The 72,089-nt window shown below is 40.4% G+C and overlaps 2 protein-coding genes across 13 annotated transcripts; one reads left to right on the top strand and one right to left on the bottom strand.

Moving 5' to 3' along the window:
- The first annotated feature begins 20,427 nt into the window (after positions 1-20,427).
- Positions 20,428-29,619, top strand: zgc:101540 (hsFATP2a_ACSVL_like domain-containing protein). Its single transcript, XM_031748118.2, has 10 exons — positions 20,428-21,377; positions 22,964-23,173; positions 25,061-25,219; positions 25,335-25,459; positions 25,547-25,741; positions 26,410-26,500; positions 26,608-26,806; positions 27,068-27,165; positions 27,251-27,381; positions 28,632-29,619. Exons 1-10 carry the CDS (start codon positions 20,765-20,767, stop codon positions 28,806-28,808), a joined length of 1,998 nt encoding a protein of 665 aa, XP_031603978.1. The 5' UTR covers positions 20,428-20,764; the 3' UTR covers positions 28,809-29,619.
- A 1,763-nt stretch (positions 29,620-31,382) lies between these two features.
- Positions 31,383-68,320, bottom strand: tjp1b (tight junction protein 1b). 12 transcript variants are annotated; one of them, XM_031748060.2, is made up of 28 exons: positions 67,883-68,320; positions 52,180-52,236; positions 51,553-51,677; positions 51,330-51,432; positions 50,795-51,110; positions 50,334-50,437; positions 49,784-49,952; positions 48,451-48,595; positions 46,160-46,290; positions 45,494-45,599; positions 44,736-44,886; positions 44,014-44,122; positions 43,710-43,929; positions 43,374-43,558; positions 43,190-43,285; positions 43,026-43,108; positions 42,710-42,920; positions 42,499-42,599; positions 42,069-42,419; positions 41,502-41,732; positions 39,601-40,467; positions 39,058-39,149; positions 38,542-38,757; positions 38,297-38,433; positions 37,089-37,560; positions 36,688-36,905; positions 35,787-35,930; positions 31,383-33,222 (listed from the first exon to the last, which is right to left on the bottom strand). In XM_031748060.2, the coding sequence occupies exons 2-28, from the start codon at positions 52,225-52,227 to the stop codon at positions 33,128-33,130; spliced, it is 5,226 nt and encodes a 1,741-aa protein (XP_031603920.1). In that variant the 5' UTR covers positions 52,228-52,236; positions 67,883-68,320; the 3' UTR covers positions 31,383-33,127. The 12 variants fall into 12 exon arrangements, with proteins under 12 accessions (XP_031603920.1, XP_031603918.1, XP_031603921.1 ...); XM_031748058.2 differs by having other exon boundaries at positions 50,334-50,440; positions 67,883-68,319; XM_031748061.2 differs by having other exon boundaries at positions 35,826-35,930; positions 50,334-50,440; positions 67,883-68,319.
- Positions 68,321-72,089: the final 3,769 nt, after the last annotated feature.

Below are 72,089 nucleotides of genomic sequence, written 5' to 3'. Positions count from 1 at the left end.
TAACATATATGAAGCTTGTCTCAAAACTGCGGGCGTGATACGTGCGAAATTTAGGCGGAAGATGGAGAATAATAATAATAATAATAATAAGAATAACTAGAAAGCGAAAATTTCAGAAGAAATTTTATGTGTGCCTATGCCGCTGCTAATCTGTGTAGTTTTCCATTCATACGGCTACAGACAGCAAAACTCAGAAGAGCAGCCATTCTCCACCATGAATTATGGTAAAACAAACACCGCTCGCGCCTCACAGATGACAGCTTACAGTTTTGGGTAAAGATGAGGTCACTTTGTACAGCCCGATTTGCAGACGCTGTGCACACAGGTTCATAAGCAGAAGTCCCTCTGTACCACGGCAGACCCGACAATGTTTGCACGAACACACTTTGAACCAGTACGTTATGGACCACTTTTCACACATGGTTGGTGTACCCTCCCAGCCAGCTGTAGCTTTTCAACTCACAGCCCGACACACACCCAAAAACAGCCGAGAGAGCACAGACTACGCCCGAGAGGTGTGATTGCAGATGCCCCTCAGGTGGGTCCACCTCCCCTGCAGCGGCACTGCAGACCACGCCCGCACACATATCAAACACGTAAAATAAATATTTATGCACTTTTGCATTCACTTTTTGTTTTTGTTATTTTTTTACACAGTGTTCTGAATGATGAACAATGGTCTACAGCCAATCTTGTGTATTATTATACAAACTTTGGTTGTAAGATTCAGATAACTATTTAATAAAAGCTAAATATTTTATACAGGGAGTGCAGAATTATTAGGCAAATGAGTATTTTGTCCACATCATCCCCTTCATGCATGTTGTCTTACTCCAAGCTGTATAGGCTCGAAAGCCTACTACCAATTAAGCATATTAGGTGATGTGCATCTCTGTAATGAGAAGGGGTATGGTCTAATGACATCAACACCCTATATCAGGTGTGCATAATTATTAGGCAACTTCCTTTCCTTTGGCAAAATGGGTCAAAAGAAGGACTTGACAGGCTCAGAAAAGTCAAAAATAGTGAGATATCTTGCAGAGGGATGCAGCAGTCTTAAAATTGCAAAGCTTCTGAAGCGTGATCATCGAACAATCAAGCGTTTCATTCAAAATAGTCAACAGGGTCGCAAGAAGCGTGTGGAAAAACCAAGGCGCAAAATAACTGCCCATGAACTGAGAAAAGTCAAGCGTGCAGCTGCCAAGATGCCACTTGCCACGAGTTTGGCCATATTTCAGAGCTGCAACATCACTGGAGTGCCCAAAAGCACAAGGTGTGCAATACTCAGAGACATGGCCAAGGTAAGAAAGGCTGAAAGACGACCACCACTGAACAAGACACACAAGCTGAAACGTCAAGACTGGGCCAAGAAATATCTCAAGACTGATTTTTCTAAGGTTTTATGGACTGATGAAATGAGAGTGAGTCTTGATGGGCCAGATGGATGGGCCCGTGGCTGGATTGGTAAGGGCAGAGAGCTCCAGTCCCACTCAGACGCCAGCAAGGTGGAGGTGGAGTACTGGTTTGGGCTGGTATCATCAAAGATGAGCTTGTGGGGCCTTTTTCGGGTTGAGGATGGAGTCAAGCTCAACTCCCAGTCCTACTGCCAGTTTCTGGAAGACACCTTCTTCAAGCAGTGGTACAGGAAGAAGTCTGCATCCTTCAAGAAAAACATGATTTTCATGCAGGACAATGCTCCATCACACGCGTCCAAGTACTCCACAGCGTGGCTGGCAAGAAAGGGTTTAAAAGAAGAAAAACTAATGACATGGCCTCCTTGTTCACCTGATCTGAACCCCATTGAGAACCTGTGGTCCATCATCAAATGTGAGATTTACAAGGAGGGAAAACAGTACACCTCTCTGAACAGTGTCTGGGAGGCTGTGGTTGCTGCTGCACGCAATGTTGATGGTGAACAGATCAAAACACTGACAGAATCCATGGATGGCAGGCTTTTGAGTGTCCTTGCAAAGAAAGGTGGCTATATTGGTCGCTGATTTGTTTTGGTTTTGTTTTTGAATGTCAGAAATGTATATTTGTGAATGTGGAGATGTTATATTGGTTTCACTGGTAAAAATAAATAATTGAAATGGGTATATATTTGTTTTTGTTAAGTTGCCTAATAATTATGCACAGTAATAGTCACCTGCACACACAGATATCCCCCTAAAATAGCTAAAACTAAACACAAACTAAAAACTACTTCCGAAAACATTCAGCTTTGATATTAATGTGTTTTTGGGTTCATTGAGAACATGGTTGTTGTTCAATAATAAAATTATTCCTCAAAAATACAACTTGCCTAATAATTCTGCACTCCCTGTATGAGAGTAAGAAAGAAAAGTATATCTTTGTGTCCACCTTTCTCTGTTAATGCCCTACCTGGCCCCCTGGCAAAAGCTTTGCTAGATCCGCCCCTGCACAGTTACCAGCTGTCAGCTAAATAAAAAAAGGAGCTTGGTGTTTATTTCTCTCAGAAACAGTTCATAACTTCCCTTCAACTCATTCATGTCACCTAAAAAAAAGCTAAACCTGTTTCTCCATCACCATCACGAAAATAAACTACACCTAAACTCGGTTTATATCTGACCCAAATAGAGTGCAGGTCATAACTTCTTACCTGAAATTCAGTTCACCTCACGCTCCGACCGGCAGCCGCCTGCTTCTCCTGCCTTCGGTTTCCTGATCCACGATCTACCACCGGTCGATCGGCGGTCGCCGCCGCCTCGTTCCCCGCGTGTTCTTTCTGACACACACGGTGGATAGCTGCCCTCGGTTGTAGCTCCGCGTCAGCGACTTCACCAAACAACTCAGTTATTTTTTCCACATCGACCAGCATCTGGACAATCCACCGCCTTTCACTGTTTGTACCGTTACTAAAAAAAAAAAACCCTCATCGGCTCATAAAAAAACGAAAAATAAGTCCAGCTATGACCCTGAGTCAAAAAGACAGCCAGCTCGGGTTAGCTAGCTACCTGTCTAGCTCTTTGCAGGCACCGAAAACATCAGAGCTAATATGGGATGTCTTGGTAACACGAGCAGATATTTGAAGTTTACATCTGGCCAATCCACCACCTTTCACTGTTTATACCGTTACTAAAATGAATAAATAAATAAATCATCGGTCCATATAAACGAAAAATAAGTCCAGCTAAAACACATACTGTCGGCGAGCGACCGGTGCTGACACGAGTTTCACCCGCCTCAATATAAGCCAAGCCTGGGTGCTTTTTCACGAAGGGTCGCTAGCGGTGCTAGCTAACTATGCTAGCGGCGCTAGCTAGCTAGCCGACTATCAGCAACACATAAGAGAACTGCTGCTAAATAAACTACACCTAAACTCGGTTTATATCTGACCCAAATAGAGTGCAGGTCATAACTTCTTACCTGAAATTCAGTTCACCTCACGCTCCTGCCTTCGCTTTCCCTGATCCACGATTGACCTCCGCGTTAGCAAACACCGGTCGATCGGCGGTCGCGGCATGTCCTTTCTGTCATACACCGGTGGATAGCTGCCCACTGTTGTAGCTCCGCGTTATAGCACCACCAAACAACTCAGTTATTTTTTCCACATCCAGCTGTAACTCCGATTCTGTGCGAGCATTTGCGAGAGACCGGGAGGTGAAACGACAGAGAGTCCCTCGCTATCCATTTGCAGCCAAGTGCGGCAGCTAGCTAGGTAGCCGGCTAGCTGTCAGGCAGGACCAACGTCGTCAGAGCACTGTCGCTAAATATGGGATGTCTTGATAAAACAAGCAGATATTTGAAGTTTACACACCTACATTCTCGCCTGAAAATATTTAAAAAAAAAAATAAATAAAAGTTTATTTTGTGACCTAGAAACACGAATAAAAGACATATAAAACGAAGTGGTGGCCGCCATTGTTCACTCTGTAGAGGCGTGCTATGAATTGTGGGATATGGAGTTTTCAACACAAGGATAAATCTTTTCGGCTGTACTACTCCCGGTATACCACTAGAGAGAGCCAAGACACCACAAATGAAGTCTGTTTATTTGGCGCCAAAAGATGAATTGGCCTAAATTTGTACTAAAATATTAATATTTAAAAAACTATAAAAGTCATAAACACCAAAAGTCACAACATAATAGTCCAGCTCCAGCCGCACAAAATGATCTAACATATGTAATCCTAATGTCAAAACTGTTTGGCAGAGGAGCGCGGGAAAATTTTCACTAAAATATTAATATTTAAAAAACTATAAAATTCATAAACACCAAAAGTCATAGCACACCATTCCAGATCCGGCCGCACAAAATGAGGTAACATATATGAAGCTTGTCTCAAAACTGCGGGGCGTGATACGTGCCGAAATTTAGGCGGAAGATGGAGAATAATAATAATAAGAATAACTAGAAAAATTTGCATTTCCTGCGAAAATGCTGTGTGGATGCCGGAACGCTGAAGCTGTCTGCTGCAAAAATTGTATGGCAGTAAAGAAACTGAAAAATTATGCTGAAAACAAGTGAAAAAACAGAAACCTTTGCTGAAAAGAGGTGAAAAGGCAAAGATTCTGCTTCAAAGGGGTACAGAAGTTCAAATTTGTACTGAAAAGAGGAGAGGTGAAAAGGTTTCCTCTGAAATGAGCAGAAGATACTGAGATTTGTATTGATAAGAGGTGAAAGGCTGAAAATTCTGCTTAAAATAGGTGAATCAGCAGAATTTCTACTGAAAAGAGGTAAAGAAGTAGAACGTTGCACTGAAAACAGGTGAATCAGCAGAATGTCTGCTAAAAAAGAGATTTCTGTTGAAAACACCTGAAAAAGCTGGGATTTGTGCTGAAAAGGGGTGAAAACACTGACAATTCTGCTGAAACGGGGTGAAGAAGAGGTGTTGGGCTGTTGAGAAGAGTTAAATAAGTTGAACTGATATGTTTGGGTACAAATACAATGATTTGGCAATAATACTGCATTTTAGCACAACTCCTGAGATTTGATTGAAATACTATGATTTAGAAGAAATATTATGACTTTGTACAAATACAATATTTTGGCACAAATACTATGATTTGGTTCAAATGCTATGATTTGAAACAAATAATATGATCTGGCAGAAATACTATTATTTAGTAGAAATACTATGATTTACCAGAAGTACTATGTTTCTGCAAAAATACTATGATTTTGCAGAAATACTATGCCTTAGTAGTAATACTATAACATCACAGATATATGATGATTTTGCAGACATTCTGGTTTTACACAAATACTATAATGTGGCAGTATACTATGTTTCAGCACAAATACTATGATTTGGCACATATACTATATTCAGCAGATATACTATAACAAAACAGAAAGTCTACGACTTAGTAGTAATACTATAACATAATAGATATACTATGATTTTGCAGAGAGTCTATGTTTTTGCACAACTAGCACAATATGGCAGAAATACTATGATTTGACACAAGTACCATGATTTAGTACAAATACTACGATTTCGCTCAGATACTATGAAATTGCAGTAATACTATGATTTTGAAGGAATACTATGATTTGGTAGAAATACTATGCCTTAGTAGTAATACTATAACATAGCAGATACACTGTGATTTTGCAGACATAGTATGTTTTTGCACAAATACTACGATTTTGCTCAAATACTATGAAACTGCAGTAATACTATGATTTTGAAGGAATACTATGATTTGGTAGAAATACTATGCCTTAGTAGTAATACTACAACATAACAGATATACTGTGATTTTGCAGACATTCTATGTTTTTGCACAAATACTACAATTTGGCAGAAATACTATGTTTTAGCACAAATACTATGGTTTGCTATAAATACTATGATTTGGCACATATACTGTATTCAGCAGATATAATTTAACAAAATAGAGAGTCTACGACTTAGTAGTAATACTATAACATAATAGATATACTATGATTTTGCAGACAGTCTATGTTTTTGCACAACTAGCACAATGTGGCAGAAATACTATGAATTGGCACAAGTACTATGATTTAGTAGAAATACTCTTATTGGCAGAAATACTATGTTTCAGTACAACTACTATGATTTGGCAATAATACTGCGTTTAAGCACAACTACTGAAATTTGAGTGAAATACTATGACTTCGTACAAATGCTACTATGTTTTGGTTCGAATACTATGATTTGCAAACAATACTATTATTTGGCACAAGTACCATGATTTCGTACAAATACTACGAATTGGCAGAAATACTGTGACTTAGTACTAATACTTTAACATAACAGATATACTGTGATTTAGCAGACATAGTATGTTTTTGCACAGATACTACGATTTCACTCAAATACTATGAAATTGCAGTAATACTATGATATTGAAGGAATACTTTGATTTGGTAGAAATACTATGCCTTAGTAGTAATACTATAACATAACAGATATACTGAGATTTTGCAGACATAGTATGGTTTTGCACAAATACTACGATTTCACTCAAATGCTATGAAATTGCAGTAATACTATGATTTTGAAGGAATACTTTGATTTGGTAGAAATACTATGCCTTAGTAGTAATACTATAACATAATAGATATACTATGATTTTGCAGACAGTCTATGTTTTTGCATAACTAGCACAATGTGGCAGAAATACTATGAATTGGCACAAGTACTATGATTTAGTAGAAATACTCTTATTGGCAGAAATATTATGTTTCAGTACAAATACTATGATTTGGCAATAATACTGCGTTTAAGCACAACTACTGAGATTTGAGTGAAATACTATGATTTAGAAGAAATACTATTACTTCGTACAAATACTGCTATGTTTTGGTTCGAATACTATGATTTGCAAAAAATACTATGATTTGGCACAAGTACCATGATTTAGTACAAATACTACGAATTGGCAGAAATACTGTGACTCAGTACTAATACTTTAACATAACAGATATACTGTGATTTAGCAGACATAGTATGTTTTGCACAGATACTACGATTTCACTCAAATACTATGAAATTGCAGTAATACTATGATTTTGAAGGAATACTTTGATTTGGTAGAAATACTATGCCTTAGTAGTAATACTATAACATAACAGATATACTATGATTTTGCAGACATAGTATGTTTTGCACAAATACTACAATTTGGCAAGAAATACTATGTTTGGGCACAAATACTATGATTTGCTATAAATACTATGATTTGGCACATATACTATAATCAGCAGATATACTATAACATAACAGAAATTCTACGACTTAGTAGTAATACTATAACATAACAGATATACTGTGATTTTGCAGAGATAGTATGTTTTTGCACAAATACTACAATTTGGCAAGAAATACTATGTTTGGGCACAAATACTATGATTTGCTATAAATACTATGATTTGGCACATATACTATAATCAGCAGATATACTATAACATAACAGAAATTCTACGACTTAGTAGTAATACTATAACATAACAGAAATTTTAATTGGGCAGAAATAACATGATTTGGCACAAATACCATGATTTGGCGCAAATACAATGACATGGCAGAAATATTATGATTGGGTACAAATACTATGATTTGGCACAAATACTATGATTTAGCAGAAATAGTATGTTTTAACATAAATAATATCTTTTGACAGAAATTTCTGCTAAAAGGTACTATTTCTGCTTTTTAGCAGAAATACTGTAATTTTGCATAAATACTATGATTTGGGATAAATACTATGATTTCCCAGAATTACTATGATTGAGCAGAAATACTATTATGGAGGAGTAATACTTTAACATAGGAGAAATACTGATACACACACACATACACAGAGCGCAAAGGGAACAGTGGCTGTTAAGAGTCTGGGCTTGGTATATCTAGGTCAGCTAAATTAGCTGCACCTGCTGTAATCAGCACTTACACACACAGACACAGAGAGAGCTCTGAGTTTTCTTTAGTGTATTTCTCACATTCAGGATTCCCCTCGAACAAATGGCCATAATTTCCTAACCGTAGGGGCTAGAGCGCTCATTCTGACACCGTTTTGTTCAGAAGAGATGGGGAAATCTCCAGGTCTTCATAATTCAGAGATAAAATATAAATTATTAAAGGTATATGACTTGTAACACACTGCAACTGAGAAGAGGCGAAGCAAAACTGCCTTGACTTGCCCTCAAACAACGTTGTGTAACTCTAGATCTCTATGGAGCCTCAAAATCATTCTTTCACCGTAAGAAACAGCACGCTTTGGTGAACAGTCATGGAAATTTTCAGGGCTCTGTTGAAATCGATCAAAAAGATATGACGAGAGAAAAAAGTGCCTCATTTCCAGAGTTTGAAATCTGAAGAGATCTGAGCGAGAGGCAAATTTCCTATCCTCAAACAAATGTAATTCATGGCCAAACGGTAATAGGTGAGGAAAATACTCTTGAATTGTGAGCATCAGGAGAGTCTGAAGATATATTGGCACAAGCGTCATGTCTCAACTTTGTTTCGTTAAGGAGATATGACGATTTGAAAATGCCTCTCATTAGAAAAATTCGGCGGTGATTTTGAACAAGCTCTCCATTGACTTTCTATGGAGAGTTTTCAGACCTTGTGTTGCTCTGAGGAAATTTGCAAAAAATCTGTAAATCCCACAAGAATGATAGTGACATTTTCTGAAAGCCAGCAAAAATACCTATGTTTTGATGTATAATTTGTGGGGGTTGAGTGGAAATTGAGCGAGTAGCAAGAAGTTGTTCAGACATGAAGAGAAAATTCCGAACAGACCAGCCCTCACTCTGAGTTAATTGCATAGCAACCATAGCAACGCATGTATTTTCTGAAAAATCACAATTTTGCAACTGAAAACTTAAAGAGGCATAAAATTAAAACGGTAGAAGATCTGAAACAGCTGAATCACACAGGAATAGCCCAATAATCTGAGAATATTTTAAAGTTTGAATGGAGTTTCTAGGTGAAAGTATAAGGAAGTAGTTAAGTTTCAAAAACAAGCAAGTTTTAGCAGAATTGTGGAAGTTTCCATTCATTTCAATGGGACAAATTAAAGGAAAAAAGTGTAATATTTTAAAAGTATAACAGTAATAAACACCAAAAAGTCATAGCACCCATAAGCAGAAAGAGCAGAACAGCATAGAGTTTGAACGGTGAAAATCGGCTGAAAACTGAGGGAGTAGATAAAGTCCAAAAAACGTACGGAAGCAACTTGAAAAAGAACTAGAAAAATTTGCATTTCCTGCGAAAATGCAGTGTGGATGCTGTAACGCTGAAGCTGTCTGCTTAAAATAGCTGAAAAAGCTGAAAAGTTGCAGAAATTGTAAAAACTTTGCAGAAGCAAAGGAACTTTGCTAAAATGTAGTAACTTAGCAGAAATGCAATATCTTAGAGGAAACATAATACTTGGCAGAAATACAATAGCATAGCGGAACTTAGCAGAAACATTGTAACTTATCAGAAACACGATAACTTCTCAAAAATACAAGAATTTAGGAGAAATAGTATAAGATAACAGAAAGAATATATTTAGCCAAACATTCTTAAACATTACAGAAATACTATGATTTAGAAAAACAGTACAACATAGCAGAAATGCTGTGATTTACCAGAGACACTATAATATACTATGAATATTGTAATTTTAAATAAATACTATGTTTTAGCAAAAATACTCCAGTTTAGCACAAATATTATAACATAGCAGAAATACTACTCTATAGCAGAAATGCTATATTTAGAAAGAAAAATATAATATAGTAGAAATACTATGATTTAGCAGAAATCCTACAATATAGCTTAATATCAATGAATTACAACAGATACTATGATTGAGCAGAATAGTAATAACTTTAGTGAAAATATTGGAAAGGTAAAATGACAAGCTGAATAAAAAGGAACATGGTTAAGTTCGCTCAAAACTAATTTTTGTTCACCTGTGAAAAAAATAAAATAAAAATACATTAAGAAAAAAACAAATAACAATAGCCAACAGATACACACAAAATCAAATATGGATACACAAATGTACAGAGAGAGACACACACCAGTCAACCAGTCTGAATATATATTTTTATCCAACAATGAGATGCTACCCTAAAAGGGTCTTTGTGTGTGTGTCTTTCTTTCTCTCTCTCTCTCTCTACACACACACACACACACACACACACACACACACACACACACACACAGCAGCAGCAGCAAGTGAACAGGGGCTGTTAACAGCATGTTTCTAGGTCAGTCAAACAGCTGTGAGCTTCTCAATTTGAATCCACCAATCAGAGAGGCTGTGTGCTTTTTCCGCCAAAACTGGTGCACCAAGTGCAGGCTTTTACACATGCAGCACAGAGAGAGACAGGATTTTGCAGTGTATTTATCATAGTCAGGATTCCCCTCAAACAAACAGCCATAAATTCCTAACCGTAGGGGCTAGAACAGTCATTCTTAGACCGTTTTGTTCAGAAGACATGGGGGAATCTTGAAATGTTGACCATTTAAAATAAAAATATGAAATATTATAGATATATGACATAGATGATTGGCTGGCTGGGAAGCCATGAATGCCCCAATATGCAAATTTGAATGTGCCAGCCCTCAGATATGATTGGCTGGCTGGGAAGCCATGAATGCCCCAATATGCAAATTTTAATGTGCCAGCCCTCAGATATGATTGGCTGGCTGGGAAGCCATGAAGGCAACAATATGCAAATTTGAATGTGCAAGCCCTGAGATATATGATTGGTTGTCTTAGAAGCCATATAAAAGCAGTAAAACTGTACTATGATTTGGTAGAAAAACTATAATTAATCAAAAATACTATATTTGGCAGAAATACTATTTTTTTGGCAGAAACACTATATTCAGCACAAATCTTATGAAATAGCAGAAATAGTATGATTTAGCAGAAATGCTGTATTTAGCACAAATCCCATAAAATAGCAGAAATAGTATGATTTAGCAGAGGTGCTTTATTTAGCACAAATACTGAAAAGCAGCAGAAATGCTATGACCTAGCCTAGCACAATAGTAATAACTTAAATAGAAAAATTGGAAAAGCAAAATGGACAGCTGAAAAAATCCTGAACATGCTAAGGGTCCCTCAAATTTAATTGTTAAATGAAAAAAAATCAGCAAAAAAAAAGTATAACAGTCACACAATCACAAATATGTACACATATGGAAGCACACATGTACAGAGAGACACACACAGGATCAAATTCAGTCAACCAGTCTAAATATATTGAATTTAAATCATACAATAAGATGCTCCCATAAAACTCTCTCGCCCTCTCTTTCTCTCTCTCACACACACACACACACACACACACACACACACAAAAAAACTACTATGATTTTGCAGAAATACTATGCCTTAGTAGTAATACTATAACATCACAGATATATGATGATTTTGCAGACATTCTATGTTTTTGCACAAATACTACAATTTGGCAGTATAATATGTTTCAGCACAAATACTATGATTTGGCACATATACTATATTCAGCAGATACACTATAACAAAACAGAAAGTCTACGACTTAGTAGTAATACTATAACATAATAGATAGACTCTCTGCAAAATCATAGTATATGTTTTTGCACAACTAGCACAATATGGCAGAAATACTATGATTTGGCACAAGTACTATGATTTAGTACAAATACTCGTATTGGCAGAAATACTATGTTTCAGTACAAATATTACAATTTGGCAATAATACTGGGTTTTAGCACAACTACTGAGATTTGGGTGAAATACTATGATTTAGAAGGAATACTATGATTTGGTAGAAATACTATGCCTTAGTAGTAATACTATAACATAGCAGATACACTGTGATTTTGCAGACATAGTATGTTTTTGCACAAATACTACGATTTTGCTCAAATACTATGAAACTGCAGTAATACTATGATTTTGAAGGAATACTATGATTTGGTAGAAATACTATGCCTTAGTAGTAATACTACAACATAACAGATATACTGTGATTTTGCAGACATTCTATGTTTTTGCACAAATACTACAATTTGGCAGAAATACTATGTTTTAGCACAAATACTATGGTTTGCTATAAATACTATGATTTGGCACATATACTGTATTCAGCAGATATAATTTAACAAAATAGAGAGTCTACGACTTAGTAGTAATACTATAACATAATAGATATGCTATGATTTTGCAGACAGTCTATGTTTTTGCACAACTAGCACAATGTGGCAGAAATACTATGAATTGGCACAAGTACTATGATTTAGTAGAAATACTCTTATTGGCAGAAATACTATGTTTCAGTACAAATACTATGATTTGGCAATAATACTGCGTTTAAAGCACAACTACTGAGATTTGAGTGAAATACTATGATTTAGAAGAAATACTATTACTTCATACAAATACTACTATGTTTTGGTTCGAATACTATGATTTGCAAAAAATACTATGATTTGGCACAAGTACCATGATTTAGTACAAATACTACGAATTGGCAGAAATACTGTGACTTAGTACTAATACTTTAACATAACAGATATACTGTGATTTAGCAGACATAGTATGTTTTGCACAGATACTACGATTTCACTCAAATACTATGAAATTGCAGTAATACTATGATTTTGAAGGAATACTTTGATTTGGTAGAAATACTATGCCTTAGTAGTAATACTATAACATAACAGATATACTATGATTTTGCAGACATAGTATGTTTTGCACAAATACTACAATTTGGCAAGAAATACTATGTTTGGGCACAAATACTATGATTTGCTATAAATACTATGATTTGGCACATATACTATAATCAGCAGATATATACTATAACATAACAGAAATTCTACGACTTAGTAGTAATACTATAACATAACAGATATACTGTGATTTTGCAGACATAGTATGTTTTTGCACAAATACTACAATTTGGCAAGAAATACTATGTTTGGGCACAAATACTATGATTTGCTATAAATACTATGATTTGGCACATATACTATAATCAGCAGATATACTATAACATAACAGAAATTCTACGACTTAGTAGTAATACTATAACATAACAGAAATTTTAATTGGGCAGAAATAATATGATTTGGCACAAATACCATGATTTGGCAAAAAATACCATGATTTGGCGCAAATACAATGACATGGCAGAAATACTATGATTGGGTACAAATACTATGATTTGGCACAAATACTATGATTTAGCAGAAATAGTATGTTTTAACATAAATAATATCTTTTGACAGAAAGTTCTGCTAAAGGTACTATTTCTGCTTTTAGCAGAAATACTGTAATTTTGCATAAATACTATGATTTGGGATAAATACTATGATTTCCCAGAATTACTATGATTGAGCAGAAGTACTAAGATGTAGTAGAAGTACTTTGATTTAGCAGAAATACTATTATGGAGGAGTTATACTTTAACATGGGAGAAATACTGATACACACACACACACACAGAGCGCAAAGGGAACAGTGGCTGTTAAGAGTCTGGGCTTGGTATATCTAGGTCAGCTAAATTAGCTGCACCTGCTCTAATCAGCACTTACACACACAGACAGAGAGAGCTCTGAGTTTTCTTTAGTGTATTTCTCACATTCAGGATTCCCCTCGAACAAATGGCCATAATTTCCTAACCGTAGGGGCTAGAACGCTCATTCTGACACCGTTTTGTTCAGAAGAGATGGGGAAATCTCCAGGTCTTCATAATTCAGAGATAAAATATAAATTATTAAAGCTATATGACTTGTAACACACTGCAACTGAGAAGAGGCGAAGCAAAACTGCCTTGACTTGCCCTCAAACAACGTTGTGTAACTCTAAATCTATATGGAGCATCAAAATCATTCTTTCACCGTAAAAACAGCAGGCTTTGGTGAACAGTCATGGAAATTTTCAGGGCTCTGTTGAAATCCATCAAAAGATATGACGAGAGAAAAAGTGCCTCATTTCCAGAGGTTGAAATCTGAAGAGATCTGAGCGAGAGACAAATTTCCTATCCTCAAACAAATGTAATTCATGGCCAAACGGTAATAGGTGAGGAAAATACTCTTGAATTGTGAGCATCAGGAGAGTCTGAAGATATATTGGCACAAGCGTCATGTCTCAACTTTGTTTCGTTAAGGAGATATGACGATTTGAAAATGCCTCTCATTAGAAAAATTCAGCGGTGATTTTGAACAAGCTCTCCATTGACTTTCTATGGAGAGTTTTCAGACCTTGTGTTGCTCTGAGGAGATTTGCAAAGAATCTGTAAATCCCACAAGAATGATAGTGACATTTTCTGAAAGCCAGCAAAAATACCTACGTTTTGATGTATAATTTGTGGGGTTGAGTGGAAATTGAGCGAGTAGCAAGAAGTTGTTCAGACATGAAGAGAAAATTCCGAACAGACCAGCCCTCACTCTGAGTTAATTGCATAGCAACCATAGCAACGCATGTATTTTCTGAAAAATCACAATTTTGCAACTGAAAACTTAAAGAGGCATAAAATTAAAACGGTAGAAGATCTGAAACAGCTGAATCACACAGGAATAGCCCAATAATCTGAGAACATTTTAAAGTTTGAATGGAGTTTCTAGGTGAAAGTATAAGGAAGTAGTTAAGTTTCAAAAACAAGCAAGTTTTAGCAGAATTGTGGAAGTTTCCCATTCATTTCAATGGGACAAATTAAAGGAAAAAAGTGTAATATTTTAAAAAGTATAACAGTAATAAACACCAAAAGTCATAGCACCCATAAGCAGAAAGAGCAGAACAGTATAGAGTTTGAACGGAGAAAATCGGCTGAAAACTGAGGGAGTAGATAAAGTCCAAAAAACGTACGGAAGCAACTTGAAAAAGAAAAATAAAGAATAAAGAGAAACAGGAACTCAATAGTGTGGAAGCCCTTTGAGGGCATCCACACAAAAATAAAGAATAAAGAGAAACAGGAACTCAATAGTGTGGAAGCCCTTTGAGGGCATCCACACAATAAATCCGACGAATAGTAATATGTGTGCCTCTTGGCATAGGCACACATAATAAATCCGACGAATAGTAATATGTGTGCCTCTTGGCATAGGCACACATAATAAATCCGACGAATAGTAATATGTGTGCCTCTTGGCATAGGCACACATAATTATGTTTTCACAGTGAAGCTCAGATATCCGAGTGTAAGTGAATGCAGCATGGGCTTCTGCACTATGAGCATCACGTTAGCAAAGGTAGGAGAGCCAAGCACGAAAGACGGCACCGCAGAAAACAATTTTTCGGAGAAGATTAACAGGTTAACATAGCTGGACTGGCCATCGAGCATTTGCCCGGTCGGCTGATGACTTTTTTTTTGTTTTTGTTTTTTTGTAACGGCATGAACAATGAGAGGTGGTGGATTGGCCAGATGCTGGCCAATGTGTAAAAATAACTCAGTTGTTTGGTGGTGGCTGTGGCGGAGCTTCCACGGAGGCCAGCAGGTGGATGAGGGAAGGGGAGGCAAGAGGAGGAGAGACCCGAGGCGGCCGCCAGTCCGATTGTCAGGTGAACTGAACTTCAGGTAAGAAGTTATGACCTGCAGTCTATCCGGGTCAGATATAAACCAAGTTTAGGTGGAGTTTATTTTCGTTTTGCTGACTTTTTACAGTCAGTTACAATAACTCGCACTGCGTACTAGCTAGCATGACGGAGTTTCTATACAGCTGGGTGGATGCTATGATGTTACTGATAGTGGACTTTATTTTATTCATAAGGTTAGTTAGTAGAGTTGCCAACGGCTCCTTAAAAAAGGGAATGGTCCCTCATTCAGAGACAATATTACGCGTTTTGTATTGAGCTGAGAAGAGACGCAGTTTGTCCCGGACTTCAGCTAGAATGAAAAAAAGACACAAAGCTGGAGTTATTCTGTGTCTTTGCTGCACAGCTGCCTCTTCTCCTCTCATTCTCTCCCCCTCTCTCTCCTGTTGCTACTTCAATCATGAAACTGATCAATGATCAGCTGATCGGCTTTTCTCTCTTGTTTGTTTATCGCCCACTTTGGGCCAGAAAGAGGAAACCCCGGATGTCGCACTAAACAACAGCAGCACGTTTAAGCTTGATCAGCTGTTGTTAGAATTTATTTAATATTAATTTCTAGTATCAGCTGATGTTTGCTGGAGCCACAGCTGTAAAGCTGCTGGTCATGATGTCGGTTTGGATATGTGGTGAGAGGGAAACATGAAGATGAAACCAGGAGATGTCCTTACTGAATCATCAGAGCTGAACAGGTGATGGAGAAACAGGTTTACCTTTTAGGTGACATGAATGAGTTGAAGGGAAGTTATCAACTGTTTCTGAGAGACAAATAACACCAGGATCCTTTTCTACGTAGCTGACAGCTGGTAACTGTGCAGGGGTGGATCTAGCAAAGTTATGCCAGGGGGCCAGGTAGGGCATTAACAGGGAAAAGGGGGCACAAAGAAATACTTTTCTTTCTTATTCTCATTTAAAATATCTAGCTTTTATTAAATAATTATCTGAATCTTGCGAACAATGTTTTTATCTGACGTAAAATGTATAGAAATCATACATATACCAAAGGACAGTGTACATCAGTGTCACAACAGCGTTTGTTTTCATTCAAAGGCTTTATGGCTTTAATACCTGGTGGGCCGGTCTCTAGTCAAAATGCCCGATTTTTTGTCCCTGTCCAGCCCTGCAGGTTAATACTGGCAGGGTCACCATGCCAGCTGACTGTATTTCATCATCAGCCAGTGTTGTTCTTTATACATCAATATTACCAAAGTTTACCATAAGGCAGCATAGAAAGTATTTACTTGCTTTCAGGTTTTATTCAAATGTTAGTCTTTTCAGTTGTTTCCCCACTTTTTCCCTGTTTCAAAATCAAACACCAATTTTTGAGAAGATTATCTTCTTTTTTTAATAGGCAGATTAAGTTTTGCATTGGCATTGGCTAATTTGCCAACTGTATGTTAAAAATGTTCGTATTTTAATATTCAAAAATGTTTTTGCCCAAAACATATGTGCACTATATGTCAGTAAAAATACTATGCAAATATTGCTGTCCTTGAATGCTGAATAAACACTTAACGGTTGGTAGAATTTTTTTTTAACATTATCTGCCAATTACATCTGCCACCCTTCTCCAAATCTGTGCCCCTACCTGGCCCCCCCAACAAAAATTTTCTAGACACGCCACTGGTGAAAAGAGGCACATACCTTTGTCGTTGCGTGACGAACTCTGTAATCCTCGTCCACACGTAAACGCAAAAAAGGAGTTTTAAATAATCTCCGTTTTCGGTGAATCGCAACGCCGTTTACGTGTTGACGAAAGGCCCAAACGCATAGAAACAGCTGCGTTTTCAAAAATACCCATGTAGGTGTGGACGTAGCATAAAAGAGTTAGTAGTATATTTTATTACTACCTGTAATTTATTGCCGTTTACTTGTAATTGCTTAATCGTTTACTAAATTTTTGAGGTGTGAAATAAAGCGCAATGGAGCAAAATATGGGTGTGTGTTTGGAGGATGTGTTTAGGTGGTGGTGATGGTGGTGGGGGGACGCGAACATTTTTCTTGTAAAACAAAGGGGGGCCTGGCAACAAAAAAGTTTGGGAACCACTGGCCTAATCTATTTGCAGTGTGAGGTCTGTTGAAAAGCTGGTTTGATCATAATGACATAGCATATTTACGTTTTTTATAATGTATTTGAAAACATGGGTTTATTTATGTTATTTTTATAGAATTTCCCTCACATTTATCCAATACCAAGCCAAATCACTGGAAAGATTTTGGATGGGTCCACAAGAGCACAAAGTGCGTACTTTTCGAAGGTATGACTGGGACTGTGGTAACTATGTTCTTATTGCTGGATCGGCGGACAGAAGGCGGTTTCTCGAAGAACATTTGTTTTTTAAGTTTTTAAGTTGCAAAAGTATGACGTCACAAGAAGGTGATTGATCACTTGTAATGTGGACCCTGGAAAAACATTAATTATGATGATGCGGGAACAACGCCAACACGAGGACATCAGAAAGTGTTTCCACTTCCCTCATTACCCTTCTGTGTATTTAGGTCCTCTGTCTCCCTCTGTTTAGTGTCATGTTGTCTGCATTGCTCCATGTCCATGTCTTCGTCTTCATCTTCTCTGCCTCAAATCTTGGTTTTTTCATGCTCCTGCTCAGATTCATGTTCATGTTCTTATGTCATAGTTTTCATAGTTAGTCTTTGCTGTTTCCAGTTTAGTTTCTAGTTTCGTTTTGCCCCAGTTCACCTTGCCTTTGTTTTGTTTTTTTCTTTCCCTATCAGCCAAATAAATGGCTCCCTTTTTGTTATACCTTAGTTTTCTCTCTCCTTTGTCTGCTTTTGGGTTCACTCTGCAAACACACCGGCCATCCTGACTGTGACAGTTACTTACTTATCTTTATTTGTAATTGACTATTTTGTTTTTAAATCTTTGTGGTTTAACTGATCTTAATAACTAATTAATTTTTTTCTTATAGACAGAGTTTTGAGGAGTTTCCCTTTGCTTTCTTCTTCTTTCTACTCTCATCTGTATTAATGATAACTGGTTCAAGAGGAGGGAAGATCGAACCACAGCAATGCCTTGTACTGTGGTGGCCTTGGTGAACTCATCTAAGCTGGGGATAAGTAAGCGTAAAATGGTTGTTGGCTGCTCTGAGTTCAACAGGAGGACAAGGAGCTGAAACCATAACAGAGAGTGCTTCCTTTGTGGGTCGGGGGTCCTTGTCCAGATTAGGTATTATAATCACATTTTCTCTGGTCTGAACCTCAGTGAAGCATGAGCTTTCAGCAGGGGGTGATGCAGAAGCTGTACTGTGTCAAAGTTATTTACTGCACTTATTGGTTTTTCCTCAGTTACAGCAATATTTAAGGCCTGAGCAGTGTGTCAGTGGGTCAGCTCATTGGGGCTCACAGGCTGAAACATGAGGCAAACGTGTTTCACTGCCACATCAATAATTCTAATGAGTGGCACTGGTGCCAAGTTTGCACTGTTGCCTGGTTACGTCTCTCTGTCAGAGTGGAAAGGACCGTGCCTGATGTTACACTGTGGTGAGACTGCCACCCTGTGCTGAAATAATAATCATAAGTTCAGCAGGAACAGCCGGAGCTAGAGCATCAGAAAAGTCGGCTTCTTTTGTGAGCTTGGGGTCCTTCTTGGGATTTGATAATACACTTTCATCATTGCTGAACCTCAGACAACAATCATATCAAATTTATTTTCTGGATTTTTTTCGTTGTCAGTTCAAACAATATTTATTTGATGTGATGATCTGGCTGACTGGGGGTTAGGGGCTGAATAATCTTGCAAACATGTTTTATTTCTACATCAACATTTGTAGTCAGCAGCACTGGTGCACAGTTTGCGACATCACTGAGCAGAATGTTTTGTGGATCTATCTCTGTGACTTCTGACAGGATGACATGGACCACGTCACTAGTTATTTATTTATTTTTGTTTTGCATGACAATAAATGAATTAAATAGAAAGTAACTGACTAGACCAGTTGGTAATACCTGTTGTTTCCAAACACATCACCTAAGCTCACCACAATGAATAGTAGCCATGACTACTGTTCAAACAGGCAAACCAGTATTGCTGGTTATGGAGAACTTTCAGATCTGAAAAGTTATGGCCTTAAAGCTTCATTCTTTCTAATAGCCACCAGAGGGTGGCTCCTCTGTTTGCTAGCAGAAGTCTGATTTTATGGGTAAATTAAGCTTTCCTGGTGGATTTCTGGTGTCGGTCTCTAGTTTCAAATACTATAAAGACATCAAGATGGTCGTTTTGGTGAGTTGTGAAAGACAAGAAAAATAAATAATGAAGCAGATAACGTTTTAAGCTGCGGCTTCTTTGTGATTGTCAAGCTGTTGTCATTTTCAACATGAACACAGCCAAAATGCTCAAGCCAAGATTTCAAAACGGGTGGTGTGTGAATTCCATTCAGCTGGTTGAATTAAATAAAAACTACACAGGGTTCAGACACACCCTTTCTAGTCTATGGTGACTATGGGCACACGTAGTTCTGTTCAAAAACAATGAAAAGTTAGATTTTGTGTTCCCTTTAAGCCTGACTTATTTTCACTGAATAAGTTGCTGCTTTTCTCTATTTTTTTAAATACAGATTACAGATAATAGAGATTTACTGGGAAACACAAGCTTGTTACTGGAAACAAGCATTGTTTACTACCCTGTTTCACACTTTGAAACAGCCTCAGCGCTTTCACACACCCCTCAAATCTGCAGGACAGCGATAATATCTGACACTAAAATCACAAATCTTCCCCGAAAGCGCAGCACAGTGCTGTGAGATGTTTGTGTTATTGCTCCCCCAGAGAGTAAAAAGCGAGCGTTTGTGTAACTCGCAGAGGAGCTCCTCCCCATAAATCAGCAGACGAATACAGAAGGCGCAGTGGTGCACGCCCACCACCGCTCAGATTGCGGCTTTATGATGAAGGTTGCCATTTACGGACTCGCTGTGGGTCGTTTGTGACTGTTTTTCTTAATATGCGTGAGTGGATTTCAGTCTTCTCCCACTTGTTTGTGTTTAGAAATAATTACGAGGAAATTATTCGCATAAATCATGCTGATGTACTGAAACACAGTCCATTGAGTCTCCCTTCAAAATAAAGTGCCAAACAGATTCGTTTGCTCGCTTTTCCCACTTTTTACCACGACAGAAGGCGTTTTGATGACATCGGGGGGATAACGCAACATAAGATCAACAATTAGGTTGTAAAACCGGTGCGGGGTGGAAGTGGAAATTCTCGATTTGGCAACTGAAAAATATTCCCCGGAATGAAGGAGGGGTCAATGGGGCAGATCCGAGCGCCGCCCCGGGTCGGGACGGTGAACTTTGTCACAAATTTGACTGAGCTGCACAGTGTGCGCCTCCTCTACCTCTCCCCACTTATTCTTTCAGCGCTCTGCAAAATGTACATCTGCTTCAGCGTCTTGGCCGGACTGGCAGTTCTCTGTTTCTTTTACATCAGCGCGTTTTGTCCCCACTTTGGCGAAGATTTCGCGTACATCCTAAGGAGCATTAAATGTGGCATCAGACTAACCAAATACAAGAAAATCAAGCCCTTTTACAGCATATTGGACTGCTTCTTGGATGCAGTGAAGAGGCACCCCAAAAAGATCTTTGTGCACTTCGAAGGTCGCTCGTACACTTATGGCGAAGTGGACAAACAGAGCAACAAGGTGGCCCGAGCCCTGCAGGCTGAAGCCCGGCTGAAGGAGGGGGACACGGTGGCCCTGTTCCTTGCGAACGAGCCCAGCTTCATTTGGACTTGGCTCGGTCTGGCGAAGCTGGGGTGCCCGGCTGCCCTGCTCAACTTCAACATCAGATCCAAGTCCTTGCTGCACTGCTTCTCCTGCTGCGGGGCCAAAGTGATCATCGCCTCCTCAGGTGAGATACAGCGAGATATGAATTAATGCGTCGGGAGGAGAGGCTCTCAGACGCGTCTCCCACAGGACTGCGAAGTTCAAAGTTCGACAGCAAGTGAGAGATACCTCTTAATGCTTGGCTTTTGTGCTAGTACGGAAAGTATCCTCAGATATTATATTGTCATTTCTTCTTGTAAAATGATTTTGACCACGCAATTCATTATGAAGAGAAACGTGGGTCTCCAGCGTTTTACCCAGCAGGGAATAAAAATCCAAAATTAAACCCTTTTACGCATCAAAGATGTTAAAATAAAGAGTTTATAAACAACAGTTTATATTCATTCTATAAATGAATGCAAACAGATGCCGCTCAGTGCAGACTTTGCAGGCTACACGACAATATAATTCACTCTGTCACATCTGTCCTGCCACTTTCCTCGTGTCTAAGCTTTATTCCCCACTGCATAACAGATGGATATTAGTTCCTTAAATGCACTGATTGCTCTGACAGCTGTATTTAGTTTGCAGGTAATGATTGTTGAGTAATGCAATAATGAGATGGTCTATAAATGCTGGAAGGATCCGATAGACTGACTAGATTTTGCCTCACGCTCTTAAGATTAGATACAGCGCAGTGCTGGCCCTTTTCCATCATCTGTTAGTGATGAACGATAATGCCAAACAAAGGTGCACTTATTCAGATGATCACAGTTTTATTGGCACAGTGAACCTGGGTCACGGACTTTCTCCCTGTTTTTCTTGTCTGTAAATTAAACTAGAAGACATGGATGATGATGATAATAATAATAAAAAATAAATTGCTTTGCACCACCTGCCACATGAATGCTGTACTTTCAGCTTAATTATAAAAACCTCCAGCTACAAACTCAGTGCTTCCACAAAGGAAAAACTGAGCTAGCCGGTCTTTGAGTAAATTGCGACATAAACCTAAACGTTTGTTTGAGATCAGTCCCAATCAATCATTAATCTCTGCTTAAAGGTTATTATTGATCAGCTTTAGTCACGGCCAAAAGTTAGACATAAGGACAAACTTAATAGATAAAAAAGTTCAGGAAGTGCATTTTTGCTGGATTGATTGATTGTTATTCTATATCTGCATATATGGAGGGGGTAATATCCCGATTAGCACGTTTCATACAAATTACATGAACCCCAATGTTTGGTTATAATGGTTAGACATAGAACAGAAGCAGTGTTTGAGCTATTTTGTTGGTTCCAACTGTGGCAGTGCAGTTTTGAACTGATGAGCATTTGCAAAAAGGAAAAAGAATATTTCACATATAAGCAGAAATGAGTGAATGGTTAAAGAACAAGGGAGCTCTTTATGCTCCACACTGAAGAGCAACTTCATCGGAAGAAATATCTCAGCTTGCAAACGTGTTCCTTTGTATTCTCATTATAGAACTTAAAAGGCCTTTACTAAGAAATGCATGCATGAGAGCTGAACTTCCTACCCCACGTGCTTGTGTCCGAGTGGGATCGGGGACACATGATACAGGCCCACATGTGTAGGTGCACATGTGCCACATTTGGCAACACAGCGCTATGGCGGGCTGTGTTGAGCTGAAAGCTACTGTCTATTTGTAGAGCTGCAGGATGCTGTGGAGGAGGTCCTGCCGACGCTGAGGGAGCAGGGTATCAGCGTGTACCTCATGTCGGACAGCTGCAGCGTGCAGGGCATCACTGCTTTGTCTGACAAGATCTCCAAGGCCTCAGATCAGCCACTGTCCCGGGACCTCAGGGCAAACATCCATATCAGGAGCACCGCTCTCTACATCTACACATCTGGGACCACAGGTAACGACAGCAAACTGCTCTGAAACAAACGCTGGCACGCAAAATAAGATTGCAATGATAACAGTCAAGCTAATGAGGTGCATCAAGCTTAAAACACCAGATCTGTGCTCAGTCCCACCTTCTGTTCTTGGAGAAGGGTGTTGATTGAACGTGGTCATCTGTGGGCAATAACATTTGCTGAAAGGCGCTTACTGTATTAATCCACTTCAGTGAGCAAACACACTCACAGCTTCCTAACTGATAAAATGTGAACCCTGGGGTTTTCTTGTTACAGGCTTTTTTTCTTTCTGCACTCTGCATTGTTTTCACAGTTTACTAGCCAGTAGTTTTATTCTTTCCTACCTTTATTGACACGCTGCACAATGTCTTGGCACAGTACCAGTGCAGAGTGTGTGTGTTACACATGCCTGATTTAGACCAACTGTGAATGCTCTCACTACTTCATAGCACTAACACAGGTGAAAACATCAACACTGAACCTTTAAGTCCTGGTTGTGTGAAGCTGCACACATGTTTGATTAGTCTGATAAAATTAAATTACATTAATGGGTGAGGGGAAAAAATCTGCACAATTGTTCTTTCTGATGCAGACTTGCTGATGTTCGCTCCATCAAGGCGCATTACAGGGATGTGCCTAAATGAAATGCTTTATGTCCCACTGAGCTTTTTCACAGAAGAGTAGCACATGATAGCACATGATGCAAGCTGGAACATCTGTTATTCACCGTCATTTTAAATGGTATACTAGCTGGTGAAAAATAGGCTTAAATCAAAATTTAGTCCCAGTTGAGTCCTTAAGACAGTCTTTTACAACCATATGCTGAACAAGCTTGGATCTGCAGAAAACCTGATGGATGTATAAGTTCAATCTTTAGCATCTTCTGTTACCTTTTCTGCCTTATATTCATTTTTTTTAAAAGATACTATTATCGTAAAGGTGAACACCACGCTATAAATAAGATGTAACACAAGGAAATGACTCTATAAACCTGCAGTGGCTCAGGTAGTAGAGTGGGTCGTCTACCAACCAGAAGTTGGTGGTCTGATTCCCAGCTCGTTCGGTCTGCATGATCAAGTATCCTTGGGCAAGATCCTGAACCCGAGTTTCTCCTGATGTATTCATTGGAGTGTGAGTGTGCATGTTAGAAAAAAGCACTGTTTCAATGTGTGTGTGATTGGGTGAATGAGATCTGTGGCAGGAAGCACTCTGAGTGCTGAACTTGAGTTAAAAGGCGTGGTCTCAGGAATTTGAAAGAAAGAAGGCAACTGGACGTCTTTAAGTTTTTTGTATGTTTTTTGTTTTTGTTTTTTTTTAAGCTGAATTGTAGGCTGCTAACACTTGGCTTCACAACCCAACCCCGGTCATTCACAGTGGACATAGATGTCCTCCTTCACTCCTCTCTCACACTAATGTTTTCTCAGTCCAGAGTGACCTTTATCCTTTAAGTGTAGCTCCTTAGACTGATAACCTATGCAGATATGCCGAAAGGCGTGGTACAAGTCGATTTACCATAACTTTAAAAAGAAGTAGAGTCATTTTCTCCTCGACTTCAATACACCTTTTTTTCAGTGTGTCCATTTAAACAAAATGTGGCTTCAGCACAGCATGGATAAAAGCAGAAGAATCATTCTGCTGATTGATTATTTAGTTTTTACATTTAGAGTTATCTGCACCAGTTCGTTATGAAAAATTCAACATCTATAGCTGCTGGGAGTCCATTATATTCACCATCTACTTGGGACTGTTTGTTGCTGAGAAGATTGAATGTTGCCTTGTGCAGTCATTAGAAGATTCAGGATCAATGAATGAACCACAGTGAAGTGGATCATACTACTTTGTTCCTCTTTAATTCAAAAGCACAATCTGTTATTCTTTTCCCTTGGAAGGTTTGCCTAAAGCAGCCATTGTCACACATGAGAGGGTGTGGGCCGCCTCTTTCCTCCAGTCGATTAGTGGAGTCACAGCAGAGGACATCTTCTACATCAATCTGCCTCTCTATCACAGCGCCGGCTTCTTGATCGGAATGACTGGAGCCATCGAGAGAGGTAATGATCCTTGTAATCCTCTCAAGAGTACGGGAGCAAAAGCATTTGCACGCCTGGATCAGGAGCTTAAGTGGTTAAGGAAGATAAAGGTTGTGTAATATGATTTGACTTGCAGGTATTACCATAGTCCTGAAGAGAAAGTTTTCTGCCTCTCAGTTCTGGGATGATTGCAGGAAGTATGACATCACGGTGATGCAGTACATCGGCGAAACGTTGCGCTATCTCTGCAACACGCCCAAGGTAAGAGGAAACCTAATCAGTCAGCAGCTACGTCAGTCAGCCGCCGTTCTAATGGTGGAATGTCTGTGTCCATCCTGCTCTTGGCAGAAAGATGATGAGAAGAACCACAAAGTGAGAATTGCCATTGGCAACGGTGTCCGAACAGACGTTTGGTCCGAGTTTCTTCATCGCTTTGGAGACATTAAAGTTAGAGAGCTGTACGCTGCCACAGAGGGAAACATCGGCTTCGTCAACTACACGTCCAAGATCGGCGCAGTCGGACGAGTCAACTTTGTGCACCGGGTAGGAAGAGGAAGCAAGTCGGAAGTTTTCACAGAGTGGTGCAATGTCTGTTTTAATATCTGGAGCTTACATTGGTTGATTACATTTAAATTAAATTAAGCAACTGTGGAGCAAAATGTAATCAGCAGCTACAGAAGTGAAGTGAGTTTATTTGTTAAAAATCCCTCAACAGAAAATGACTGGGAAAAAAAAAAAAAATGCATTATCCAAGTTAAATCGGCATGAAACTGGATCCCTTTTGTCCCTCCTGGGTGTCACTTTCACCCTCATTTCTTGGCGCAATTACTTACCTGGACCTCAGATAGAGACAGGCCTTGTACTATGAAGCAAGATCAGCATACACAGGACATATCTGATTTATTTATCTCATAACCTGTTCCAGAGCAGATTAGGTTTATAGTGTAAGTCAGAGTGGTGATATAACCCTGTAAGAAGTGAACCAACTTTGCAATACTTGGAAAAGTTACATGGATAAGCCTAAATCCTGTTTCGTAGCACAAGCCTCAGGTAGCCCCTGCTCCATTTCCTTCTTTTCCTTTTGGTATTTTATTTTTTATCAAATCCTGAAACAAGCGTGTTGACGTTTGTGCGTCCTCACAGAGTTGCTGCCATGTTGGCTGTTCCACTACTTTTAAACTGGTGGGTTTTCTTTCTGTCTTCCCTTCCAGTTTTTCTTCCCCTACACTTTGATCAAGTTTGACATTGAGAAGGAGGAACCTGTCAGGGACTCGCAGGGTCTGTGCATCGAAGCAGCCGTAGGTAAGTCTGTAAGCAGAAATCTGGTTCCCCTTAAAGGAGTTTTAGTTTGATAGAAGTGAAATTAAAAAGAAGTTTTGATTTATTTTGTTTCCCGATGTCTCTGCCAGGTGAGACGGGACTTTTAGTGGGAAGGGTAACAAAGAGGTCCCCTTTTGTTGGCTACGCTGGTAACAAGGAGCAGACGGAGAAGAAGCGGCTTCGAGACGTCCTGAAAAAGGGCGACCTGTACTTCAACACCGGTGATTTGCTTCGGTTCGACAAAGACAACTTTGTGTACTTCCAGGATCGAGTCGGCGACACTTTCAGGCAAGTTGTGACTCATTTTTGTGTTGACTTGTCGCTTTGTTTTTGTGGTTCTGCCCAGACGATCTAGTCTAGACTGAGTCACCGTTTGGTCTGGTTTAGTTCTCAGATATTAAAAGTGTAAAAATATGCAATTAACAACTGGTTAGAATAGTGTGTGTGAGAATGGCTTTTTTCCTTTTGTGCAGGTGTTTACTTGCAGATCAGGTTCAAACTGTGCTGCAGAAATTGTTCATTCGAGTCTTTTCGTGTTGTTTGTTTCAGGTGGAAAGGAGAGAACGTCGCCACATCGGAGGTTGCAGACATTCTCACAATGGTTCACTGCATATTAGAGGCGAATGTTTACGGTGTGAAAGTTGAAGGTAAACACACTCGGGTCTTAAATATTAAAACTTTACAGAGCTGTCTGCACTTTGCATTTAATATTTCTCTCATTTTTCAATCAAGGTCACGAGGGGCGAGTCGGCATGGCAGCTCTCACTTTAGAAGAAGGACAAAAGTTCGACTGCTCGGCCACGTACACGCAGGTCGTCAACTACCTCCCAGCTTACGCGAGACCCAGATTCATCAGGATTCAGGTAATAAAGTTTTTACTATGTAAGATCACCAATAATGGAGATCAGAAATCAGATGTGTCATTGGGTCCCAATGTTGCCCTTTCTAGACAAATATTAAGCATTTCTGATTTTTCCTTTGAACCAAACAGGAAGGCAGTGCAGTGATGTAACCCTAACACTTCCTTCAGGGTTAGAGACAGCTGTAAGAAATGCTGACTCTGGCAACATATTTTAATGACTTAGTAAAACCGTAGAGGATGTGATGTGTCCTCCAGATAAAATAATTGGAGATGTTTAAAAAGAAAGTGCAGTACAGGACTGTTCTACAGTTACCTTAACTATTAAATATTTGCATTTATGTACCAAGGAAATTACTCTAATATACATTCACCATGGACCCCCGCTTACCCGCAAACTGCCTAATTTATTGTGGCATAGATTGAGCAAGGTGCTAGAAACATTTGTCAAGGACTTTGCCCCATATTGACCTGACAGCATCACAAAGCTGCTGCAGATTTGTCAGCTGTACATTAATGACGTGAATCTCCCATTCCACCACGTCTCAAACACACTGCTCGATTGAGATCTGGTGACTGTGGAGGCCATCTGAGTACAGTGAACTCACTGTCATGTTCAAGAAACCAATTGAGATCATATGAGCTTCATGGCATGGTGCGTTATCCTGCTGGACGAAGCCATCAGAAGATCCATACACTCCGGTCATACAGGGATGGACATTAGAAACAATGCTCACATAGGCTGTGGTGTTTAAACGATGCTCAGTTGGTACTAAGAGTCCCAAAGTGAGCCAAGAAAATATCCCCCACTCTATTACACCAAAACTATTCTTAACTGTTGATCCAAGGCATGAAGGAGCAATGATTACATGCTGTTTCCACCAAATTGTGACCCTACCATCTGACTGTTGCAGCAGAATTTGACGCTCATTAGACCAGAAGATGTTTTTCCAATCTTCTAAGTGAACTTTGATCTGTCAGTGCGAATTGTAGCTTCAGTTTCCTGTTTTTGACTGATAGAAGCACCGGCATGTTCTTATCTCTTCAAGATACGCTGACGATCCCTGCATGCTGCTCTCTTATGAGTTAATGTTGCCGTCCTCTAATAATAACTGTGTAATATTGCTTTGCAGTTTGCAGCTGATATCTGATCTGATTGACAGCATTGTTATTGGCAGTTTATCTTAATTATGTTTTGGTTTTCTTTGCTTTTTGTTCTAAAGCTTGACACAAAAACATCTTTCTGTTTTGCAGCCCTGCCTGGAGATGACGGGAACCTTCAAGATGAAGAAAGTGAAGTTGGTGGAGGAGGGATTCAACCCAGCTCACATCAAAGATCCTCTATACTTCCTGGATCCTGAAAAAAAGACTTATGTGCCTTTGACAGAGGAAATCTACAGAACAATCGTCTCGAAGGAAGTCAAACTCTAAGACAGAAACTAAAGTAGTCACTGCTGAGCCACTTTGTTTGCAAAGAAGTAACAATAATGGAACTTAACAGACACTAATCTCAAGGACGGACTCGGAAACGTCACGTCACGTTTGAAGAGATGGTTTTCATCATTAGCACAGCTGCCTTCACCTCTTACAGTGACACTATATGATACAGATACAGAGAGTATGTCCTACTCACCGTGTTCTTAATTCTTTAATTAATTCTTTGGACAGATAAACTATAACATGCACATTTTACTGTAATGGCCTTTGTTTTTACATTGGACTGAAGCTCTTTTAATCCGTTCCGATCACATATCACAGAGTCTGGATATTGACCTTTCAACATCTACTGTATCTCTTATGTAGGGATTTGTTGTTGACCTAACTGGACTTTTGTACAGACGTAAAAGGAGACACTGCTTTATGTGTTTGTGTACTGATGACACATACTGTGAATTGACAGTTTTATTGCATAACACTGCCCTGAAGTGCTGAAGTGTTAATGTAGCAGCTGCCGTTGTGCCCTTATAACCACGTTTTTGCGCAATAAGAGGTACCTCCAGGCCTGTGGGGTGACTAACCCGCACAACCTTTGACATAAATCAGACGAACTCTGTCACACACTCAGCTGTGTTTAAAAAAAGAAAAAAACTTGACAAACAGGCAGAAATCAGTGAACTCTGAAATGATATTTCTAAATGTGGTCTGACACTGAACTTTGTCTTAAATTACTCGCTTGAGCTACTGCGGAGTAAAGGCTAAACCAATCGAATTTATATAGGAAAAATAAAGTTTGGCTATTCCATCCTGTTGACCTTTATTTTGTACAAATCACAGGGCCTACAGCAATCTGACAAAAACATTTTATGTGGAATAGTTACACTTGTATAGTACTAGAGTATGGATTTTTAAATGATGCAATTCTAAGAAGGTCAATGAACTTTTCCACCCAGATACTCCATGCTGAAAAACCTGATCAGAAAATATTTAAAGTAGAGCACCACAGACTGGAACTGGTTTTTGGTACAGCCCTAACAGGAAATTCAGTGGGAGGTGGGCGTGGGGGGGCACGATCTAAAAGCACCACATTTACTGTATGATGGATCCAGAAAGCTGACTGAGGAGGAGACCAAGAAGGCAACAGTTTCACAACCTTTTACTCCATCCTGACTGCTTAAACTGCTGCAGGAAAAAACCTGCCATCTTCACAGCTCCATCACTCAGGCCTTCAGAGTAATATTCAGTTCAAGTTTAATTTATATAGAGCCAAATCACAACAGTTGAGTCAAGGCGCTCCATTTTTGTAAGGTAAAGACCTTACAATAATAGAGCGAAAACCACAACAATCAAACGACCCCCTGTGAGCAAACTGTTTGGTGACCGTGGGAAGGAAAAACTCCCTTTTAACAGGAAGAAACCGCTGGCAGAACCAGGCTCAGGAAGGAAGATGGGACAAAAGACACGCTGTGGAAGAGATTATTAACAACTAATGATTAAATGCACAGAGGTGTATAAAAACACAGTGAGGGGAAAAGAAGGTGAATGAACACTCATTGCATCATTGGTAGCCTCGAGCAGCCTAGGCCTATTGAAGTGTAACTAAGACAGGATTCTGGGTCACCTGATCCAGCTCTAGCTACATTATCACAAAGCAAAGTTTAATCCAATCTTAAAAGGAGAGATTGTGTCTGATGAATCCAAACTTGGAGCCTGGAAGCTGAAGGCTCTGCTTTTCTACTTTGAAATATGCTAAGAACCACAAGTGAGGCCGCAGTCTGAGTGAACTGCTCTAGAGTGGTGGGTATGGTGTTATGGGGTCTTTAAGATGAAATGGTGCCTGATTATTCAAGACCTTGTATGTGAAGAGAAGGATTATGAATTCAATTTGACAACCTACTTTGAGTTTACTAAACAGCATTCAAACTCACAGCAGACAGATTCTCGATCTTATGAGTCAAATTCCAAAAATACCCTGATCAACAGCACTTGTCACTGGATTCCTGATAAAAACCTCATAATACAATAAGGCGGTGGCGGGATGGTGCTATGAGTGTACATAATCTAGGAAAGGATAAATATAGCCAAAGTGTCCTTGAAGAAAACCTAGGCTGGGGAAGATGGTAAACAGATGCTTCCTGTCAAATCGGAGACGAGAAGTTCCTCAAATCCAGGAGTCCAAAGGCTGCAGATGTGCTCAGCAGTGTTCACTGTTAATGGCTGCTTAAAGGGTTTCTATAAACCATTTAGTAAACATGAGAACATTTCTAGAAACACATTTTAACTTGGCTTCTTATTGATTTTTTTTCCTGATATGCAGGAGGGAGTTAAGAATGCTGTGTGTGAACAGTAATCCAGCCCAACTTCTCACTACATTTACAGATGGAACATTTTAGCAGGCAGCTGCAGAAAACTCAAAACCGAGCAATAAATTCTTTCAAAAACAGACACCAACTCCTGAACCCTCGCGGGAATCATCTCGGATCCATTTGGCAGAAAATAAACTGACGTTGCTGTGTCGCCATCTAAAAAAAACGCGTGAAAAAACACAACACTGGAATCCGGGCAGCGTTTACTTTATAAATGAATTTATTTAGTAATACAGTGGTATACTTAGAAATGTGTTGCAAAGGAAAACAAATGAAAGTAAAATCAAAATAAATAAAAAGAATGTCAGCCACACGGGAAAAAAAAAACTAGTGTTGGGTTGAAGCAGTGTTGTCATATCAAAAGAAAAATAGTACTGATGTGCCATAATAAATTGTCTTAGTACAAAAATACATTTCAGGGCACACAATACAGCATCCAGTATCACAAAGAAAGGAAGGGACCACGCTTCACAGCAGCCCCCCTCAAATACGTCTTTTAAAATCATTTAAACCGAGCACTTCTCTATTTTGTAAATAAGAATAAAAAGTTTTCTGACAAAAATGCCTTAAGTAGTGTGTATGTTTGTAATGTGTGTACGTGTGTGTATACGTTGGTAGAAAAGTCGGACTTATTACTGCTTATGTCAGTTCCAAGGCTCAGGGGTATAACCAGAATACAAACATAACCAATGTAACCGCTTTCGCTTTTTTAAACAAACGTTTTCTCTTTTATACAAAATAACAAAGATGTACAAAAGTTCATTTACAGAGAACCAAGGCCATATGCTAGCATTATGTACAGCCACAACTTAAACATCTTCTAGCTTGTTGTTGTTGTTTTTTTTTTTGTATTTCCTCAGACTTCATATGCATAGCAGTAAAAGAAAGCATACCTTTTTCATCAGCCTCAATTATTCTCGTGTGCTAAATCCGAGTTCACCGTTTTTAGGAGAAAATGCAGAGACGACAACTTCTTTTTCTTCTTCTTCTGCTTCTTCTGTAGTGATCGCTACAACTGAAGGAACCGATGTTTTAAAGTTTCACTGAAAAGTTAATATGCAGATAAGGCATCACTGCTTGCAGTGTACGATGGGATTTCTCATGTGTTGAACTTAGTAGTAGCAGGCTTCTGGACCTGAGTCATAGCACATGCATAGATCTCTAGACAGCAGGAGTTTGTAAAATCAAGTCAGTATATTTATCTACGGTAAAACATCTCTACAAAAAACACGTTTGAAACAGAGAGAACCCCGCTGGACGAGCGTGTGTCTGATACTAATACTTAACCTTCATTCTTCATTACTGTTTTTTATTTTATTTGTTTAAATCTTGATGATGCCTACGTCTTCATGAGTCACGCTGAGCAATTTCTCAAGTCCTCAGAGATCCATCATGAGTGAAACGCATGACCACAGAACTCACAAACAAAAGTTTTGCATATACAAACTTTGCTGTTTGTGAGTCGTTTTTTTTTTAAATTTTGTTTTTATTTTTACAGTATGCAAAAATCCCACTGCAATATTAAACAAGTTTTCAAAATGATCCTCTTTTGTTTAGTTTTTTCCTCCTCCACCGCTCTGAACTTTTACAAAATTAGCTAAAAATGTCAAAATGTGATTATTCAGTCTGTGGCACTGGTCATGCATTCCAACTCCAGTTCCTTTTGTTTAAATAACGTTTTCATCTTTATTTTTTGCAAGCCTTGTAAGCACCAAACCAAAAAAAAAGAAAAGAAAAGAAAGAACGAGTACAGCCTTGGGGATGCTGGACTCTGACTCTCCTTGTGTGTGTTTGTGTTTTTTAAGTTTTTTTAATTTTGGGCACAGTAAACAACGTGAGTTTGAGTTCATACTTCATCGAGCATTGTGCACCGCGGAGCGGGCACGGCAGGGGAGACTCGGGTCCCCTGCTTTATCACATTCAGTAACAGGCCAGCTGTTGCCCTCTTCAGAAGTGGTCAATGAGCACAGACACACAGTTTGCACCCACCAGGTAGTTTGGGTCTCCAGGGAGAGATTTGTTCTGCCAAGTTTTGGGATCACCTGCGGGGAACAAGAGACGTGACGTCAGCTGATGGAGAGCAGCTTTAAAATACAGAAAACTGAAACTGAAGGTACTCGAAACAGGCGATTTAATAAAAATGCAAAGGCTGGTGATTTCAAATGATAATGCATAAATTAATGAAGGGTGTTTCATGAATTTATGTTCCTCAGATGAGTGTATGTAATTAAGTAATACTTAATTCATTTAATGAATTTCAACATACTTATTCCACACATGAAATTAGAAGCGACCAAACTAGCAGGACTTCAGTTAAAAGGGCCTGTACACCTGGCTGACCTTTGCAAAAGCATTCAGCGCCAAGTTAGTGTCTACGTGCTGCCTCGTGATCTGAAGTCCTTGCTGTAATGTCATTTTTAAATCAAAAACTAATTACTTTACTAATAAGAAAATTGCACTAAAAGCAAGAACTTTGAGTGTGTGTCTGTTTACGGCACTAAATATACACCAACTGGCCACTTCATTAGGTGCACCTGTTCAACTGCTCAGTAATGGGCTGGTGTGGGCATTTTGCAAAATTGCTGATCTATTCAGATTTTACAGCACAATCACCTCAAGTTTACAGAGAATGATCTGAAAAAGAGAAAATATCCAATGCTATCATGTCAGTATGGAGCAGAAACCAAGAGGTGGTTTCAGGCTACAAACTTTAACCCCTATAGACTTTATGTCAATATGAAGCTAAATCTCTGAGGAATGTTTCCAGCACCTCGTTGAATCTGTGCCATGAATTAACGCAGGTCTGGAGGCAGTTTTATATTTTATTTCAATCTTTACCACAGAGCTCAGTCATGCTGCAATTTCTTCCTGTACTGAAGACGAGCCTTTACTTGTTCATGTGGACCATGAACATGATGACTATCCATCTTTAATTTCCTCCTGGTTTGTGGGAACTATGGTAAACAGATAACTATGAAATGCTGCAAATTAAAAAGCTGCATCTAAATTAATTTCTACATAGCTGGATTGTAGCATATTTGGTGACATATGATAATGTATTAAGTAAATCATGGCTGACATTCACTAAATACGAACTAATCACATACAACTCATAGTGACTTCTCAATAGATTATATTTAAACACAAGCGCACCCAAGCACTTACCTTATACCTTGATTATAAAACATTACCCTATTTTCTTACATCTTGATTTACATCTGAATTTAAGTACAGTATAGACGATAGGATACTCATATAAAGGTTTCTGAAACTAGATCTATCAGTTAACATGCCTATAAATTTCTTTCATTTCATAAAACATCTTTTTACTGGTCATAACACTTATCTGGCATGTAAAACATCACAAACTGTGACATTAAACATAAAAATTCAGCAAATGAAGACCAAGAATTAAACAAGTGGGCATTTGTTCTGTAACTGTAACTGTAAAATTTCAACATTTCCCAGAAATTCTGTTTAATACTCCATAGGAAAAGCAGCAAATCCATCCTAAATAAGGAGTGGAATGAGATCCTGTTTGGAATTTTCCTCAAAGAAAAGTTCGATGTGCGGTTGTGAGCTCATATTTGGTATATCTGCTTGATATGGTCGGACACGTGCTCATGATACTTTCGAGAAAAGCACTCGTTTTCTATAGTATACAACTCTGAGTTTTCAGAATTATGGAGACATCCAAACATAATGATGCCAGCTCCTTTAATAATTCCTTTTAATAAACGTATATTGGGTGTTGGCTCCAAACGAATGGAAATCCAGTATCACTGGTATCACTTCACCTCTTAACAATTTAGAGCAGGGGCCTCAAACATAAGGGCTCGAATCAAAGACTCCAATGTGGCGCACTGACTCCAATGTGAAAGACAGCATGAATTTTTTACTTTTAACTTTTCATACATTTCATACTTCCTGCTGATAAAGACCTCCCCAATGGACATTTATGCTACTGTTATTTTACATATTTATTTTTTGCAAAAGTTGTGCTAACAGATTACTTTCATTTATTGCAGCAGCTTTTGTTGATGATGTAGAAAAACTGAGAAATACTGCTGGAACTACCATTTTTAAAAATTATAATAGAATATCACAGACATTAAATGTGTAGTTAAACAGAGGTAAGTTTACTGGTATGGCCCACTTAAGATCAAAGTGAACTTTTTGTGGCCAGCGATGTTATGAAAAAAAAAAAGTAGAGGTTTTGCGTTTGACATCCCTGGAATTAGTAGATTTCAAAACGTTTGGTCTAATGATAGTTTTATAATGTCATCCAACCCACAGACTTGGTGTTTGTCTACAACGGCACCTTCATCCACAGCTGGTAAGATTTTCAAGATTAAAAATACTTGATATTTGCAAATACTAGCTCTTTATGTCTATTTATAGTTCATATAACTAATTAGAACTAACAGAGAGCCCAAAATAAATAACACCACCACCAAAGAGCACATGTATGATGAAAAGGTGAGGGGGGGGGGGGAAACAGAAAACAGATGTGAGTGTTAAACTGATTCAGAAAGCAATGAACTCGCTTTGCTGAACACCAAAGTCTGCCCACAGACCCCAAAAGGACAGAGAGAGGACAGCGTACCCGACGAGGAGTCGGAGGATTTTAGAGCAAAAGACCAACCATCAGGGGTCATTGACGCACAGTGAGGTAAGCGCAGCTCCACCGGCTTCAGGAACTTGAGTCCATGTGGGCCACACATCACCAGCGGACTAAGCAGCGTTTCTCCTGCACAGATAAACAACCAGAGTTAAACTTCACAAACCAAACACCTGATTTAATAGTCTGTTACTAGGCCATTGTAGTAAATAAGAAATATATGCTTGTTTAAAAGTGTGTAACCACCAGTATAACCACTATTTATTTCCCTATCTAGTTCACGGTCTTTTTTCTGTAGTAGTTTCTATATTGGTTTTGAAACTTAAAGAGAATTTCTACAACTATCCAAGAAAAGCAAAACTTAAACTTTGTTTTTTAAGCTTTTCATGTCTGATAGCTCACATAAATACAAAAAAAAAAAAACACCACAAGGCAGGCCCCACCACCACCACCAGGGCACCAGAACAAACAAATAGATACCCCAAAACAGCTCTCCACACAAATCCACTAAGTAATGTAATTGATCACTGCGGACCAGAGAGAGTTTTTCAGAGGTGGCAGGCATTCTCTCCAGACTAACGTGATCTAGAAGAAAACATCTATATTCAGTAACACAGAAATCATTTTTCAATTTTTAATTCATGAGAGTAGTTTCCTTAGTGATGCATAAGGTGGTAAGAAGTGTGTGTGATGTGTTTGCTTCCACGCCTTACATCACTTAAAATGCACAGTTTGAAAAACTTTATTCTCATCTAGGAAGATAAAGCCCCTGCATTACTACAGTCAACATTTCACAAACTTCATCAGTTTCCTCAGATTCTGTACCATCTCGTAAGTTGATAAATCTAGGTTAGGGAGGATCTCTGTCCAGCACTGAGGAACTGACCTTTCTCCTTGTCGAGGGGGGGCAGGATGCTGTTGTCCCGGCACACCTTGAAGTAAATCTCCTGCTCGACACTCTCCGGGATCGCACCCTGGGGGATGATGATGCTGACGCCCGTCTCAATAGAACTCAGGACCCCTCCGTTACAGTTGAATATCCCACGGGCAGTGGCCACCACCGTGTGCCCTTCATCTTCGTCGTCATCATCCAGTGCACTGGGGCTGAGGGACAGAAGCAGAGAGGAGAACATCATCAGTCAAATCAGTGTAGGCAGAGAATAATGTACAGCAGAGGGCACCAGAGCAAACCCCCTGTGCGCAAACAAGTTTCTCTCCCTCACTCAGCAGCTCAGTAATTACTTTCTCTGAGAACTCGATGCTACTAGGGGTGAGAACATGTCTTACCTTACAGGGATGGCCTTGGGAATGGCGTTGATGTTATTGTGCTGGTATTTGGGCCTGTTGTCTATAGTGCGTGTGAAAGTGTCCAGGCCACTGTCGTGATCAAGGGGCTGCGGTGACAACTGAGGTTTCCCACTACTGTTGCTCACCACACTGGGCTTGCTGAGGAGGTCCGTCTTCACCTGTGTGTCATTGGGCAGCAGATTGTGGTTGAACTTGGGGCTCTCAAACTTGCGCTCAAAGGGTCGGGCTGCACTGGTGTAAGGCTTCGGGACGTAGCGGTTATAGCTAGTTGGTGCAGGAGTGCTCAGGGTTTTTGGGGGTGCTGCATCAGTGCCATTGACCGGGGATTTGTCGGGAAGGCCCCTCGGGGGCAGGTAACCGCCCGGTGTGGGTTCATCCCTACTGGTCGGCCTAAGAGTTGTCAGCTCAGGTTTAGGATTGGGTGAAGTCAACGGTTCAGGTACGGAGTTAGCTGGAAGAGGATATAATAAATCAAATAATTTAAATACAGTCTTGATTAAACATACACAAGAGATTAGATATACAGTTATGTACTTTATATATGTACTGAAGAGTTTAGCTACTACCAACAAATGAACAAAATCAAGATTTTTTTGCTAGATTTACAGTACTGTGCCAAGCTTTGACACTCAATAGAGATCTTTCATCAGCAACAAGCACAAAAGGTCCTGCCACAGATAGTTTTGCTTACAGTTCTGGTCTGACTACCATGCAGCCAGTCTGATCTCACAGGGAGAGAGTTTTTTTAAGCCATTATCACTTTAGGGACAGTCCTACAAAATTACATAAACACAAAGAGGTAGCAGTAGCAGGAGGCACTATGTTTACTTTACAATGCATGTGTGCACAAAAAAGGCTAAAAAAATAACCCCCAAAACATTCTAGACAACCAATGGTAGTTTGGAAACCACGGTCTTGTTTAAGAAATCAATTTAAGAACAAGCAAAAAGACGTGAGAGGAAGCAACTGGAAACAGTAGGAAAAGAAATATGAAGATATGTATATGACTGTATATGAGTACAGAAGGAAAAAAGTGGCCGAAAAAGGCAAAGCTTATTGGAGAAAGCAGCCTGTAATGTAAGTGCTCATGTCAATGGCACAGATATAATTCATGTCATGTATATGTTATTCATGTAATAACGTACACACGAAGGTTTGAAGGCCAGCAGAAAGTTTAGGAAGCTTACCATCGCCAGGACTGAGTTTGGGCAATGTGGCGGGTGGAATGGCGGAGGCCGGGGGCCCATACTGTGAAGAGGGACTGATCTGCGGCAGAGGATCGTATCTTTTTTCCACTGGACTCACTTTCTCCACAGACTCAACTCTGCAGTTAGATGGCACAAACAATTATTATTCAACAGCTGCGATGACTTAAAACCTGAGAAATGTTGTACAACAGGCAGCACTTTTGGCACAGGCTGAGCTGTTATACCTGTTGTATGGGTAGGATAGCTGAGGTGGTTTGGGCAGATCATGGAAGCGGTTAATGCCAGGAGCGGGCTGGCCCATGGCCTTGCTGTCAAAGCTGCGACGATCAAAGTAGGACAACTGCTTTCTGTAGTATTCCTCATCCTCATCTGGGTCATAGTGGTTGGAACGGACTACATCATCCAGGGGCTTGGTGTGGGGCTTCTGTGGTTCAGGAGCCCTGCAGAAAAAGACAAACAGCAAATTGATTGACCTATAGGCAAATCAGAAACTGTGCACTAACTTAAAGTAGAGTCTATGAGATTAATTTATCAGATATCTCTGAAATCAATATGAATCTTTACAGCTGGGAAGCTCAGGCAGCCAATGACACTGAGGCTAACCTACAGGGCTTGCGGCCTCCACTAGATGGAGCTCAAACTACAACAAATCAATTCTGAGACTCCTTTTCAAGGATCTTATGAGCTGTCCTTCACTCACCTACCCTGTAGTCTGGGGTTTTGCAGCGAGGGTTACATACCTATAGGAGGACTTCTCCTGCTCCAGGTTGCTGAGGGAATTGGCTTTGAGGACTGGTCCAGGTGCTATCACAGGTTTAGGAATATCTGCAGGCTGAAAAAACAAACACAGGCCTCTGCTTTAGTGATTCTTGCATTAGATTTAGATTTTGCACACATATCAATTATTGTGCCTGAAAGATGTAAAATAATTCAGGCAACAAAAGATTAAAAAAAAGAAAAGAAATATCTCATATAAACAAGCATGCGTTTTCAAGATAACTACATATCAATGTAACATAACAACGTACCATATCCTGTTGGACTCCATTTACACCCTACCTTGTATATATTATTATCATAGCCCATTTTTTTTCTTTTTAAATAGGATTTTTATTCAAGATTATAGCTATCTGTATTTAAACTAGGACTCTAACCAGTTTGCTGTTAGCAATACAAGTACAAATATCTGAAATGTGATGAAGTTAATACAGAGTTCTAACATAAAGGTTTTATTGTGTTACTGGGCCAGAATCCTTGGAGTAACTAAGGTGAGATAAACATACCCGGAGTACTGATGAATCGCCTCCCTCTTTAGCCCTGTCCATAGAAACCGACCGTTTATTCTCAAACATCTTGACCCTGTTGAGCACTGACTGTGGTTTCATGGCTGGGTCCTCATCCGGGTCTTCCTGGGGTGGAGGTGGAAGAGGTTTGGACCCTGGAGTGATTGCTGGATCGCCTGGGGAGGGTAGGGCCTCTGGTTTAGGTGGAGGGATGGTGGGTTCAGAGTTTCTCATAGCGTCATGCATCCCTGGCTTAAAACCCCGGTTTGGAGGCCCAGGCATGTAGGACGACCTCAGACCAGAGTCACCATAATACTGCTTCGAAGGCTCTGGTGATCGAGGGGAGTTAATGGGGAAGCTGTGGGTCTCTGCTTCATACGGGGAACGTGCATCGTAGCCTGCCGGAGGGAGAGGTGGTGGAGGGGGCTCATCGTAACGAATCGGTCCAGGTTTACTGTGGCGAGCTCTGCCATCATAGCCCACTGGCGGGGCCTCATCATAGCGTGGCTGAGGGGGGCTGTAGTCTCTTCCCGGTCCATCCTCATAGGGGGACCGGGGATTGTAGCCCATGGGTTGCTGGTGGCCCGGCTGGTACCCTGCGGGCTGGGAGGACGAGGTTTGCTGGTCATAGGGGGGCCACTGTTCATTGTAATGAGGCACACGGTTGTCGTAGTGCAGGTGAGAATCAGTGTTGTGAGGCTTTGGTTCCGTGTAGCCGCCTCCATCATATCCGTAAGGCGGGTGGTCGTATTCGCGGTATGGCTGTTTGTCCTGGTACGGCGGCTGGTGACTATAGCTCATAGACTGCTTTAGGCTATGGTTGATTCGCACAGGGTCCTCCATATTGTAAAGATCTTTCTTGTACATCTGTGAAGAAAAAGATCTAAATGAATGCATCCATCACATTGCAAACTTTTAACAAACCAGTGCTGCAGGACAGAAAGCAGCCAGTATTCTCCCAACACCAGATTAAGATTAAATTAATTAACAGGAAATAAACTAAAACCTTGAGAAGTTTAACAATAACATTAACCAAAGAAAATCTCTCAACCAATTAATTAAACCAAGATCAAGTCAAAGTGCATTTACTCAGGCAAACCTTTTCCCATTATTAAAAACAGTTCTGAATGCCTGTTTGACAAGATGCCTTTCAAGAATGGTGGTTATCCATATTAACACAAGTGAATTTTACATCTTTAAAGTTTGATAAATGGCACACTAGCAAGTAATTTGTACATTTCTGAAAGGCCTCGTTTCAAACAAATGATGTGTAGCCTGTAGACAGCAAATCTAGTTACAGTACTTCCTATGGAAGGTTGATCTGTTGGCATATACAGAGGGCATAACTACACAAGAGAGACATAATGCAGTGTGCAGATGCAAGTTTGTTTTTCCATAGGGAGAATTGCTCATTGAAAGGAATTTATTACCAAGAGTACTGTCTGCAGGTTAGCTTTCATCATGCAAAAAACATTCAGTTTGCATATAATGCAATGTCAAACTACTGGCACTACGACAGACGACACATCTACCCACTACGATGCTACTGTGACACTATTTTTCATCTACAGAAGAAAAGTTAAAGCTGAAAGGAACCCAAAAAACATTAGGAGCCATGCAAAGGAAGTAAGGCAACAGTTAGGGCTGGTTGTGGATGTCTTCACCCTGGTCAAAGACTCAGATGTACCAGTCCTTCTGGTCTCCCAGCCCACTGTGGTGCATGTGGACTAGTCTGTCACACATTTTCTCTGGAAGCCAGAGGCACACAGTGGGCTCAGTGAGTCACACAGTGTGGGCGTGTCATGCAGAGAGCAAGTGGAAAGCATGTGTGAGAAGACAGGCAGTAAAACAGCAGGCTGGGGCCCAGGCCCGGTCCGAGTGGCTGGTGAAACAGCGGGTACCTTTGGTTCTGGACCAGGCAGTCCAGACGGGTGGGGTTCATGTGGTGGTGGTGGGGGCTGAATAAGCTCAGGGGCAGGGCTGGGGCTGCTAAGTGAGTCAGCCTGAGGAGCTGCGGCTGCAGCAGGCGGCTCCTCTAGGTGCATACCCTCTAGCTGTACAGGCTGCTCAGCAGCAGGGGTTGCTACCGACGTCGGAGGCAACGAGGGCATGGGCACAGCAGCCTCACCTTGCTGTGAAGTATTGTTAAGAGACATTTATAATACAGCCTGCCAAGGGCACAGAAAGTACAGCTTACCCCAACACCATGATCTTCTTCCTTACACTGAATCAGTTTTACACCAGCCAGAGAAAGCGCTTGCAAAATTGTGATTAGAATCGATAACATACCAGTAGCTTCTAAAAATATTTATTACTTAGTCAAGAAACTTTTAATCTTAACAAAAAGGTCAGGACACATCACTGAATACAAAGGAGTAATTCTCCTCTGCTCTTCAGCCATATAATTTCACCCATGCATCCATCTTTGAAAGGCAAAGCCTGTCTGCAATGCCAGATATGAACTTTACCTGCTGCGGAGCAGCCATCTTGAACCCAGCAGGGTCTATGCGATTGGCTGGGTCAGGCTGCACGGGGTGCTGGTATCCAGGGTAACCAGGGGTGTCCTGAATTACAGGAGGATCTTCTCGCACAGGCTCTGAGGAGCGGGTGATGGCAGGCTCCGTGGGCAGACCCACCTCATCATTCAAAGTCTCATCTAATTCCTGGTCTGTGTATGCTCCACCTTCTGTGTCTGTGTCCTCATAGTCAGAAGTGTGGCGGCTGTCTGTGCTATACATTGAGTATTCACTACCTGGTGCTGAAAGGTAGGACAAGCGGTCATCATGGATATCCAAGTCATCCTCTGTAGTACCATCCGCCTGAACAGAGCAGAGAAACCGTCACCTGATGGCTCATTTATTCACAGTAATGGTGTTCAGTGCAGCAGAATAGACTCACCTTGCCCTCTGACACCCACACCAACTGGTTCTGCTGTTGCTGGATGGTTTCCTTTAGCGCTCCATACCAACCATCATTCATATTGTTCAAGTTGATGGTCGCTAAGAGAATAGTTTAAATAACAGGCAGCTCATTAAGAACAAAGCATCTTAAAAAAAAGACAATTTACATTTTTCATTTACTGGTATTTTTATAACTCTCTCCCACTTACTGGTGAACAGGTGGTGATTATTCTTCCTCAGTTTAATGGCTCGCTCATAGAGCTTCCTGGCACTCTTCCTGGACTCTGGACACAACCTGGTCCTCATGTTCTTCACACCCTGTTTATTATCGGGATTTAGGAAGACTACAATCGGGTACCACTGAGCATAGTTCAGCCTGTCCACAGCATTTGGGGTGATGTCCAGTACAGCATGTTTGTCCTTCATTAAGAAAAGAAAGAGTTATTTTTAACAAATGCACGCACACAAACAATGATATATTATTTTAAAAATCCATGCACGTATCATAAAGAGAGGCGTGCTCACTCTGTCGATGATCTGCTTGATAGTGTGAAGACGAATTATTCCTGAACTACGCTGGTCTGTTCCTGCATCTCTCGGTTCACTCTCTAGAAAACGAGGTAAGACAATTTTAAGACAAATACATTTTCTTGAGTACTAAATGTGTTTTATGCAGTTTACCGACATACTTGCAAGCTCAAAAAGATCTGGCTCTTCTCTGGAAAGCTTTTCACGAGCAACATCAGCAATAGGTCCAAATATTACAACCGGTCTTAGGAAGCCAGCTGCACAAGGAAAAAGAAACCGTTTACAGACTTATAAAACTGTACTGTTACTCTTAAACGGGCTAACAGACATGTCAAGACACCTCACCCTCTCTCAGCACAACTCTTTCATAAGCTGGGAACTTTGTTTGGACTGGCTGTGAAGAAAGATCCTCTCGGCTCTTCCTCAGGTTCCTCTTTGAACTGCGAAGACCACGGAACCTCCAGAAGTCAGCCCTGTCTCCACCTGCTGTTTTGGGGAGAGTGTATTGCACACTGGAGAGCTGCTCTGCTCTGTAGACAAAAGCAGAGACACTGTCATTAGGACTAATATCAACACTGCCAGTACACAAAGACATCACACACACAAAACAAACAAACAAAAAAACCCCACAAATATGGAGATTAACTACAACTGGAAGGAGATGAGACGGGATGCTTTCACCTGTTTTTGTTGGGGATGATGCCCCTCTCCACCTCCTGATGGTTCTTGCCAATGCGAATAGCCAGCCAGGAGCCCAATTTGCCGTTGTAGAGGGTGTCCACCACACGGAACACCTCGCCCTTGTTAAAGCTTAAACCATACGGAGATTCCTTCTCATACTCAAAGTGTGTCCGGATGTAGAAAGAGTCACCGACATCTGATTCCACAATCCGCCGATATACTGAACAGTACAGAGCGTTAAGTCAGTATCAGCAAACCAATCAGCTTATTAGATAGTTCTTAGTTCTCTTTTCACTTCCTTTACCATCTTTCTTCTTCTGGGCCAGAATGGTGACCTCTTCACCCTTAGGAAGGTCCAGGAGGAATAGCACCGCCTCCTCTCGGATTATGTTTGCAAAGTCAACATTATTTACCTGGAATTTGGAAAAAAGCATGTTTCTGGTTTATGTTTTTTATGGTTTTCACACAAAAATGTTTTATTTTCGATTTTCAAGTTTAAGCAGAAGATTTTATTGTTCAAGGAGTACATCTCAGAAAATGTAAATCTCCATTTAAACAGAGGTTCGCATAGCTTTTCCTGTTCTCTGAAATGCCTGGGTAACTGCAGGTTTTATTGCACTACAAGAAGTCAAGTCATTCCTCAATATACTCAGAGAATAGAGGAGGAGGAACAAACAGTGAGATATACGACTGTGAGGGAATGGGACAAACACAGCGAGAGGAAACGGTGTTTTTGTGTGTGCTCCCTCAGGGCTATTGCTAAGAGACCAGCTTGAAGATAGAGGAATTTTGGAGCAGCCAGTGTGTAACACCATGAATAAATAAGGGAATGTTTCAGAAACATTTTCCATAAAACACTGCTGTTTACACGCACTATGATGTGCCCACTGTTAAAACAAAATGGCTTATCCCATTTTCCCCTTTTCTCCCCAAACTTAAACAGCTCCCCTTTTTTGTTGTTTTTTACATCATGTGTGTTGCAGTTTGTCTCACTTCACAATCAGCTTATGTTAAAAATAATCTTACCCTGAGAATTTGGTCGCCCTCCTCTAGGCCCTCCTTAGCGGCTGGACTATCTTCCAGCACTCCAGCTACGAAGATGCCCACGTCGTTCCCCCCAGCCAGCCGCAGACCCACACTCTCCCCCTTTTTGAACTTCACCAACTTCATGCTTGGCCTGAGAATAAAGACAATTGCCAAGTTCATTTCTTTTGATATAACTTAAATGTCAGCCAGATTTCTCTACAGAACATCTAGAGTGATTTCAGTATTTTGGCTAATAACAAAAATAACCACAGTAAACATTCTCAGACACAACCACTGATTACTCTGCGTCCTGCTCATTCAACTTGGCAGCTCACCATTAATGGGGGACCCGTTGCCCTCGTTTTCAGCTACAAATCTTCATTACGGCACACTTCACAGCTCAAAATAATCCACAAGCCCTTTTAACTATACCCTTCAAGACCACCCTCCCTGTTGTATTTTCTCCCGACTGGCTGAACCTTGAAAACAAAACATGTGAACAGCAGGTGGGAGGGGCTGCTGTGCTCACAGTCAGACCTACACTTCTGAGATGACCACATTAAGGGTATCCTTAGATACTGCGCTTTACAGATAAGTGATGCAGACTGTGCATGGAAGCATTTTAAAAGATTTTTCTAAATAACAGCTCTCCTGATGTAGTCAAAAGTACTTTTTTTCCCCTCCAAAAAACCTGTGTGTGTGTGTGTGTGCGCGCGCGCGTGCGTGTGTGTAGGTTATTACTATAATGTAAACTTTACCGTAGGATGCTATCATCATGGGCAGTAGTTGGCACAGGAGCATCAGAAGGACTGACAGGCAGGTCTACATCTGGCTGTCCGGGCTGAGCATAGACTGGCTTGGGTTCTAAATACAGATACGCAGAGATTCATGTTATTACGACAGACAGATGACAAACATGTAACACCGACTGTACATCATCATAAACAAAGGAATATCCCCATCCCCCATAGAGACAGAAAATGAGTGAGAATAAGAACAACAGCAGCAACAACAACAACAACAACAACAACAACAGTGCATACATATAAGCAAAATATTATCACACAGATTCTTGTGTGCACACACGCACACTCAAGGCACAAAGTGTCCTGAGCTAGGAAGTCAAAGAGAGAGGCAGCAGAGTGCTGGAGGCTGGGGAGGAACGTCAGACTCGATCAGCTCATATGGTTTATTTTCACTTGGCTCCAGGCAGACTCAGCCAGGCTCAGCAGGCGTCTGGATCTAACTTTTTAAAAGCGCAACTACCAAAAAAGGGCAAAAATAACTGTTTCGAATAAGAGTTCATGAATTCATGTAAATTTTCTGCTGCAAACGATAGACAGGGCAATTATAAACCGTTGCTCAAGAGTCACACTGATTTACAAATGACTATTCTTAGACATACAAACTAATTTACATCTGACCTGGGAGGGGTGGGAGCTGTTTCTCCTCTCTGCCTCCTGACTCCTTCGGTTTGGGCAGAGGTACCTCCTCCGCTAGCTTCGCTGGTGTTGAAGCCGGCTTTGAGGTCCGTTCATCGTCACGACTTCTGTGACTAAAGATGCAAAAAGATGTTTTTGTATAACTTCTCTTTAGAACATGAGGCACGAGATCATGAATAATGCATTCTGCAGATGTAGTGCTCCAAGGCAACATGAAACTGTCTCTTAAACAGAACATGCATTTGCTGAGAATAGCTTCTTTCTACGCCTGCATCTTAGTCTTGAAGGTCATCACTTTGTCTTTCCAGTCTTTTGTGCTCTATTTTTAGAGCAGCTTATCTAAGGTGTCAGAGTGGGTTCTGTCCTCCAGGTGAATTTCACTGTGAGGCTCTGGCTTTAGACCAGCTTACTTTGACTTGCTTTAAAAAGAAAAACTGCATAAACTACTGTATAAACTAATATACAGTGACAAATGATGTCCAAATTTCCATGTGTTTTGACAAACAGAAATTTCAGATGCTGATTCTGGGAACAGGAATAGGAGGGATAAAGACAGGCTTCCCAGTGGCATAGATCTGTGGCTTTCCTGGTCACATGGCTAACTTTTTGGGAAGAGTGCTGCTTTGTTCACAGACTGTGTGACAAAGTAACCACAAAGGATCCTGCTTGAACTGGCTGCACAGGAACAAACTTCTTTTCATCCCAGCCAGCACTTAACTGCCAACTTCACAAGCTGAGAGAAAGGGTTCCAGATCACTGATCAGGTTCAAACAAACAAATCAAATAGCATCCTGTCACAAAAACGCCTTCCGGTTAACTGAAATACACAAGGTAGCGTACCTGTGTCACTGTTTAGAACATTATAGAGGTTTTTGCTTTTTATATCTTAAAAATTACAAGAAACGATGAGCCTGATTGTAAAAAATAGGGAGAGACTTAAAACAGGCAGCTGGAGATGGCCTTTTATAACTGTGTGCCACGCTTCCCTTTGTGGCAAACATGCAGTTTTGTCCACCAAAACATTAAAAAGAAGAAGATCCAGTGACATATTCACATGACTCTCTCATCTCGAGAAGAAATGTCTCTAAATAATTGATGTCTGATATCAACAACAACATCCATCAGTCAATAATTTGCTGTTACACAAAAGACCGATCTTCAACACACAAATTCATCGCTTCTTTTAGAGTGAGGGCTGTGAATTTAAAGTCGTTTGTCAAAGTCCCAACAACTCTACTGAACTACATTAAATCTAATAGTTTATGTAGTAAATCCTCAATATTCAGATAGGGAAATGGCACGAAATGATTGGAATTCTCCAGCTGCTGAAGTATAACCGGAATAACCAGGTGGAGAAAAATCCCATTCAGCAACAGCTTTGAATTATGGCATCATGTTTAAGAGTTAAGAGCAGTGAGCTTCTACGCTTAGCAGAGCAGAGTCTCGATCTGCTTTCAACCGTAATTTTGACCAAGACCGACTCTTTTGTGGCTTAACAGCTGACTTTTATTTTTTCTCAGGTCAGTGAGCAGAGTGAAAGGGAAACAACTGTGGTGCTCTATTGAGTTTAAATGAAGAATTAATGAGGTACTTTCAAACAACGTTAGAGTCAAAAGAAGTGGTGAATGGAGTAATGGTTGGTGCTAACACTAAACCTTTCACGAGAAAAACAGAAAAGATGAAGGAAAAAAAAAGCTTGTTTTAAAGCATGGAAGCAAATATCATCAGTTGTGGTTACTTAAAAGATGTTAAAGTTTTACTATGTGGTTGCACATAACTTATTTTAATTTCACTCATTTGCAAATTACTGTTTTAATTAATCAACAACAGTCTAAAAACCAGTAGAGAAATGATGCACAGGACAACCCAGTACCAAAGTGGTTATATCCTTGCATTCTCCTGCATTTCCAGTCTGTCTCTACCAAAAAACAAAACAACAAAACAATTTCCCAACATCGCCTGGAGAACTGAGGAACAGATCAATTATTACATTAATCATAAATTAACCCTAAACCTGAGAGCTCAGACTGCTCCAAATACACTAAGGGACTTTTTTTAAAATTTACTATTAAGCAAAGTGACCAATAACATGGTTTTGAACTCCACCCACATTTTGGTGATCAATGTTGCTGTTCAAGTTTGAATCTGTATTGTTCTAAACTTCACTCCATCAAAAACAGAGAAAGTTGCGAAGAAAAGAAACACTGAATAAATATGTACAAAATTAACAACTAATTTATTTATTTCCTGAAAGCCGGGTTGATGTTCTTTACCTGCCATTGCTGATTTGTGGAGGTGAATGTCGGGAGTGGTCTGAGGGTTCAGATCGTCTGTCTGGAGAGCGGGAGCGGCTGCTACGATGTCTGTCATGTGATCGATTGGAATGGTCGGACGCCAGAGAATGGATATCTGAAATGTCTGATTAAACATAAAGATATGTCTGTGAAGGTTCTCAGTCATCCAGGTCATCGTAGTCAAAGGAGTTTGCAAAGAAAAGCGTCTGGACTTCTTTGAGTTGCTTGAAGACGTTTCACCTCTCATCCGAGAAGCTTCTTCAGTTCTAAGGTCAAATGGCCGAGAGTCCCAGATTTAAACCCAGTGGGAGTATCCCCCCAAGGAGGGACAAAGGACCCCCTGGTGATCCTCTAATCACATGCGCCAAGGTGTGAAAGTGGGTGTGGGACCTAATCAGCCAGGGTTTCGGGTGAGCTCATTGTGAAACCTGGCCCCACCCTATCATGTGATTTCCTGAGGTCAGATGGCCCAGGATGTGAGTGGGCGTTAAGGCGTCTGGGGAGGGAACTCAAAACTGGATTATAGATGGCAGACAGTTGGTGTCGTAAACCACCGCCTCTGTTCAAAGATGGTCGCTCACAGTGGACATAGATGGCCTCTTTCACTCCTCTTTCAAACCATCTGTCCTCTCTGTCCAATATGTGAACATTGGCATCCTCGAAAGAGTGACCTTTATCCTTAAGATGCAGATGGACTGCTGAGTCTTGTCCTGTGGAGGTGGCTCTTCTATGTTGTGCCATGCGCTTGTGAAGTGGCTGTTTGGTCTCTCCAATGTAGAGGTCCGGGCATTCCTCACTGCACTGTACAGCATACACCACGTTGTTCAGTCTGTGTTTTGGAGTTTTGTCTTTCGGGTGAACCAGTTTGTGTCTGAGTGTGTTGCTGGGTCTGAAGTACACTGGGATGTCATGCTTGAAGAAAACTCTCCTGAGTTTCTCTGATACACCGGCTACATAGGGGATGACAACGTTGTTGCGTCTGTCTTTCTTATCCTCCCTCGCTGGTGTCTGATCACCATGGGCTCCCCTGTGTCACCTATTGTAGCCAACCTTTACATGGAGGAAGTGGAAAGAAAGGCTCTTGGCTCTTGGGTTTAAATCTGGGACTCTCGGCCATTTGACCTTAGAACTGAAGAAGCTTCTCGGATGAGAGGTGAAACGTCTTCAAGCAACTCAAAGAAGTCCAGACGCTTTTCTTTGCAAACTCCTTAAACATAAAGATACTGTTAAACGGCCGCAGCCTGAAAGTTGCCCTGACAAGTCTGACTTTCTTCCTATCCACTCATTTGAGCTGAATTCACATCACTCTCACCATCTCTGTCAGAAGCGTTGGCTGAGGGAATACTGTCATCGAGGTCAGGGATGTTCAGCAGGGTCGCTCTCTCGTCCCTCTGAACCACCATTTTTAGCTTGCCCTTTGACCTTTCTATCAGCTTCTTGGCATCAATCAAAGAAAGGTTCTCTGTCACGGTGCCATTAATCTGAAAGAATCAGCAAAACAAGCCATCAGAAATGACACGAAGTAAACATTCGTACACAGGCACAGAATTTGAATTAAAAGAGAAACAATATAAATGGTGACATGTCTGGTGTTACACATTTATTATCTTAATGGTATGAGATCACATTAATGTTCCTCCCCATAACCAGTCTATGGATTGAAAGAAAGGATCGAGATGTGTACATTGCTAAATGTGACGATGTCCTTCTACACAACATGTTCCCAAAACATTAATACAATGAGACAAAGTAGTACATATGGCACATCCTTCTATCTGAATCAGGTTAGATTATAAAAAGAACATGATCAAACATTTTCAGTTTATCTTCTATGTTTCTAGTTTCTGCCTTTCCCCTCTCACCTTCAGTACAACATCCCCCTCCTGGATGTTGCCATCCCTGGCTGCCAGGCTCTCAGGGGAAATGTCCTTGACAAAGATGTGGCTGGCCAGGCGCAGGCCATATTCTGCTTACAAAGTGAACGACAGCAACAAAGACAACGTTAGCACAGAGTTCACGTGACAACACCACACTGACTGCGATTCTGCTGACATCTGCTTCTCCCACTGGGATTAACAGTACTGATTAAAGAAGATTAATTGCTCTTTTACTTAGATTTACTTGAGTTTACTTGGATTTTGCTGTGGCTGGCAAGTTTTATTTGCTCTGGCAGTTAACCAATGCTGATTTGGAGGTTTTATTCTCTTCTAAAAGAGAATATGGTTGTCTGTTAATAGTCATGTAAATCAAATGGCAGGAGATTCCCTGCTTCACTGGCCACTCTTCTGACTTCCCTTTTTATCCCCGACTTTGTGAGCCTCACCTTCATTTTTGCGGGATTTCACGAGAGTGACTTTGGCGGGCCGAGGGGGCAGGTTGTGTGAGCGGCGGTCTGAGCGTGGGGAGAGACTTCTTTCCCGTGAGCCGCTGCGTTCACGTTCCCTGTCCCTGCGACCGCCGCTCCGCCCACTGCGCCTGCCCATAGCACCGCCCACACCACTGTACGCGCCACTGCGCCCACTTCTCGTTTCATATATCTCTTCGTCGTAGCTATCCTCCTCCTCGTCATGCTCTGACATAGTCTCCCTCTCTCCCAGGCGGCCCATGGGGACGTGCACCTTCCTCTTGCGCCTGATTGTCTAAACAAAGGGAATAAGACATGAAATGAGCTTGACAACCAACATGAGCCAGGCACTCCCCTTATCATGCACATTTCTCCTGCTAGTGAACTACCAAAACATATGAGAGAGCCCAAATAACATTATTAGTAATATACATATCTCTGCTACAAACACTTTTTAAGTCTGACTACAAAATGAGCTTTCCAAGAAGACCTCATAATGGGATGTGACACTCACAATTTTGGCAAGCTTCCCACTCTTACGAAGCTGCTGAACAGCGTACGCGTGCTCCACATTATCCATGGAGACAGCGTTGACCATAACGACTCTGTCATTTTCCCTAGAGAAATGAGATACCAAGAACAGACAGACAGTGGAGTCTTTATGGAGCAGGCAGTGTAATTTAATACTAAAAAATGAGCTGCATGACTGGGTTCCCGATAATACAACTAAATCTTACTGCAGTAGGCCTTCTGCGGGGCCTCCTTTCAGCACGTCTGAGATGACAATGGAGGTCTCACCACTCTGAAAATGAGGGTTATCCCGTCCACCTGAAATGGCTATCCCAAAGCCAAACCCTGGTGCCTACACACAGAAATAAAAACAAAACACTAAAAAGATAAGGATGTGTGGGTGGACCAAGACACTGACTGACGAGTAGAGACAGATGGATTTAAATTACCACCTCCTGGTACGACTGCAACAAAATTATTGTTTGTAAACCACCTCTACAGAATACAGCAGTCAAACACTTTGAAGCGATGCAGTTTGTGTGCAAACAATGTGCACAAAGATGCCAGATCAGCACTTGTGCAAATTATTTATGCTCCACAGCCAAAAACATGGAATCGTGTAGAAGAAAAGCTTTGTGATAACTCTGCTGTTTTGTCTGTTCCACCTGCAATTAATTACACAGTGAGCTAACTCCCTACATGCTGTGATCCTGAAAATAGCAGGGAAGAAAAATGTTGGGATGGGAGATAGAGGGAAAATAAAGTAAACCAGGTAGGGCAGAGAGCTTTTAGGATAGGGCATAATTTCAACATAGACAATTATAGAGAGTAAAGGAAGGATAACAGATACCCACCCTGTGTAGTGTTACTGTGTGCTGTTCCCAAATGACTGTCTCCTCCATTGCTGCACTCTGAAATGCAAAAAAAAAAAATAGCACAGTGCTTAACACATAAGCTCCAGAGTTCAGAGAAGAAGAGTCAAAATAATTCATTCTTCCAACTGATAAAAGGTGGAAGAGTGGCTCCCAAAATACATCTGACAGCGTCTCCTTCAGCAGTGTGTTTAACCTTTAACAAAGTCTGCATAAAAGGTCAAATGTGTTGTTTTTTAATGAACAGAGTAGGCGTTATCTGTCCAAGCTAAATGTCTGCATAATGTGTAGAGTAGCGTTTACCACTTTTGCAGCAAAAGCTACTTATACTGAGATACTGAAAAAATAATAGAGGGTTTAGATTGCTGCTACTTTATGAACATCAGCCACTTGGGCAATCTAGGCTACATTTCATTATTCATATCGCATTATTCATACTGCAAATAAAGGATGTAAAGATTATAAACAGCAAATCGACTGTGAAAGCACACTGAGAGACTTTAGTAAAAATAAATAAATAAAAAGGTGAACACAGAATATTTTAACACACAATAATAGCACTGATTTTTTTTTTCCTCTACCAATGTTCCTAATAGAAGGGGAAGTGTTTCATCACTGAAAATTAAGACAGGGTACACATCAGGACGCTTGTTTGTTTCACACTGTTGCTGATTCACAGTGATACAGATGACACAACAAAGCACAGCAAATAGCCCACGCACACACCATAAACATGTTGGTTTTTAGACCAGACAGTCTTCTTTGTAGTGGGTCCACAGTATGAGGTCCCAGGTTTACAGTGCAGTGAGTACAATAGCACAACAGAAAAAGATCCTCCTTCATTAAATAGGGCCACACTGGCAGTAAGCCTCTAAAATTGAAGGACAACCTCGGCCCCATTAACAACCAGAGGATAAGATTAAGGTCACCTCAGTCAGCTGCTGGGTTAACGCCATCCTCTGCGACCTACAGCCCGCTTCTTATCTCTGCTTCTGTATCATTTTACCTCCACTGCAATCTCACAACACATTAGACATTCAAGGACTGCATATAAAATACTACGAGGTGATTCCCATTGGGGCAAATTACAACCACCATCACAGCACTTAATGCAATAACCCCCATCTGTCATGCAAAATGATCCTAGCCCTGTGATCTTAATAGGTGAGATTGCCACACATATCCCCTTCTGCTTTGCTGGTTATTTCTTTGACACCTCGAACGCTTACAGTATAACCACCTATGCAGAAATCTCATGTTGCGGTACATTAAAATGTGATGAAAAATGAGCAAAGGGAGATTACTCTTCACGCTGAAAAGGAGCATTGGTTCCAGTGCTTAGACCTGCCACTGAGACTGCTGTGGACGTGTTGGCAGCTTCAAACGCAAAACATCTAGCAAGCGTCAGTCCAGCTTCACACTGAAAGACATTTTGCAGCACATCAGTATGACAACTTGATAATGGAAGTGCTATTAAGCCACAAAGAGCGATAAACAGCTAAAAATCTTGGATGGTCTGCAGGCCAAATACTGAACTACAGACCATTGTGATTTCTCAGGACACATCTAGTGTGGAAATATTATGATGAAATCTTATATGGGGAATAGGGATGTTCAGTTAATCATTTTTAATCAATCAAGCTACCTGTCCTTAATGGCATCCATCGATTATGAAAACAAGATAACCCATCCCATTACTTTTACCCCTAAATTCACCCTCCATCAGAGTGTGGCAGACAAAATGTAAAGTACTAAGGGATTGTGAGCCCAAGGATGGCCAATTTAATCAACCTTACACAGCAGTTAAGATTCAGGGAAACCCTTTTTTAAACAATTAAACTGTATTTTGCAATATTGCACAGTTTTAAGTCATCACTTTACCAAAATGTGTGTGATGAGAAACACTCAAAAACACACCCAGAGATTCTCAAGTTGAAAATAATAACAGCCATGCTGCTGCAGAAGCAAATGTCTGAACAAAAAAAAGTAACTCAGATGTGAAGAAAACAATGTCCAAGTTTTTTTTTGTACAACAGAAATCATATTCAGAGGCAGCAGCTTAGCTGACCGACTGCTGCTGTGCCGTTTATTGTTTTAGCACCCTGGCCTCCTTCAACACATCATCCTTATGTCTGCTGCGACCTGGCGGCCAAGTGCCAAAGATTAGCTGGCGTCTGGGAATACAGGCAGCTAAATAAAATGCCACAAGTGGCCCCAGACGTGCTCAGCTTGGCAGCAACAGTCACAAACTCCTCAAGCAGCTTATAGTGGGGCTCACACAAGGAGGGTGAACCAAAGTTTGAACAGGGGAACTCCCCCTGGCCTTTCACACTGAATTATCTGCTCTTGAGAAAGGGTGGGGTGGGGGGCATCTGAATATAAACAAGTCTGGTGAAAGCAGAGGAATGATGTCCCACTAGAAAGTTTGCTCTTTCAGGGAGGAGGATTTATGCACCTTCTTGATCAGCAGTGTGCAAATGCTGACGCCAAGAGCTCAAACATTTTGCTTAAATTTATAGACGCTTGCCTCTAACTGATAAATTGGGGGTGTGTGTTTCCAGTTGATAGTCAGACTTTCAAAACTCCTTTATAAGCATTTATGCAGCATAACACAAACACGTACGCCCACAAACGTATAATGTTTTAGAGTGGGTTGCAAGAGATGTCAATTTAGTTGTCTGGAAAACATGTTTAGAGGACGCTTATTAAGCTCCACTGAATACAAATAAATCACTGAAAAATTACAATGGGGCAAAACAAAAGGACCGAATACCAAGGGAAAAAGACGAAAAACAATCTCTCTCTCTCTCTATCACATGCACACACCTTTCACTGTGAAGGGATATAATTTTGCTTCCTCCTCCTGCAGAGCTTGTTGCTCTGGTAACAGAGGGGGAACAGTGTGGTTTTCTAGTGGCCTTTCAGGACAGGTCTGAAGGTTCCTCTAAACTGTAGGAAGTAAAGTAAAATTAAAATAAAATAAAGACAGGACCAAATCAATTCATAAAGTTGTTGTTTTTTTGTGGCTCAAATGAGCACTACTATTTTTTGCCATAAGATCTAAACAGTGCACTAGTGACTTGATATTTGTCAAAAACAAATATGTTCATTTCCTGTTCCAAAAATGTTGAAAAAATTCTTTTAAGTAAACACAAAGTAAGGTATGTTGTTTTCAGTGAAATGAGCATAGGTTGCTGTAAAGTTGCACCAACATCCCGTGACTGATGACTTTCAGTGCCATAATGTGTACACCCTTTACAGCCACAATTTGGTGCCAAGAGAGGCTTCATGCCTCAAGCTAAAGCCAGGCCTGGCAGCCGCTCCACAGTGAGACACACCATGTTGGTTGGGTCATGCTTGGGGGATTACAACTAGGCAACTTGGGAGCCAGCACTACAACACAGATGGACTTTAACGCAGATGGAGAACGGAGAGGAAAGCTCTGCTCAAAGGGGACTGTGTCAAATCAATGCACAAATGGTAAAACAACATAATCATCAATAAGCCCACTGGGCTTTTTATTCCTCTGCAGAACAAACTATTATAGCATGTCCATAAAATACTGCTCTGCCAGCAGTCTTTCAAGGTTTTAATTTCCACTTGTAAATCAATTACAGACTGCTAGTAACAATTATTGTCATTACTGATCATAGCTCATCTTCCTGATTACTCCTTCAGCTGCTCTATAAACCAAAAATCATGAAAAATGACCAACCTAGTTTCCAAACAAACAGATGATGTTCAGATTTAAGAAGCTAAATCTAGCTTTCTTGCTCAAAATATAATTAAAAATAGTAGCTAATTTTTGGTCAATCAAGACAATCCCAGTGACAAATAAAACAATTCAATTCAACAGATCCACTGAGCTTAATGCTCTACTTGCAATGTACAAAGGCACATGTGTATTTTGCAAGTTTAGGGGCAAATGGCTTCTTGTTACAGGTACTATCTGGATGCCAGTGGCAATAAAACTGAGCAATAACAAACTTACATATACTTGTGTGCCCTGGAGGTCCTCTCTGAAGTCAGCGAAACAGTAAATCTTGTCTACTTGGCAAATACTAGCAGACAGTTTGGCAGGGAGCTGTGACAATTCTTGTCACTTTCAAATAAAGGGCCTGCAACTAATCAAATGTTCAACTACAAACCTGGCTTGAAATGATTATGAAAACAATATAATTAACATAAAAATAAAAATAGTGCTCTAGTTTTGTTTTGTGTCATTGAATCGAGCAGACCCCTCTCCTTTTACAGCGGTGACCTTCACCCCTCCCCTAAAAGCACAAACCTCCCTCCCTGCCAGGCTGTAGCAGGTTTGGTTAAGCTTGAGCCAAGATAACAGAAAGAAAGCCTGGAGGAAAACTAAAGAGATAAACCAAATGGATACACTTTTCATTTTAAGGAGTTTAACAAAACACACAATAAGCCTAACTATGTTCTCTAAATTGTTTCAAACAATCAGGATGATAATATTTATTTTACCACAATCAAACAGCCCTGCTTTAAAAACGCAACTCTCTGTGTAAAAAAAGCAAATGATATTTTGTTATAACTGAGGCAACACTGTGCGATTTTGTGCTGAAGTATGGTTTAGGGGTGAGGCAGAGCCTTATTCAATTCTGACCGCTCTGGGACCAGAGTAGCTAAAAATAGCTCTCATTAATTCTACTGTTGTGGTGCTGCAACAGAGTGATTTAGGGGGGAACCTTGCAGCATGAACACTGAGGAACATTTAATAAGTTCTTGTTGTAGTAAATGCCACGAATCGACCAAAACAAATGATAAAATACTGCAAAAAAAATACATTCACTCTCTCTCTGTACTGCCTATTTATTGTATTTCTCTGTAAGGTCTGAGGAAAACAAAGAGACTTTGATCGTTCTCACAAATCTGTTTCAGTGCCAGTGTGATGAAAATGTGACAATTCAAATTTCAAAAGTAGTAATGAGTCGAAACAAATAAAATGTGATAATAAGAGGTTTAAAGGTGGCTGAAAGCAATAATTCACAATTTTTTTTGTTCACATGTATCAGCACATGATTAGCAGCATTAAAGCCAAATGAAGCCAGGTCTGCTGCAAGCTTAAACATTAAACCCAAGCAATAAACATACTGCTGAGTTAAAACAATTTTTTTTCCCTTTTGCTTCTCTCCCAGACAGTTTTCAAATTGCACTGCAGCCAAAGACAGAAAACAACAACGTGAATACACAACACTGTGGCTGCTGGCAATGAATCAACAAAGAAGTAGAATAAGATGATTGATCACTTCAGCAATTGAAATCGATGTGCTAGGGAGTGCTGACAACTGCTAAAACTCTCCTGCCGGGGAGAGCATAGCCCAATGCTAATGAGAGCCCATGCCTTAGTGCCAGTCAAGGGGTCCCCTGAGAGACAAGTGACACTCTACACATACAACATGGAAAGACACTGTACTGCGGATCTCTACCTGAGGGGACACAGCAGCAGAAATGCAGGAGAGCGATACGAAGATCAAGAGAAGAAACCCAGAAGACTGATAGAAAAGTTAATCAGCAGCCATGAAACACATGTATTATCTAAAGGAAACTCTGAAACTCCCTTTCCTTCAATTTTACTCCTTTCATCTATTTGCTGCATAAGTATTCAGATAACACTGATGCATAAAAGATTAGAGGTACTTACATGAATTCATCCTGCTCACTACAGAGGACACAGAGAAAAGCGTCTCCAACCTCAACTACTCCCCAGTAAATCCAGCAGGAGATTCCTGCAGATGCACATCAGCAGCCTCAGTGCATGACCGCACCAATCAGTGCTACGAGGGACACTGCCCCCACCTTCCTCTTTCCTTCTGTTAGATTTGAAACCACAGAAATTACGACCACAGGTGAGGGGTTATAAAACACACCCCGCAACTACACCCTAACATTTCCTCTGGCCGGCGAGGGTCTGTGTCCTCTCCCAACATCTTCCTTCTGAATGTATCCTTCCCTCTAACTCTGTCCTTACACACTCAGGGGATCGAAACAAATCCCCTCCAGCTTGGCAGCGATCTGTGTGGGATCTGCAGTTCCGCTACAGCATGGGACTCCTCTGTACTAGCGAACATCCATCCGCAGTGTAAACTGCTGTATCGGACTTAACCCTCGAGCTGCCGTGTTAAATCGGAGCAGAATCCACCAATTCGCTCAGCATGTGGGACATTACAAACCACCTCCTGCTTTTCTCAGGTGTGCTGCATTACATGCATAAATTATGCTAACCGTGTTAGTGACATCCCACAGAAGATTGGCTGTTCTGTTAGCTTCATGGTCAGTTATTCACAGATTCCATGATTACAACAAAAACACAACCACCTTTAAATCTGACATTTATATAATCTTTGGGTAAAATTAACATGTTGACCACACTGCACATGAGATGAAAAGACCCACGCAGGGAAATATGAGAGGCAGGCAAAACAACAAAAACCTAACATGTAAAGTAAAATGTTCAATCAGAAACATCTAACAGCTAAGTGTTTGTTGTCAATTTTGTAGCACTGGTCCAGACTACTCTAACTGCAACTGTAGCTTCAGTCAGGGATATTATATAACCAACTATAGTGCGATTTAGCTATAATTTCAAACATGACAACATACTCTCCATACTCATCATAAAAACCTCACCAGTTTAGTCAAGGGAGCATGTGCTGTGCATGGTGACAGATACTCCCTAGCGATATGAGTTGGAAATGAATACCAACGAGCATGCTGAAACTGAACTTCCAAGAATGCAACCTCTGCAGTGCAGGTATCTTCATTGTTGGCATTTAACTTGCATACAAGCGCATTTCAGGTGAGTGCAAATGTGACCAATATTAATGTCTAGCAGTAACAATGTCCAAGATCAGTGCATTCAATCACCTACCACCTACTTTCAGTCAGCCGTATACTATAGGGCATTTTTTTACTAAACCCAAGTATCTTTAAGATTAAAAATAAGACATCTGGGAATAAGAAACACAAACTAATGTGTTTGGGTTTTTTTGTTTTGTTTTGTTTCACATACCTATTATTGTTATAATTAACTGAAATATTATCTTACCCATGACCTAACATGATCTAACTATGTACAAATCTGTGCAGGTACTTCGTGGTCTTTGCTGTAGCTGCAGTAGAGACAGTAAAAAAAATCTATTAAAGAGAAAAAGGGAATTATGTGGAGCTGCACTTTGTGTTTTCACCATCCAACCACTGGATCGCCCCCTGTGGAGACATTTATGTGCTTCTTTGAAGCACAATCCAGTGTTTGTGGTTCACATACAATCAAGCAGCCTTTTGAGGACACTGTAAGACACCGTAAGGGTGCTTGTGTTTATTTCAGTAGTCAAGTCATTTTACACTGTTTTGACTTGAATGCTTCCTGATGTAATCTGCATGGTTGCACGAACATATGAATTCATCCCAAGGCAACTTCAGGCATCTGCACTATATGCCAACCACCCAGCCACCCACACACACCAAGTCTGTAGAGAGCTGCTGTCTCCTTCGCCACCAATAGGAAATGATAAAAGTGGTCATCAAGGAATGGCGTTACCCTTCACTTTAGAGCAGCACCAAAAACTACTGTACTGTATTACAGGCTGAAGTGGCAGCATTTTATTCTGCACTTCATCCTCCTGAACGACACGACGACATCAGCTACCCACATAAAGCTCTGGGTGCCTTTTTGGACATTAAACTATAAACCATCCACTCAACCTCAAGCACGTAAACCTCCTTTACTGCCTGTCACAGACTGCTCATTACTTCTAAAATTTCTGACATTTATTGAGACAGTTACTACAGACTGCTATAAGGGCATCATTTGCATACCCAATCTTTACACTGCCCCCTTTGAGCATGTTCGGCAGCAGTGACCATTGACACGGATGCACTGTGCATCCAGACAAAGTAAATGGATGACTCATCTGAGAATGGCTTACCATTGTGTTATTACACATTATTACAACAAAAGAGTTTTTCAGCCCATCATATTGTAAAACAGCATTGACAAAGCATTCAAATATAAATAGACTAATAAACAAAAAAAGCAGCAGATTTTCACAAGTATGCAAGGTCATGAGCTCACAGCTAACTAAGGCCATGTGGGACATGAAATCCCACTCATCAGTCAGGATAATGATAAAGCTGGACAAGCCTGACAGACACCCAGTCACCGGCGGGGAAGGGGGGAAGAGTTAAATTTACATCCCTCTCAGCTGAACCCGAGAGTGGTGACAGATTCCACACATAGTTTGCTCTCTCCACTAGCTCCTGCCTCCCAGCCTCCAAATTAATTATTTCCACGTCAAACTAAAAAGGAATGTAAAGAACCTGAGCAGCTAACTGCGAAGACTCGGTGGTCCTGCCACTGCTACATCTTCTTTAAACAATGTGTAGCTACACACAACAAAACACACATCTACAGGGTCAAAAAAATGGGTCGGGGGAGTAAAAGGTGTATGCTTGAGTAAATTAAGCCCCACTTTACAAAACTTGTATAGGCATTATTTTTATTGATTTCCTGATAATCTTGTTTTGGGCGAGAGTCAAAACGTCTGGTGGGTGACGCTGTCATTTACAGGCATGAAAAACCATGATGTAGCTTCTTTCTCCACTGAAGTTTTTTTTAACTTAAACTTTAATGCTTTAAATGTCACTTTCTGTGTATATTTATCATGTAAAGATTTTAAAAAATTTCTTTTAAAACGTTTAAATATTTGGCATAACCTGAGTGAGATACTGAGCTACAGAACCACCAATTCCCTTATTTAAAAGAACTACAGCTCTATTTCCAGTAACTTGAACTCATATTTACAGCATATTAACTTCTGCAGCAGTCTGTGTTTGAACGTTAGAAACTTGAGCTGTACGTTTACAGTTCACATTAAATACCACGGTTATTGCTTTTACTAAAACTGGTGCTGGAAAACATTGCAAACCATAAAAGAATACAGATCATTTAATTGCTTTTAGTCTGTGCTTGGATTTCTATTACAGTGCATCCTGGCCTCAGATTACAGCTATACCTTTAGCTTTCTACTCTTTATGTTTCTCTATTTAGGTTTCCTTAGTAACAACACATTTTCAAAACAAATTCAAAATAGTACACGATCCTACCTTGAAGAGGTGATGTTTGGGCATAAAGACTGAACATGAAACTACGTGAAAGGCCAAAGTTTCTTTTGGGTTTCTCAGCACGAAATGGATGCAGTCTGCAGGCAAATCTTATTTAATGTGCTAAGCGTCAAGACTAGCAGTCAACACTGCAATTAACATGTTTCCAGATTAGTGTTTAGACAGTATGATAATTAGCTGTTATTAGAGCCTTGGCTGCCACATTGCTGCTGTCATAAGTTGTGCAGATCTTGCCCAACACTCCTCTTCTTGTACACATTCATCAGATGAGACAAGACATGTGTTGCTTCATCACAGGGACGTTTTGTACTTCTTCACTTTATCTGTTGTTTTCTGCACCCTCTCGCATAACACATGGCAAAAACCCAGCACATGTGGTGTAGTAAATAATGGACAACAGAGTGAGTTGACTGGATGACTTGCCTCAGTAGTAATAATCGTTTTGTAAGTTAAATGCCATAAATGCCAATCTGCATTAAGTGATGTCTGACCGTAACCTTTCCAGAATATTTTCCTTTAGAAATTACTGATATGTCCATCACTGTTTAAATTAAGATAGCAAACATTTAATTGAAAGTCACGCAGTTATGGGAGACATTAGCATTTACTGGGATGACTCCAAGATCTAATGTTTAATCACTTTCCTTTTTTCCCATGAACCCCTGGGTAAATATCTACCTCTTTAGAGTTAGTACCATGGATGCTATTGCCATAGGTGGTGATCAGGTGCATTTTTAGAGGATTTCTGCTAAAATCAGATATAGCGGTTTTTAGTAAAAATAACAATTTCTTTTTTTTCAAATTTCTGAATTTCCAACTATGCCGTGTACAACCTAAGACAGAAAGAATTTAAATACATATATTCCTATTGGCTATTTCCCACTAACTGTAATAACATAATTTAAAAGTTTTGATACTCACTCACGTGGATGGAGGCTTAATGTGAGCTAAGACCATTTGCAGGCCCCACAGCACCAGTTAGTGATGCTAACCAGAGCCCGAGAGTGTCCTGAGCACATGGAGCAGGAAATCTGGTCCTGAACTCAATCATCCCAGTGGAAGTTATCAGTGCCCCACACAGAGCACACGAGAAGGCAGGAATGTGCTGATAAGCTGAGCCACTGACCTGCCTCCACCTCCTCTTCATCACAGTGATTGAAATGAGGACAGCAGAGCCAAAGAGAAACAGCAATGATAAGGGAGGTTTCTACACTATAAGAAAAAGGAGGTTCACGCAGAAATGAAACTGATGAAAGACTTTCCAAGCCTATTCGTCCTGATAATTCCACATCCCCTTCACACCGGGATTTATGACAGCCTTGATTTACACAAGCTAGCCTCTGTGTAACTGGAGCTATAACCACAATGTAAACATGCCATATGACCAGACAGAGGCCAAATGTATTATGAGAACATGGATTTCAATGACATATCGTTAAAACATGTTTGCTAGGAAGTCTAAATTTGGCCACGGATCAAAGCAATGACCTTTTAATGTCCAACACACCCATCGATCTACTAACACTGTCTCCAAAATGTAGTCCAAGGGTGGGGTAGTACATAAGAAACAAAATACCATCATTTATAGCTTGATCTACAAAATGCTAACTCAAAAGCCTTAAACACATGCAATATAAGATACTTTCAAACTATGTTTTGTTGTGGAAACAGTTGGACAAATAAATAATGAATTTTTAAAAAATGGACAAAAACCACGAGTGCTTAATAGTAGATTTGCAAAAACCTGCCTGGTGGCCAGTTCCTGCCAGGCTTGTGGTGCTTGTTCAGTTTGTTCATGTATTAAGGCATAAATACGTATGTTAAGACAACATGTTACTCTTTTTGTCTTCATTATATCACTCTACACAGTCAGATGGTAAATGCCAAACAAATGCATGATAAATATATTAATTTATTTTTGTTCTTTGCAAGCTACATTTTCATTGTGTAAGAATTACAGGAACTATTGGTGTCACTGTTTGATGTACACTTATTTACAGATACGCATGACAACACAGTTGAATGATCCAAAAGTGCCATTGCATTAAAAATTGTTTATCAACATGTATTTGCAAACAACAACTTACGAACAGCTAATGCAGCTGTTCGTTCTGAAATAAGCTACTGCAAATAGTATATATAATATGTACAGATTTAATTGTTATAAAAATAATTCCCAAAAGCTATACAGATGTTGATAATCCTGGTACCTTAGGCAGTATATATATATATATATATTGTAAGTTTCATCCACATTGCTTAACATGTCTAGGAGTTAGGAAACAGACACATACATACACTGTAATCCTTATAGTAAGATACACTGACATGTTGGGACAGATGTAAGCACAGATGTTACAGTTCTTCAAAATAGCACAGGCTAACTCATTAATTCCTCTCTTTGTTATTCTAGTTGCCCCCTGAGGCTATCACTAGCACTGAAATGCAAACTATTTACAGTGTAACACAATGGGTAAATCAGCGGGAACACTTCTCACAAACTTGCACTTACACAGAACGTATATCGAGATATGAAACTCATTGTTTCCAATGCCTTAGCATTAGCACAGTCAGCATCACAGCTTATGAGACTATAGTGCATATTCATGTAGCATCTTTGCAGTAACTTGTTAATTACTAGGGACCTTCCCAGGGATTCATTTCCTGGCTGATCAAAAATGTGGTGGGAAAAAATACCAATCGACTCATCTAAAGTTGGCAAAACAGTCAAAGCTGAGGTGATTTTAAGTTAGGCATAGTCCAAAAATACTGCAATTTTACTGAAGAACCATTTATGAGTATCAACCACATTTGGAGCTGCAACGAGTATTTCCAATAATTTGATTATAAAAAATTATCGATGCTTCGTTTAAGCCACGTCTCTGAAGCGCGCCATTGTCACCATGGAAACGCGAGCGTGTCTCCCACGTTTGCGACTAAAAACAGACCAGCAATACAAACGTATTTAGGAGTAGCGTGTGAATAAAAAGTCTGACCACATTAAGTCCACCCAGCTTCCAGCTTTAAACAGAAACACTGACAACACAACAGCAGCAGTGATGATGACGCTGGCACACTTTAACATGGAAACGGAGTCTGTTTGCACACCGCAAAGAGCAAAGAGGCGGAGCCGTTACTGAGACGTGAAAGAAAGCGGCGTGTTTCTAGCGTCCAAACAGCAGCGCTGTTCCCGTAATCACTATTAAAACCTTTACTGGGAAAAGCGAGCGGGAGTCCTTCATCAAAGCACCTGATCAACAAACTCAGACGTGAAGAAAAACAGACTTTGTAGCTGCTCCATCCACCGTCGTTTGTTTTACACAGCGAAAAGTCTGCAGTAAGCCTCCAGAAGTTATTAAAATCTGCAGATTAACTGTTAACTTGGTCTGATGGCACCTTTAAATTATACATCTTACTGAAGGCTGACGGCAGCCGTCCTATTTTACATGGAAACGAAAAGGGGCGAGTCGAAAATGGGCATGGAGTGCACTAGACCATATTTATTTCAAGGTTTTCGAAACATTTTTCAGATTCAAAGTGAAATAATATAAAATACTGTCTCAATTAAATTGCATTAATATATTTAAAAATATAAAAATGAAAACTTTTTTTTTCACAAGCCAATAAAAATGTATATGGGCCAGTAAAACTGAGCCACTGACGTGCGGGATTTTAGGTTGGACACTGAATTATTATCTACACCATCATAACATCTTGTTTTAAGCAGAGAGAAACTTTGCATCAAAGCACAGGGCAAACTTCAGAGTGCTGATACGCTGGCTTCTATTCATTGCAGCCACCACATTCTCCTTTAAAGGCCAACAGACACAAACTCACTGATTCACTTGCACAGACAGAAACCCGTGTACAGGAACTCATAAAGCCTTCCAAGAACACAGAGTAAAGATAATTTAATTTTTTATTCGTATTATTTTATTATTATATTATTACTGAAATAATCGCTAGCTGCAGCCCTAATCACATTTCTCAATTTCTTTTAAAAGCCATTAAAATGTGTGGCATATTGCAGTGTGCACAAAATTGCATATGCATTGTCATATTATTTGCTAAATGTGGCTAACATTAGCAGCAGCAGCACCAGCAGATTTGCAGGTTGGCACTGAATCCAGTTACCTACAGTCCAAATTGGATGGGGTACAAGCCAGTATATTCAGCCACAGCCTAAAAACACATTTTCATTTTACATATTGGAAAAGTCACACTTAATTTACAAGAAGTCATCTACCTTCATTTTCAGGTATCTAGTTTGTACAATACATTTCCAGGAAATTAATAAACAATGGCTCCGTTCTCTCCTTGTTAATGTAGCTTTGACTTATGTCTGCATATACATAAGCCTAAAAATGTAAATTGGCATCAGCACCCAACAGTCAAGACTGGGTTCTAATCAAACATTTTCAGCCATTGTTTTCCAGCATCCTCAATTTAAACACATTTATCATCTGCACAGAGGCCATCCACTTTGATATCTTTTATATGAAAGTAATCTGTGTGCATAGTCCTATCTGCAAAACCAAGGTTTATAGGTGCAGCACGTATAAACACATGGCATAAATACAGTAATTCAGTCTCATTAGTATGTCTGTTGTCACCACCAAACAGATAAGCCCCTAATTCCAGCCAGTTTCTATAAATACACAGGATTACAAAGCTGCAGTCAGTCAAATTTAACTTAAGTAGGCAAAATATCAGATGCGCTTGTCCTTCCAAAACCGCAATGACTCAGATGACGGTTGCTCCCATGACAGCTCAGGGCAACATGATTTACAGACCAACATGTATGTCTGCCCTTGGGTTGATATTTTCTTCTTCACAGTAACATGTTTGCCAGAGTTGCTGCCTGTGCAGCTCTGTGTTCTGATCTGTTTTTCAGCAGGGAAAGAAAGACGCAAACTGGATTGTGCAATGAAACATCTGAAGGGTAACCACAAACATCATCTGTAGTATGCCTCTCCCACTTCATTTGACAAATCTATTTTCCTTCCCATCTGCAGATTCATGTAGCGTTACTATCATAATGCCAGTCGCCAGCATTTACACATTTTAGTCACACGCACAAGGGAGTTCAAGATGAAGATGTGCCCCAATGAATCACCAAACTTCCAGTAAAAGATGCAGTAATTACATGTGTGATAGGGTAAAAATCACTGCAATTGTTAAATAGCATTCAGTGCTAAAGTCATAGACTGTATTAACAAAAACAAGACAAGTGAAATGCATGACAGGACCATTGCTATATTTTTCCAAAAAACATAACAGCACTTCATACACATTTAATACCTGGCATCTTGGCCGGAAGTGACGCTTAGACACAATTTGCAATACAAAACAAGATTGTGAGATGTAACGAACCACCAGAAAGAGGTGGTTCATCATTTGCCTCTGTAGCTAAACTGACTTAGAAATCCCTTAAGAAGCTTTTGGAAGGATAAGGTAAAGAAATTAGAGTCAATACAGGATATTTCGATTACTAAAATCCCGGATAACATCAAGTCAGAATCTGAAGCTCACGTCTTCATTGTTATCTCATATTTATACATAGATAATAAAAGTGTACCACGTCCTAACATGCTAGTGTCTTCTGTACATAAATTAAATAGGTTATAGCACATGTGAAAACGAGACAAGTGATAATAACATGCAAAAAAAACCTACATCAATACTAAACAGGTGAAGACCGGTTCCTTCAGTTCATGTTAGCAGCTGTCCATTGGTTAGTATGGAAACTAACAATGAAAGTTAGCCTGCATGCGCCAAACCAAACAGTCTTTTATCCCCACAAAAGACCCCCTCACACACACAAGCACACACATAGCTGGCATTATTATGAGATGTTTAAAATGTAAGTACAGCGGGGCAGGCGAGCAGGTAGTCCAGTGCCACTAACCTAATCCCAGCTAAGGAGCTAACAACTTTCCCAAAACCCCACTTCGGGTTTTTTTTATTTACTAACGGAACATCAGAACAAGGTGAGCCAGCGCACCACCTCCCCCTTTTATTTACAAAGAGGAAGAAAAAAAACCCCATGTCATATTTCTAGCAGCTGACTTCATATTACCACTCCCTCCTTGCGTCCTGCACCCTGACACTAAATCTTGTGCCCCTTTTATACCCTCTTGGTCAAATCAGCCCCCTAGCTGGCCGACATTTTGTTCCAGCAGCTAGGCTAGCTACTCCCAGCTAATCTTACCTGGACGCACTTAATAACCCGTCCGCTCGATGACAGCTCTAACGCAAGGCATTCTGTAGCTTATTCTGACCGCTTATGCATGTCCCACACAAAATACGTTAATGAACCTCGTTATTCGCCATTTCAAATAGGAGGTTAGCGTGGCAACTTGCTAACCCCTTAGCATAGCGCACAGATGCAGTTGGTAGCAGTGAGGTAGCTAAGTTACCTCGGCTTGCACCGTTATCGTTCGCCTGTACCCGCAGGGGGACACATCCAGTCAACTCTTACGGCTGCAAAGAAAAACACGCTCCCCAACAACGCACTCGAGGATAAATCAAGATAACCATTCACCTTCGTGAAAGCAATGGTCCTCTCGGCGTGCTTGTTAAAATCTCACATAAAAGGAAAGGGGTCTCTCTGGTGTGGCTCCAGAGCAGCAGCAGCCGCCGCACTGCAATGGCAGGCAGTGGATGAAGCCTGCCCCCCCCCCTCTGCGCTCACACTTCGGCTGCCTGCTCCGCCGCGGCGACAGTGACAGGTTCGCCTGGAAGAAACCATTTCGGTTTATCCGCGGGGGGAGAGGAGGAGGAGGAGGAGGAGAGCAGGGATGCAGAGCAGAGAGGCTGCCCACAGCAGGAGCAGCAGCAGTGATATCCAGCAACATGAAGCGCCATTCCAGCGCGTCGTTGAAGATGGAGAAAACACGCCGAAGACGCTTTATCAGATCGCGGTGAACATATTATTATCCAGTCTTAGGATCCGAGTAATTAAGGCGACTGTTATTTTGTCATCGATTAATAAATATCAATGTAATTAGATATTCCTGAAGTGCACCGTCGACGATTGTTATTTTTTTTCCATATAACTTGTTATAATTACACTTTTTAAATTTATTATTAGGCTATACTTTAGATAAACTAAATCTGTGCATTGATTGCGAGAAGCCTTTTAAATTTCACATTAGGTGAACATGTTTATTGACTAACAGGGGACACTATTATTGTTTGGGGTTTTTAAAATTATCATTATTTTAATCTAAATAATAACACAAGTTAAGGCAGCAGATCAGCGCTTGGTCAAATAAATTAGAAAAAGCAGGTAAATTTTCATTTTATTTAGGTTAACAAATTCTCTGTTGTCAATAAAAAAGCTTGTGAGTGTGTAGTCAGTCATAAATAACCCCCAGAAAAGCAATTCGGTAAAAACCTACAGGCTACTTTGAGGTTAATATTTGTCTTGACCACCAAACTGCCCTTTTTTCCCTTTTCCAGGTAATATGCTTTGCACTAAACCAAACTGTCTGCCCTCTTTGCTTCATATTGTGCAAAGAGGTACGGTACAGATAGGTATTTTTTTGTGAGGATGACAGGGCTATTGGCAGTGTTTGCATTCATACTTTTAAAAGTGTAGTTTTAAAATAGTATTTTTTGCTTTTTTTGCCAGCATTATGAGAGTATTTTTAAAACACAGCTCATTCACATGCCGCAGTACTCGCTAGTGTCAAAACTAACACACCTCAAGATTTTTTTTTAAAGCAAACATCATTTGTAAACATTTAACACCAAGCTAGAACACATATTCCTTAGTTACACACACAGAACCTCAAGATCTATATCATCTCACTAAAAATATGAGACAGAAACCTTTCCATTGTAAGCAGGACTTAACAGTAATTCAAAGACTGACTTTAACAAATCTGTAGGGTTCACTAAGTGTCCTTTAAAGGCACCAGTACTGGACAAGTACAGGACGCTTTATCCCACATGCCTTTCTCCACATGTTTGATTAGAAGCCTTCCTTATGTTGCTCTGAATGCAAACTGTGTCACCAAGAAATGTATTTAGCTATTACTTTTAACAACCTCAAACGTAAACTTTTTTATAGGAAAAGCTGAGGTAGGTTACTTAAGTTGTAACTACATGGTGCAGAAAGCCATTTAAAATGCAGAGGATAGAATTAAAATCCAGCCTACAGTCACGATGCTCAATACTCCTTCCCATGGGGGCATACAGATTTAATCAATATACAGCTGAATGTAAATTGTGCACTGCACCAAACTCCACTCTTAAGACTCTATCGCATGCACTTTAGTTTGTTAGCGTTTCCACAAGTAACTAATTCCCTGCAGCGCCTTCCGTTGTGTATTTTATCACTTTGAGAATGTGTGACCGTTCTTGTCACCTCTACCTCTGGCACTAATGAACGCAGGAGAAGATAGGGCCTGAATATAATGCTGGAGGAGCACAGAGGTCCTGCAATGTAGCTGACGTAAGGAGATCTCTGCAGATTTCATTGGAGGATCAGAAGGAGAAGGGGGAGGTGAGGGGCATCTTGAATGGAAGAATGCGTGTTGGCCAAGGTCATAAGAATTAGATAAACAAAGGCAGGCACAGATTTCATGTGGAAAAGCAAAGTGTAATGAGCAGCAGTTGTAACTTACAACTTTTCTGTGCTTATATTGTGATAACAGCGAAACCTTTTGCAGTAAGTCAGAGTGTGATGTGTATCTGGAGGATGACACTCGTCATTGTAAGTTCTTGTCACACATTACAATGTTCAAAGTTTGTAAGCAGAAAAAATTTATCGGGATATCAAACCATACTTGAAATGCATGTCCTGTTTTGCCATCTGCGTCTGTGAATTGAAGCAGCTTTGATGTGAGCTCATGCCTCTTAATGTATTTCTGCAGAAGCCCTTGACGTACCCTCTGTTATTGCTACAAGAGTGTTTGCATCACTGACTTCAACAGCGCAGAGGGAGTTTCACACGCTGTGCAACAGAATAATGCAGCGTCTTCTCCCCCCCATCAGTGCATCTAAAAACACAGACAGGATCCAAAGCAAAGTATGACCAGAGTGGGAACAAATCACACGAGTGGAAAAGCAAATTAGAAATTCACAGCAGGCTGGCTGTTAGAGTGCACTGCCCCTGACGGCACGTGAGTCACCTCTCGGCTGTACAGGTCAGGAAAACAGCCGACTAAGCAAAGGCTCGTGTGGCCATCTATGTGCTTTAATGACCGCAGCTATCAAATGACATGACAGAAGTTAAACATAGCACCGCAGCAGAGGAAAATAAATGCATTTGCCCAATAGCTACGTGGAATAATATATGATATTCCATGACTCCATGTTGCCAAAGCTGCAAGATGATACGCAAAACTTTGTGCTTCTTATCTTGTTACCCAGTGGCTGGTTTTACAAATTGGAGTACATCAGTGTAATCCCATAACAGAGTGAGCTGGCTACTGTACAGTGGCTTGTGTTTCTGCGATTTCTGTCGTTCTCTGTCAGCATCACTGACCTCTAGCATGAGAAAGCATCCCACTGACGTGACAGCCAAGCCATTACTTCAGGACAGAAAGGTTTTCAGAGTGCCGTACCGTTATGAAGCGCAGCACATGGATGCCGGGGTTCGTGATCTAACGAGTAGGAGACATCTTGTAAAGTCAGCAGGTAAGAAAAGCACCTATCAAACAGTGTTTTATAGATGAATGAAATGTGACCTCTGTAAAGCATGTAGAGCGGTAAAATCCAGCTGGAGGATCGAGGAGACACGACGTGGCTGCTGGTACCTGGATTGGAAGCTCATTTTACAGTTTGTGATTGCATCGTCAGTCATAATATATATATTTAATCTGGAGTGTAATATTCAGTTCCCGCATCCAAATATAGATAGCATTTATGATGATAATCCTGCAGCTGTTTGCTGTTTAACCTTTTGAGTACTACGCTTTTATGCAAGGCCCAGCTAATGATTCACTTTTGTCTTTGTGGTTTGCTTCCTTCAAATGCAATTAATAATTTATTTATTTTTATTATCACATGAATTGCCAAATGGCTGCTTTGAAATGTGCTTTTGCTGCAAAGGAGCAGCTAAATTGTCACCGTATATCTGTGGAGAATTTGCCTTTTGCACCATCCGTATTATTGCACCGGATCAAAAATGTTATCCCAGAAAATACTCTATTACATAAGTGTCTTATCCTTTTTAAATTCCCACTTTAAACACAGGTAGCCTGTTTCATAAACTGGTGCAAGCATTTTGAGGTACAGGCAGTGGAAAATAAGGAATGACACAAACACCATCTGACACCGTGGACGTTCAGGATGTGATTGAGAAAGGACAAATCTGGATTTACCGATTCGTGCTTTTTAAAAGCTAAAATCATGTTCAGGGGAGGAAACACATATTTTCCAAGATTCCCCAAATGAACCTATAATCTGCGTTTCATTTTCCCACCAACGGCTGAGAGCTCAGACATATCAGGTGACATGAAACGGCCTCACATCCCCGGCCTGCGGATCATGTGACAACAGTCTACCACTGCATCCAAATCCTCTGGATCAAACGACATCATGTACACTGGCAAAGAAGCAATCACCTAAGTATGTTTATCCCAGGAGGGAGCATGAATGCTAATAAAGATGAACAATTCCAATCAGTTAATGTGGATGCGTGTTATGACAGAGGTTTTTCACTAGTAAGGTGGGGGGCTAAATTGTCTTGCCTTTGAGCAAATGCAAAGGTTAACCATGAAGCTGAATTCCTTGAGGGG

Source organism: Oreochromis aureus, linkage group 7, assembly GCF_013358895.1.
Source record: "Oreochromis aureus strain Israel breed Guangdong linkage group 7, ZZ_aureus, whole genome shotgun sequence".
Classification (NCBI taxonomy): Eukaryota; Metazoa; Chordata; class Actinopteri; order Cichliformes; family Cichlidae; genus Oreochromis; species Oreochromis aureus.
The sequence above is the reverse complement of the archived record's forward strand: the minus strand, read 5'-3'. Positions and strand labels throughout refer to the sequence as shown.

Bases quoted from the DNA above. Each gene is read 5' to 3' on its own strand.
- zgc:101540 (XM_031748118.2), top strand. From the start codon at position 20,765: ATGAAGGAGGGGTCAATGGGGCAGATCCGAGCGCCGCCCCGGGTCGGG. The intron at 26,807-27,067 runs GCAAGTTGTGAC...TGTTTGTTTCAG, and splicing joins CGAGTCGGCGACACTTTCAG to GTGGAAAGGAGAGAACGTCG. The intron at 27,382-28,631 runs GTAATAAAGTTT...TCTGTTTTGCAG, and splicing joins CCAGATTCATCAGGATTCAG to CCCTGCCTGGAGATGACGGG.
- tjp1b (XM_031748058.2), bottom strand. From the start codon at position 52,227: ATGGAGGAGACAGTCATTTGGGAACAGCACACAGTAACACTACACAGG. The intron at 48,596-49,783 runs GTGAGAGTGATG...ATGTTTAATCAG, and splicing joins CAACGCTTCTGACAGAGATG to ACATTTCAGATATCCATTCT. The intron at 43,109-43,189 runs GTATGTCGGTAA...CTCGTTTTCTAG, and splicing joins AGATCTTTTTGAGCTTGCAA to AGAGTGAACCGAGAGATGCA.